The 72089-nt window shown below is 46.0% G+C and overlaps 1 protein-coding gene across 1 annotated transcript; it reads right to left on the bottom strand.

Annotated features, from left to right (window-relative positions):
• Positions 1-18350: 18350 nt before the first annotated feature.
• On the bottom strand, positions 18351-66272 carry LOC309547096 (sphingomyelin phosphodiesterase 5-like). Its single transcript, XM_082246885.1, has 8 exons — positions 66237-66272; positions 53954-54842; positions 43937-44012; positions 40002-40142; positions 27522-27611; positions 20434-20497; positions 20213-20351; positions 18351-18475 (listed from the first exon to the last, which is right to left on the bottom strand). The coding sequence occupies exons 2-8, from the start codon at positions 54806-54808 to the stop codon at positions 18371-18373; spliced, it is 1470 nt and encodes a 489-aa protein (XP_082103011.1). The 5' UTR covers positions 54809-54842; positions 66237-66272; the 3' UTR covers positions 18351-18370.
• Positions 66273-72089: the final 5817 nt, after the last annotated feature.

Below are 72089 nucleotides of genomic sequence, written 5' to 3'. Positions count from 1 at the left end.
ACATACACTTTTTTTGATCATATTTCCTATTCCGCTATTTAATCAAAACCTTTGGGTATAAACAATTAAATTGCGGGATAGTCTGTGTCGGTACGTGTGAGATACACCTTTCCAATTTTTGGGGCGCATCTCATACTGCCGAGGATTTGAGGGTGCTTCAGTCTGCCTCCTGCCTGTTCCGAACTCCTCCTACTCCTCATCCTGCCTTTAGGGTACAAAAAATTGTAATCGGGGCCTAGATTGTGTTTGTACGTGTGAGATACACCGTTTTGTAAAATTTGTCCTATTCCGCTATTCAATATACACCCTGTTTGAGTGTAAAAAATTAAATTGCGGGATAGTCTGTACCGGTACATGTGAGATACACCTTTTTAATTTTGTTTGGCGCATCTCCTTCTACCGCCGAGGATTGCAGGGCGCTTCAGTTTGGCTCCTGTTCCCAACTCCTCCTACTCCTCTTCCTCATCCTGCCTTTAGGGTACAAAAAATTGTAATCGGGGCCTAGTTGGTGTTTGTATGTGTGAGATACACCGTTTTGTAAGATTTGTCCTATTCCGCTATTCAATATACACCCTGTTTGAGTGGAAAAAATTAAATTGCGGGATAGTCTGTATCGGTACATGTGAGATACACCTTTTTAAATTTGTTTGGCGCATCTCCTTCTACCGCCGAGGATTGCAGGGCGCTTCAGTTTGCCTCCTGTTCCCAACTCCTCCTACTCCTCTTCCTCATCCTGCCTTTAGGGTACAAAAAATTGTAATCGGGGCCTAGTTGGTGTTTGTATGTGTGAGATACACCGTTTTGTAAGATTTGTCCTATTCCGCTATTCAATATACACCCTGTTTGAGTGGAAAAAATTAAATTGCAGGATAGTCTGTATCAGTACATGTGAGATACACCTTTTTAAATTTGTTTGGCGCATCTCCTACCGCCGAGGATTGCAGGGCGCTTCAGTTTGCCTCCTGTTCCCAACTCCTCCTACTCCTCTTCCTCATCCTGCCTTTAGGGTACAAAAAATTGTAATCGGGGCCTAGTCTGTGTTTGTACGTGTGAGATACACCATTTTTTATCCTTTTTCCTATTCCGCTATTCAATATACACCCTTTTGGGGTAAAAAACATTAAATTGCGGCATAGTTTGCATATTTGACTGTGAGATACACCCGTGCGATACTGTTGTTGTTTTGTTCCGCTATTCAATAAACCCCTTTCTAAGGCAAGATCATAAATTACAGAAATATGAGGAGACCGTCAAATAGGGGCCGTGGCCTGGGTTGTGGTGCTGCTGGTAGAGCTCCAGTTGCAAGGAGAGGACGTGGTCGATCTGTGCCAGCTACACGCACAAGTGAAACACCTTCCACAAGAGTAGGCGACAGAACCTGCAGCAGTATTTGGTAGGGCATAATGCGCCTCTAGACGTGATGAGGCCTGAAGAAGTACAGGCGATAGTAGATTGGGTTGCTGACAGTGCCTCCAGTTCCTTCACATTGTCTCCCACCCAGTCTACTGCAGAAAGGTCAGAGTTGGCACCTGCAGCCAATGTCCAACCGTCTTTCACCTCACCCCCTTGGAAATCAGGCAAGCAGTCTGAGCCCCAATCCATACAGCAGTCTCTTGTTCTTTTTGAGGACTCTGTCAGCAGGGTTTCCCAGGGCCATCCACCTAGCCCTGCCCCAGAAGTTGAAGAGATTGAGTGCAGCGATGCCCAACCACTTATTTCTCAAGATGAGTACATGCAAGGACCATCGCAGCACGTCTCCGATGATGACAAAACGCAGGTGCCAACTGCTGCGGCGTTCAGCATTGTGGAGACCGACAAGGAGGGCAGGGGTGAAGACTGGGTGGAAGATGATGTGGAGGACGATGAGGTCCTCGACCCCACATGGAATGAACGTCATGCAGGTGACCTGAGTGGTTTGGAGGAAGAGGCGGTGGTCGCACAGAGCCACCAGCACAGCAGAAGAGGGAGCAGGGTGCAGAAGCGGAGCGGCCGTGCCCTAGACACTACGCCCGCTACTGCCCAACGCAGCAAGGGAACGAGCGCACCAAAGTCAGCTCAAAGGAGTTCTCTAGCGTGGAAGTTCTTTAGAAAATGTGCTGATGACAGGACACGAGTGGTTTGCACCCTGTGCAATCAGAGCCTGAAGCGAAGCATAAACCTTCTCAACCTGAGCACAACCTGCATGATCAGGCATCTAAGTGCAAAGCACAAGCTGCAGTGGAGTAGACACCTTCAAAACCAAGAAACGTCTCTGGCTCATCCTGCTTCCTCTTCTGCTGCAGTCTCGGCCGCTCCAGCCACATCTGTAGTGATACCGGCACCTGCCACCCCGCAAACAGAGGATCTGTCAGCAACACCACCACCTGGGTCACCAACCATCTCCACAATGTCCCGTGGAAGCGTTCAGCTTTCCATCTCCCAAACACTTGAGAGGAAGAGGAAGTACCCCCCTACCCACCCGCGATCCCTGGCCCTGAATGCCAGCATTTCAAAATTATTGGCCTTTGAAATGCTGTCATTCCGTCTGGTGGAGACGCACAGTTTTAAAAGCCTTATGTCGGTGGCTGTCCCACAGTACGTCTACCGATACGTGGACCAGTAAGCACGGTCAGGGGCGTTATATCTCCCTAACGGCACACTGGGTAAATGCAGTGGCGGATGGGCCTCAGGCGGATAGCAATTTGGCGCATGTCCCTCCACCACCGAGGATTGCAGGGCGCTTCAGTTTGCCTCCTGTTCCTAACTCCTCCTACTCCGCTTCCTCATCCTCTACCGCCTCCTCATCCGGACAGCGTAACACCTTCACCACCAACTTCAGCACGGCCAGGGGTAAACGACAGCAGGCAGTTTTAAAACTTGCCTGTTTGGGGGACAAACCACACACCACGCAGTTGTGGAGGAGCATGGAACAGCAGACAAATGAGTGGTTGCTGCCAACGAGCCTCAAGCCCGGCCTGGTGGTGTGCGATAACGGGCGAAATCTCATAGCAGCTCTGGGCCTAGCCGGTTTGACGCACATCCCTTGCCTGGCGCATGTGCTGAATTTGGTGGTGCAGAGGTTCCTTAAAAACTACCCCGATATGTCAGAGCTGTTGCAGAAAGTGCGGGCCGTCTGTGCGCACTTTCGGCGTTCTCACCCTGCTGCTGCTCGCCTGTCAGCGCTGCAACGTAACTTCGGCCTTCCCGCTCACCGCCTCATATGTGACGTGCCCACATGGTGGAACTCCACCTTGCACATGCTGCAAAGACTGTGCGAGCAGCAGCAGGCCATAGTGGAGTTTCAGCTGCAGCACGCACGCGTGAGTCGCTCTGCGGAACAGCACCACTTCACCACCAATAACTGGGCCTCCATGCGAGACCTGTGTGCCTTGTTGCGCTGTTTTGAGTACTCCACCAACATGGCCAGTGCCGATGACGCCGTTCTCAGCTTAACTATCCCACTTCTATGCCTCCTTGAAAAAACAATTCGGGCGATGATGGAAGAGGATGTGGCACAGGATGAGGGGGAGGAGGATGAAGAGGTAACATTTCCAAGGCTTTCAGGGCAGTCATTCGCAAGGGGCTCCGAGGGTGGGTTCCTGCACACACAAACGCCAGGGACACAATTGTCCACCAGGGGCACAGTTCTGGAGGATGAGGAGGATGAGGAGGAGGAGCTGGAGGAGGAGATGGAAGCATTTTCACAGCAGGGTGGCACCCAGGCCAGCTCATGGCCATCACTGGTGCGTGGCTGGGGGGATACAGAGGACACGGACGATACACCTCCCACAGAGGACAGCCTTTCGTTGCCTCTGGGCAGCCTGGCACACATGAGCGATTACATGCTGCAGTGTCTCCACAACGACCGCCGAGTTGCCCACATTCTAACTTGTGTTGATTACTGGGTGGCCACGCTGCTGGATCCCTGTTACAAGGACAACGTACCGTCCTTAATTCACTCACTGGAGCGCGATCGCAAGATGCGCGAGTACAAGCGCACGCTGATAGACGCCATGCTGCTGGCATTCCCACCTGACAGCGGGGCCACAGTGGAAGCACAAGGCAGAGGAGGAGGAGGAAGAGGTCGCCAACGCAACCAGGGCACCGCCAGCACCTCAGAAGGCAGGGTTAGCATGGCCGAAATGTGGAAAAGCTTTGTCAGCACGCCACAACAAACAGCAGCACCAGCAGCTCATATGGAACGTCTTAGCAGGAGGCAGCATTTCACCAACATGGTGGAGCAGTATGTGTGCACACGCCTAGACGTACTGAATGAGGGGTCTGCCCCCTTCAACTTTTGGGTCTCCAAGTTGGGCACATGGCCTGAGCTTGCCCTTTACGCCTTGGAGGTGCTGGCGTGCCCTGCAGCCAGTGTATTATCTGAACGGGTATTTAGCATGGCTGGGGGCGTTATCACAGACAAGCGCAGCCGCCTGTCCAGAGACAATGTGGACAAGCTCACGTTCATTAAAATGAACCAGGCATGGATCCCACGGGACTTTTCCGTACCTTGTGCAGAATAGCGATGGATACCGACCTTACCCAGCCATTGTTCCATTCTTGCTCTTTCTCACTCTTTTGGGGTGTACCCTCATTTAAAATTTGTGAAAAGAAGCAGTGTTGGCTACCTCATCCTCCTCAGGGCCAGATTAACGTAGGGGCTATTGGAGCTGCAGCTCCAGGCCCCTACCTTTATATAGGCCCCAGGTTGGCCATATTCACTGTTACCGCTCTTCTGTCACTTGTAAACACAGAAGTCTGGCTTCTATGCTCGCTTCCCCAGGCAGCTCCCTCAGAACCTCCCCACACAGCACGAAGGCCGGACAAGGAGGGACAGTTGCCGATGCATGGATGTGTTTATGGGCATCAGAGACAGCATCCCATGTGGAATTAGGCATGCATGGCTGCACCCTTCCTCCTCTGGGTGCATGCCAAGGCACGGCCCTTAAGGCCCTTCAAAATCCTCAGCACCAAGCCCATGATGCTCTTAATCCGGCCCTGGTCCTCCTCCACCGCCGCTTCCACCTACACCGCCCATAGGTGTGCACAGCCTATTGCATTAGGGTGTGCACCCCAAAGTTTAAATACACATGCATGTGTTTGCCTACATGTACATGGCCCCGATACATTACTCTCCCTGCTGGCAAAGTGAAATAGAGCAGAGCAGGTCCGAGGGAGATCTTTCCCATCTCCTCACTGGCAAACAGAGCGATAATGCTATGTATCCTAGGTGATTAGGGTGTGCCCAGGCACATCCGGCACACCCTGTGTGCATGCCTATGACACCGCCACATCCACCACCACTTCAACCTCCCTCCTACTCCATATGGGCCTCGTCCTTCAGAGATGAAGAACATTGTTTTATTTTTCTGTTTTTTTTTTGTTGTTTTAAGTTATTTCCCTATCCACATTTGTTTGCAGAGCACTTGCCATGCTCTTAACTACGTTTTGCTGCCATTTGCAGCAGTCTAGCCCTTTCCATTGGTGTTTTAGAGCCATTTTAGTGCCTGAAAGTTCGGGTCCCCATTGACTTCAATGGGTTTCGGTGTCCGGGAAAAGTTCGGCAAAAGTCCGGGACACGGACCCGGACTTTGTTTTAAAGTTTTTAAAGTTCGGCCGAACCCGCCGAACATGGACATCCAGGTGCACTGATACCCGTACAGGGGTGTATCAACCGACAGTTGTACAAGCCCCCCAGATTAAGCAGTAAGTATACAAATATACCTTTATGCCTTGACTGGTCCCCTAGCTCTCCCATAGAAATGTAGCCATGGGCTGAAGTTATGTTTCAAAGGCCTTGCTGATCCTTCAGCCCACATGGTCCACCAAAAATGGCTACCCTTCTACTTCCTGTCTATACAGGAGTAGGCCATACTGAGTGAACCTCCACCCTCTAGTGGCTGGAGGAGACACTGCAGTCCAATACTCCTGAGAAGTACACAGGGCATGAACAGTACATTACCCCCAATGGCCACTGGAAGAAAGGCCAGAACAACAGATCTCTTTTTTTTTTTAAAAGAGAGGGAAAACCTTACCAGTCTTGCCGCAGGATCCTTAAAGGACCCAAACTTCACCCATCATGGCGGGCTTTGTCAGTCATTGGACCTTCAAGGCTTGGGTCCCCCTTTTTAATGGGGTCCACACCCTTGGACCTGTAGAGCACAGGCAAAACCTCGGGTCTTCCTAGCGAAGGCTCGGGTACCATCCTTTAAGCCATTCAAATGGATCTGATCAGAACGCCCCTAAACTGGGACATCATTCTTAGGATTAAGGAGCTTTAACAGCCATGACCACCACCTTCAAGACACTGGTGAAAAAAACTGAGGTTCTTCCTGTATGGGAGGGGTTTTATAGGAGGAACTTCCTGTCTATTGGTTCCCAGTGTCTATTCGCCTAAAGGTAGCGTATAACCCAGATAGTCATTATTACCTGCTCTGTGTCCCGTGATGTACGATAAAGAAACATAGACCCTTCATTTCTTTGTAAGTGGGCAAACTAACAAAATCTGCAGGGGATCAAATAATTATTTTCCCCACTGTAAAACTAATTTGGATATATTGTTAAATGATGGAGTTATTGTCCGTCAGTATCACAGCACTGAGAACTGTAGAATGTCTATGAGCTGCAGTGTGTGAGACACAAAGAAGAATTTGGCTCCGTCAGGGGAGCAGTTTTTTGCTTACTTCATGATCCTAGTGTATTACATCGTACCTGGATTTGGTCCTACAGGCGCCTTTAGTTGCACTTTAAAGGTCAAACTTCACTCTTCCAACCAATATTGCTTATTTTTAAACCTCATGCTGGTAGCATTAATAAATAGATAAGAGAAGGTTATATTTACTTGTTTTAAACTTTTTATTTTTACATTTCTTCTGTTACCTCCTGGTTTCTTGCCTAGGCAAATGATGCCATACATCCCAGGAGCCTTCAGGCGGGGAGGAGGAGTTTCCTCAGCTAAGCACACTCTCCTGCATGCATGCTTGAGTTAACGGTAGCTGGATTCCAGGAAGTAAATGCTACATGAATCATTTGCCCCTACACAATATGGCCACAGCCAGAAATGCTAGGGGGTGTTTTTTCAAAGTAATTTCTCATCAAAATGGTGCATGGAGACATGGATGGATGGCGGAGTTTGCTTTGAATATTAAAAATGAATTAAATAGTGTTTTTGGTTTACGGTACTCAGATACAGTGAAAATCCGTGTGACTGTATTCACCGTCACTGAAGGTAAGGAGCAGATAATTAATGGTTTGAATTGCTTCAGATGGAACAGTAATATTTGTCAGCAATATCTCCATATAGAAATATGAAGATTTATTCCCACTTCACACTGGGAGACTTAGACTGTTATAGACCATTGCCATGAAGTCTGACTTCTAGGATAATGTGTATTCTGTGGGCTTATCTGTGAAAGACACACAGACTGTCATTGGCAGATTTCCCTATTGTTTGTGTATTGGGAGGGAATGTGGATTGTGCCTGTCCCATTGTTAAATGTTAATGACCTCACATTGTTCTGTCCAGATGGCTAGATAATTAGTTTAGGTTGATTATGTTCCTGTATACACTTTCATCTGCATATGCTACTGTAATCAGGCATAGGGGAAGGATTGTGTACACTGTATGGGAGTGTAAAACTCTGTTTTCATTGGATTGTGAATGTCATGTCCTGTCTAGAGATGTCCCGAACTATTCGCCCGCGAACAGTTCCCAGCGAACATCGATTGTTCGCGTTCGCCGCAGCGGGCGAACATATGCGATGTTCTGTCCGCCCCCTATACATCATCATTAAGCAAACTTTGACCCTGTACCTCACAGTCAGCAGACACATTCCAGCCAATCAGCATACCCTCCCTCCCACCTCCTATAAAAAAAGCAAGGACAGCATCCATCTTAGATTCATTCTGAAGCTGCAGAGTTAGTTAGAGCAGGGAGAGTGCTGCTGCTGCTGAATTAATAGGGAAATCATTAGCTAGGCCAGTGTTCTGTGTCCACTCCTGCTGTAAGGACAGTGTCCTGACAGCACCCCAAAAAGCCCTTTTTAGGGCTGGTATATCAGTCTGCTTTTATTTATTTTTTTCTATATATATATATATATATATATATATATATATATATATATATATATATATATACAGACTGTACTGTGTGCACACCACTCATATCGGTTGGCACAGTACCTTGCAGAGGAAAAAGTCATTTAATTTTTAACCTTTAATATAATTGCAGTTACCTGCCAGTGTGTGTCAGGCCCACTGACTGAACTGTGCCCACTGCCAGTGCCCACCACTCATATAGGGTGGCACAGCACCTTGCAGATAAAAAAATTAATTTAATTTTTCCTCTGTAATATAATTGCAGTTGCCTGCCAATGAGTGTCAGGTCCACAGACTGTACTGTGCCCACTGCCCACCACTCATATAGGGTGGCACAGCACCTTGCAGATAAAAAAAAGTCATTACATTTTTTCTCTGTAATATAATTGCAGTTGCCTGCCAGTGAGTGTCAGACCCACAGACTGTACTGTGCCCACTGCAAATGGACTGTTTGCGGTGCGTTAAACGGGGAGTTTGGTCTGTCAAAGTTTGGTCTGTCACTGTGAAGCGGGCGTAACACTTACACTACCTGATCGATACAACATCATACTTGATCGTATTCACACACTGGATGTTTTAAAGCACGTTATTCCAAACAATTTAGGAATGTTAGGTGATTTATGCCCTTTATGGATTAAAACTGACTCTGCGTCAACTACGTAATTTTCCATGGGAGTTTTGCCATGGATCCCCCTCCGGCATGCCACAGTCCAGGTGTTAGTCCCCTTGAAACAACTTTTCCATCACTATTGTGGACAGAAAGAGTCCCTGTGGGTTTTAACCACTTAAGCCCCGGAGGATTTGGCTGCTAAAGGTCCAGACCCCTTTTTTCAACTTGGCACTTCGTGACTTTAACTGATAATTGCGCGGTCATGCAATGCAGTACCTAAACGAAATTTACGTCCTTTTTTTCCCACAAACAGAGCTTTCTTTTGGTGGTATTTGATCACCTCTGCGCTTTTTATTTTTTGCGATATTAATAAAAAAAGAGCGAAAATTTTGCAAAAAAATGACATTTTCAACTTTGTCTTTTAAAAAATATCCAATATACTCAATTTATGTCATTTTTTTTGGCCAAAATATATTTAGCTACATGTCTTTGACAAAAAAAAAATCAATGAGCGTATTTTTATTGGTTTGCGCAAAAGTTATAGCGTCTACAAACTATGGTGTAAATACTGAAATTTACGAAGCTTTAATTTCTGACTGCCTATCTCATTTCATGAAGTGCTAAAATGGCGGGGCAGTACAAAACCCCCCCAAACTACCACTTTTTGGAAAGTAGACATCCTAAGGAATGTTCTGAGGGGCATGTTGAGCTCATTGAATATTTTATTTTTTTGTCACAGGTGTTTGAAAAATGACAAAAATAATTTTTTTTTTTTTTTTTACACAAAGTTGTCATTGAAATGATATATTGCTCACACATGCCATGGGTATATGTGTAATTACACCCCAAAATATATTCTGCTGCTTCTCCTGAGTACAGGGATACCACATATGTGAGACTTTTTGGGAGCGTAGCTGTGTACGGGAGCCGGAAAACAAATCACCACCATCAGAATTTCAAAGGGCGTACATTTTTCATTGCATTTTCTCACTACCTATAACGGTTTTGGAGGCCCTGAAATGTCAAGATACCACAAAACCCCCCCAAATGACCCCATTTTGGAAAGTAGACACCCCAAGCTGTTTGCTGAGAGGCATGGTGAGTCCATGGAATATTTTATATTTTGCCACAAGTTTCGGGAAAATTACAATTTTTTTTTTTAATTTTTTTTTTTTACACAACGTTGTCACTAAAAGATAAATTTCTCACACATGACATGGGTATATGTGGAATGACACCCCAAAATACATTCTGCCACTTCTCCTGAGTATGGGGATGCCCCATGTGTGAGACTTTTTGGGAGCCTAGCTGTGTACAGGACCGCGAAAACCAATCAACACTCTCAGGTTTTCTAATGGCGTAAATTGTTCATGTCACCTCTGCACTACCTGTCGCAGTTTCGGAGGCCCTAAAATTCCAAAATAGCACAAAACCCCCCCAAATGACCCCATTTTGCAAAGTAGACACCCCAAGCTATTTGCTGAGAGGCATGGTGAGTCCATGGAATATTTTATATTTTGCCACAAGTTCCGGGAAATATATATATATATATATATATATATTTTTTTTTTTTACACAAAGTTGTCAGTAAATGATATATTGCTCACACATGCCATGGGTATATGTGAAATGACACCCCAAAATACATTCTGCTGCTTCTCCTGAGTACAAGGATACCCCATGTGTGAGACTTTTTTGCAGTCTAGCCGCGTACAGGACCCGGAAAACCAATCTGCACCTTCTGGCTTTCTAAGGGCGTAAATTGTTGATCTCACTCCTTACTACCTATCACACTTTTGAAGTCCATAAAAGGCCAAGATGGCACAAAACCCCCCCAAATGACCCCATTTTGCAAAGTAGACACTCCAATCTATTTGCTGAGAGGCATGGTGAGTATTTTGCAGCTCTCATTTTTTTTGGAAAATGAAGAAAAAACAGGAAAATGCATTTTTTTTCCTCTTTTTTCAATTTCCAAAACTGTGACAAAAAGTGAGATCTGCAAAACACTCAACATGCCTCTCTGCAAATAGCTCAGGGTGTCTACTTTCCAAAATGGGGTCATTTGGGGGGGTTTTGTGCTATCTTGGAATTTTAGGGCCTCCGAAACTGTGATAGGTAGTCAGGAGTGAAATCAACAATTTACGCCTTTGGAAAGCCTGAAAGTGGAGGTTGGTTTTCGGGGTCCTGTACTCGGCTAGACTGCAAAAAAGTCTCACACATGGGGTATCCCTGTACTCAGGAGAAGCAGCAGAATGTATTTTGGGGTGTCATTTCACATATACCCGTGGCATGTGTGAGCAATATATCATTTACTGACAGCTTTGTGTAAAAAAAAAAAAAATATATATATATATATATATATATTTCCCGGAACTTGTGGTAAAATATAAAATATTCCATGGACTCACCATGCCTCTCAGCAAACAGCTTGGGGTGTCTACTTTCCAAAATGGGGTCATTTGGGGGGGTTTTGTGCTATCTTAGAATTTTAGGGCCTCCGAAACTGTGATAGGTAGTCAGGAGTGAAATCAACAATTTACGCCTTTGGAAAGCCTGAAAGTGGGGACTGGTTTTCGGGGACCTGTACTCGGCTAGACTGCAAAAAAGTTTCACACATGGGGTATCCCTGTACTCAGGATAAGCAGCAGAATGTATTTTGGGGTGTCATTTCACATATACACAACTTTCTGTAAAAAAACAACAAAAAAAAAAGAAATAATAATTTTCCCGACACTTGTAGCAAAATATAAAATATTCCATGGACTCACCATGCCTCTCAGCAAATAGCTTTGGGTGTCTACTTTTCAAAAAGGGGTCATTTGGGGGGTGAACAGTCCCGGCATTTTACGCTCAATCTTAGCCACACATCACCCACTCTTCTAACCACTTGAAAACCAAGCCTTTTCTGTGCCTTTTTGTTTACATGAAAAAATATTTTTTTTTTACTAGAAAATTACTTTGAACCCCCAAACATTATATATTTCTTTAAAGCAGAGGCCCTATAGAATAAAATGGTGGATGTTGCAATTTTTTTTGTCACACGGTATTTGCGCACAGATTTTCCAAACGCAATTTTTGCGAAAAAAATACATTTTTTTTAAATTTATTGCACAAATACACTATATAATTCCAATTTGTTTGGTAAAATTTAAAAGATGATCTTATGCCGAGTTCATAGACACCTGACATGACATGCTTTAAAAATTGCGCACACCTGCGCAGCGGCAAAAACGTACGTACATTTTTAAAAACCTTTAAAAGTCTCTACAGGTTACCACTTTAGACTTACAGAGGAGGTCTACTGCAAGAATTACTGCACTCGATCTGGCGATCGCGGCGATACCTCACATGCATGCTGAAATTGCGGTTTACATATGACACTAGACCAACGCTTGCGTGTGCCATTGCGCGCAAGCACGGGGGAAAGGGGGCGGAGCTCGATTTTTTTATTTTTTTTTGCTCTTTTATGTTATTTTGACACCTTTCCTTTAATTTTTTTTTTTTTTTAAATCATTTTTATTGCTATCACAGTGAATTTAGATATCCCCTATGATAGCAATCGGTAGTGACAGGTACTCTTTTTTTTAAAAATTGGGGTCTTTTATACTCTAGATCTCTCCTCTGACCTTAATGCTTCTGACCACGCCAAAATTGGTGTGATAAAATACTTTCCCAATTTCCCAATGGCCCTGTTTATTTCTGGCGAAAAAGAAGTCATGAAATGCTCGTAGCCTCCGGCATCTTAGGCCATAGAGATGATTGGAGCCATTCTAATCTGGGACAGGAGAGCCCGAGAAAAACCACGGAAGGCTGCGGAAGGCGGCGGTGGGGGGGGGAGGCCCCTCCCACTGCATGTAAAAGCAGTCTAGCGGCCAATTACCTGCTAGGATTGCTTTTACATGTAAGCCGACCGCTGGCTGTAAAAAACGATACCAAGATGATGCCTAAATCTGCAGGCATCATCCTGGTATAACCACTCAAAGTCCAGCAACGTACCAGTACATTGCTAGTCCTTGTTTGGCATATAGGTTTTTTTTTTTTTCATGCAGCCTGTGGGCTGAACGGAAAAAAAGAGAACCTATCAGAAATCAGCACAGGAATAATGCATAGTATTACTCATCATTAACCGCCCAAACAACCACCCACTGAATTTAATGATGGGTATACACGGCACTATCCACGTATACCAAAATAGGATTTTAACTGCAGTGCTGAAATCAGAAAATCACCACAGCTGCTATCAGCAAAGGTATCCATATATGCTGAGCGCAAACACTGTTTGTGTCAGAATATATAAAATCAATGCGTGGTAGCCGACAAGTACCTGCAAGAGAAACAGGTCACAAAAGAATGAAAAAACAAAGTACATTAAAAAAAAGTACATTAGGAAGAGTAGGACATATAAAATGACTGACAACAACAAAAGTTTTTGGATTCTCATCATTAACCGCCCAAACAACCACCCACTGAATTTAATGATGGGTATACACGGCGCTATCCACGTATACCAAAATAGGATTTTAACTGCAGTGCTGAAATCAGAAAATCACCACAGCTGCTATCAGCAAAGGTATCCATATATGCTGAGCGCAAACACTGTTTGTGTCAGAATATATAAAATCAATGCGTGGTAGCCGACGAGTACCTGCAGGAGAAACAGGTCACAAAAGAATGAAAAAACAAACAAAGGACATTTAAATGTACAGTAAGAAGAGTAGAAGGACATATAAAATGACTGACACAACAACAGTTTTTGGATCCTTTTATTTTTCTTTCTAACTGTTTCTTCATGTCTTGATTTGGGACTGCGATCTTCTGCGATCTTCTCTTCCAGCTTGGGTCTCTCAAAATGTCGATGGACATCCAACATCCTTCGAGACCCTGTGTTTGTGTGCCCTACACTGTGTCGTGCTGTACCCTACACTAATACTCCACTAGTGTATGGTAGCGCTCAAAACATTCCCCGATGCAGAGACCAGGTTGGTCAGGACATTTGGGACAATAATAACGGGTGTCACGCCTAAATCCGCGCCTGCGACAGACACGACATCTTCTTTGGGGCCATCTTTGGGTAGGGGTACTCGGGAGGGCATAAGGAAAATGCCTCTCATGCAGCCGGCTCACTGCATCTGGAAGGGGAAGTTGGGCAGGCATGCCTCCTGGGTACAGGTAGGCAAGGATGATCTCTTCCTGGAATTCCCGGAAAGATCCAGTTCGTCCTGACGCCTTGTATAGGACAAAGGCGTTCAGCATCGCCAATTGGAATAAATAAACAGACACTTTTTTGTACCAGCGTCTGGCTTTACGGGCAACTAAATACGGCGCCAAAATCTGGTCGTTAAGGTCCACCCCTCCCATGTTAAGGTTATATTCGTGGACACAGAGGGGTTTCTCCACAACGCCAGTTGCCGTAGTGATTTGGATTGTCGTGTCTGCGTGAAGGGAGGACAGAACATAAACATCCCGTGTATCCTTCCACTTCACCGCAAGCAATTTGTCCGTTTTCAAGCAGGCTCTCGCCCCCCGACTAAGACGGGAATCTACAAGCCGTTGGGGGAAGCCCCGGCGATTAGGTCGCACGGTGCCACATGCGCCAATTTGTAATTCGAGCAGGTGACTAAATAGTGGCACGCTTGTATAAAAGTTGTCCACGTACAAATGGTACCCCTTTCCGGATAAGGGTGACACCAAGTCCCAAACGATCTTACCGCTGCTCCCTATGTAGTCTGGGCAGTTGGGGGGCTCCACACAGCTATCTTTTCCCTCATAGACCCGGAAACTAACTGTATAGCCTGTGGCCCTGTCACACAATTTATACAGTTTGACCCCGTATCTGGCACGCTTGCTGGGGAGGTACTGTTTCATAGCAAGGCGGCCAGTAAATTTAATCAGGGACTCGTCAACGCAGACAACTTGTTCGGGGGTAAACAAGGCTGCAAACCGCTGATTGAAGTGGTCTATGAGGGGCCGAATTTTGTGGAGCCGATCGTATGCAGGGTCTCCCCGAGGACGACAGATTTCATTGTCGCTGAAATGCATAAATCGCAGAATTTGCTCATATCTCGCCCTGGACATGGAGGCAGAGTACATGCGCATATGGTGAAGTGGGCTAGTGGACCAATATAGCCGCAATTCACTCTGTTTAGTTATGCCCATGTGGAGGGAAAGGCCCAGAAAGATCTTAAATTCGGAAACCGTTAAAGGTTTCCAGCCGAATTGTCTGGCAAGGGGCGAATTTGGGTTGGCGGCGATAAATTGTTGAGCATATAAATTTGATTGATCCACAATAGATCTGAAAAGATCTTCCGTGAAGAACAGCTCAAAAAAGTTCAGGGGCGTAAAACCAGCTGTCTCCACGTGGATTCCAGGTTGGGCGGTGAATGGGGGAAGTACTGGCGCTGTAGTATCAGTGGGTTGCCAATTAGGAAATGCCAGCGCATCAGGGAGGGAACTATGGGCTCTACGGGCCTGTCTTCGAATACGCGGTGGCTGCGGGCCACTACTTGTGCTAGCCACCGCACCAGCTTCAACTGCACTTAGGGGACTCGCCACGTCACCAGGTCTTACTGCAGTGCTGGTTGTACTAGGTCCAGGGTGTACTAGGCCGCTGGCGCTTGCCAGGTCGCCAGAAGGATGAGCGGCACTAGTACCCACACTCTGCTCCATACGAGCACCCTGCGATTCCTGCATCTCAACAACACCAGAATGGGGTCGGGTACGCCTGGGTCTAACAGGGACCCATCTGTCGTCGGAGCTATCTGTCAGGGAGCCGCTGCTGTCATTTGGTTCGTATACTGACCCTGATTCTGCCGGTGAGGCTTCCCCATCGCTCTCACCTGACATGGTCATTATACTGTAAATAGCTTCATCACTGTACGAACGTTTAGACATTTTGGTAACTAAATTTACCCGTACAGTGATGCGACTCACAGGTAATAAAAGCACCTGGTTGTCGAAGATTATTTCAAGCGCTACCAAAAAAACTGCTAATGCTAGCAGGGATCAGGCCTGACTCTGCTAACACAGCGGTTTTGTGTCTTGTGTTTTTTTGTAAGTGACAGTAATCTATTGATTACTACACTTACCTGGGTGAAAGGGTTAAACGCAGGTGCTGGCAGGAATCAGTGCTGATCGTGCAAACACTGCGTTTTGGGAACCCTAAACTATGGGGGCGCTAGTATAGTTCTGATCAGATCAGATATTGATCTGTTCAAACACTATACTAGAAATGGAAGTGTATGTGCGTGCGTGCGTGTGTGTGTGGCAATCAAGGGGTTATTTCTAAACTATGCGCTGGGGATCTGGGGGGGGTGGCGGGGACCCTAAACCTCCTTTGGGAAAGAAACTAGCTAGCTAGCACAACCTCAAGTCACAATGACACCAATACAAAATACAGTAAAAACAGTATATTATGTGTGTATTAGTGCTAATGTGACAGAGGGTGTAGGGGTTAACGGGATGTGATCAGGGGGGGATCAGGGGTTTAAATCTTTATTGGAAGGGGCTGGCGGGTATCCTAAGGATAAAAGGAACGGTGGCAAGCGCTAAACCTGGTCACAAGTCACACTTATACGGGTATATAGAAAATGCTATATACTGTATACAGTGTGCGTTGTGGCAGGGGGTGTAGGGGTGATCAGGGGGGGATCAGGGGATTAAATCTTTATTGGGCGGGTGGGGGGGACCCTAAACCTGCTTGGGACACAAACTTAGTCGCCTGCGCTAATTCTGATCACAATCACACTAATACAAAAATACAAAAACACAGTATATTACGTTTGTATTAGTGCTGATGTGACAGAGGGTGTAGGGGTTAACTAGCGGTGATCAGGAGGGGATCAGGGGGGATCAGGGGCTCAAATCTTTATTAGGGGGGGGGGTGGCGGGTAATTCAAGTGGAAAAGGGGGGGTCGCAAGCGCTAGACCTGACCACAAATCACACTTATACGGGTATATAGCAAAATGCTATATACTGTATACGGTGTGTGTTATGGCAGGGGGTGTAGGGGTGATCAGGGGGGGGTCAGGGGCTTAAATCTTTATTGGGCGGGTGGCGGGGACCCTAAACCTTCTTGGGACAGAAACTTAGTCGCCTGCGCTAATTCTGATCACAATGACACTAATACAAAAATACAATAACACCGTATATTGCGTTTGTATTAGTGCTGATGTGACAGAGGGTGTAGGGGTTAACGGCGGTGATCAGGAGGGGTTCAGGGGGGATCAGTGGGTTAAATCTTTATTAGGGGGGGGTGGGGGGTAATTTGAGTGGAAAAGGGGGGGTCGCAAGGGCTACACCTGTTCACAAATCACACTTATACAGGTATATAGGTATATGCTATATGCTGTATATAGTGTGTGTTGTGTCAGGTGCTGTAGGGGTTAATTGGGGGGGCGATCGGGGGTGAAATGTGCCTATCTAACTGTGTGTGGGTGTGCTTGGTGCAATACTCACAGTAAGATGTGCTCTCCTCTCACGCTGGATCCAAAAAGACCGTTGTGGGGGGAGGGCACATCTCCTCTAAGCCTGTGTTTACATTTCACAGGCTTAGAGGGAGATCTGATTGGGCAGGACCGATCAACAGGTCCAGACCAAAAATGATTGGCCTGGACCTGATGACTGATCGGTTCTGAACCCAATCGAGTCATCGGCGGCGGGGCGCGGGAGCGCGCACAGGGCCGGCAAAAAGTGCTGACGTAGGCCTACGTCAGTTTGCCTGGCCGGGGCTGAGCGCCGACGTAGATCGTCGTGCGCCGGTCGTTAAGTGGTTAAAATTTGCCTGCCTATTGAAGTCTATGGAGGTTCGCCCGTTCGCGAACATTTGCGGAAGTTCGCATTCGCCGTTCACGAACATAAAATTTTATGTTCGCGACATCACTAGTCCTGTCCTCCACAAGGTCCACCTGGGCGGTAACCTTGTGGGGGGAAAACTGTATAAAAGTCTGTTTCTTGTTCAATTAAGAGGTATACTTCACCCTCAATCTAGAGTCCTGTCTCTCATTGGGGGAATATGCTACAAGGGATTGCTATGTCCTTCATACTCCCTTGGATAATCACTAAGCTCTTGTAAGAGCTTGTGTAAGAGCTTGTTCTTGTTCCTGTTTCACTCCCTGGGGAAAGAGAGGGTCACCCATGGGAACATGGAGCCTTGTCGTAGGTCCAGGGTGGGTAGGAGACGGTGAGACCCCAACCAAGCTGCAGCGGTTCGTGGAGTCTGACATGGTTATGGTGTCTGGTGGAGTCCTTGGAGCCCTCGGGAAGCACTAGGAGCATCCATCAATGGAGGTACCAGGTCAGGGTGCCGGTTGATCCATTACAATCCGCTTTAAGTTGAATGGCCACTGTGATACAGCCACTGCCGTATCTATGACAAGCAGAGAATAGGTGCCGGCCCGGAGACAGGTCCACTTAATAGCTGCTCAGCCAGATAAAAGATGCTAATGGGAAGAATAAGTTGAATCCAAAACAATTTAGCAAGATTTCTGCATTCCACAGACAGGCAGCTTGCAAAGAAAATATTTAATTGTGTTGTGTCTTAACATAGTTCAATAAAATGACCAAATGAAAATATATTTTACAACCCGGTAAGAAAATAATGATCTTTTCATAAACAAGACATTTTACAAAACCCATCACATATATAGTACAAGATCAGACGTGTCAGTGAGGTATAATCGTGTCCTTCACAGGGTGGAGCCCCCTGGCAGAGAGACAGAGAAGTGCATTGAGACTGGAACGTGATCCGACAGTCCTGCCAATTGTGTGATGAACTGAAACTTGTTCACAGCCTTGAAAAGGAATACAAAGTACAATCAGGAATTGCAGGGAGTGTGCAGACAGGCAATATAACAAAATAAGTATCAACTGACCAGTGCTCATAAAAAAAACATACAATGTACAGCCACAGGGATGGTAAATATATAGTATATCTGAAAATAAGGATCCCTATTCTAGTGTTAAAGCTCTGTGAATTGAGCCCTATATGCATTGCTTCGGTATCCTAGTAAAAAACAAAGTGACTACAATCTCCATAGGACTGGACAGCTCTATGCAATCTCCATAGGATTGGACAACCCTATGCAATCACCACAAGATTGGACAGCCTTATGCAATCACCATAGGATTGGAAAGCCCTATGGAATCTCCTTAGGAATGGACAGCCTTATGCAATCTCCATAGGATAGGACAGCCCTATGCAATCTCCATAGGATAGGACAGCCCTATGAAATCACCTTAGGGTAGGACAATCCTATGAAATCACCTTAGGGTAGGACAACCCTATGAAATCACCTTAGGATTAAACAGCCCTATGCAATCTCCATAGGATTGGACAGCGCTGTGCAATCTCCATAGGATTGGACAGCCCTATGCAACATACAAAGGATTGCACAGCCCTATGCAACCTACAAAGGATTGCACAACCCTATGCAATCTCCAAAGGATTGCAAAGCCCTATGCAATCTGCTTAGGACTGAACAGCCCTATGCAATCTCCTTAGGACTGGACAGCCATATGCAATCTCCTTAGGACTGGACAGCACTATGCAGTCTCCATAGGATTGGACAGCCCTATGCAATCTACATAGGATTGGAAAGCCCTATGCAATCTACATAGGATTGGACAGCCCTATGCAATCTACATAGGATTGGACAGCCCTATGCAATCTACATAAGATTGGACAGCCCTATGCAATCTACATAAGATTGGACAGCCCTATGCAATCTCCAAAGGATTGGACAGCTCTATGCAATCTCCATAGGATTGGACAGCTCTATGCAATCTCCATGTCCCTAGGCAATCTCCATAGGATTGGACAGCTCTATGCTATCTCCATAGGTTTGGACACCGCTATGCAATCTCCATAGAATTGGACAGCCCTATGCAATCTCCACAGGATTGCACAGCCCTATACAATCTCCATAGGACTTGACAGCCCTATGCAATCTTCTTAGGATAGGACAGCTCTATACAGTGCCCATATAATAGGACTGCCCTATAAAATCTCCCTAGCGTAAGAAAGCCCTATACAATCTCCATAGAATAGGACAGCATTTTACATACTTTATAGGATAGGCATATACAATCTCCATAGGATAATCCTAAACAATATCATAATAGGAAATCGCTCTGCGAAATCTCCATAGATTAGCCCCATACATTCTCCATATGACAGAACAATCCCATACAATCCCCATAGGATATATACCTATACAATTGCCATAGGATAGGACATCCTTCTACATTCTCCAAAGGATAAGCTGCACCTATAGAATTTCCATAGGATAGGACAGCCTCATACAATCTCCATAGGATAGGATAACCCTATGCAATTTCCATAAGATACAACAGACCTATACAATCTTCATAGGAAAGGATTATCTAATAAATTCTCCAAAGGATAGAAGAGCCCAAACCATTCTCCATGGGTTAGAATAGGTCTATATAATCTCTATAGAATTGGACAAACTTATACAATCTCTAAAGAGTAGCCCCACACATTCTCAGAACACAAACATGCTTCTCACCAGAGAAAGTAAGGAATCCGATTCTCTGTATAGGATATAATCTATTCTGCGCCCCGTCCAGTGTGCACCACTCCCATCGATTCCTTCAGGAAGAGGTGGAGCCACGTATAATTTTCGCTCAGCCTCTGAATCCAGAGTCCTGTAACAGAACACGGAGTGAGATTCCAGGATGAACATGACAAGTACAATATTCCACCGATTCCCAATTAGCCCCATCTCACCTCTTTAGATTGGCTGGAGTGTTGACAGCTTCATGGTAGAGACAGTCCCATCTGAGGAGGGTGCCTGGATCAAACAATAAGCCATTGTTATAGGTCTGCCTCCAGAAGACCCAAGATAAATCTCTAAACACCAATCCAAGTCACTGCAATTCATCAATCTGCCACCATAAAACTCTAAATTCAGCCACTCTTAAAACCACTTAAGCCCCGGAAGATTTTACCCCCTTCCTGACCAGGGCCTATTTTGCAATTCGGCACTGCGTGATTTTAACTGACGACTGCGCGGTCGTGCGACGCCGTACCCAAACGAAATTTACGTCCTTTTTTTCCCACAAACAGAGCTTTCTTTTGGTGGTATTTGATCACCTGTGTGATTTTTACTTTTTGCGCTATAAACAAAAAAAGAGCGTAAATTTTGAAAAAATAATATTTTTCACATTTTTTTATATGAAATTCCCCCCCAAAAAAATGTAAAAATCAACATTTTTTAAAATTTTTGGCCAATTTGTTTTCTGCTACATATTTTTGGTAAAAAAAAAAAATCACAATAAGCGTATTTTGATTTGTTTGCGCAAAAGTTATTGCGTTTACTAACTAAGGGAAAGATTTCTGTCGTTTTTGGTGTTTTTTTTTTTAACGAGTAATGGCGGCGATCTGCGATTTTTTTTTGCGGGACTGCGACATTGCGGCGGACAGATCGGACCCTTGACTGACATTTTCGACACTGTTTGTCACTTAGGAGATCCGCCCGCTTTGTTTACACAAGCGTGCGGATCTCCAGACTCGATTCCCCGACGATCGGGGAAGAGCGGCGGTGATCACCGCTGCTCCTCCCCTGGCCTGACTCCCGATGTGTCTGAATACAGCGGGAGCGAGCCTCCGGCGCCTCCCACAAGGGATGGAGTCCAGCGACGTAGGTCTACGTCGCTGGACGGGAACGAGCCACTTTGCCGCAGTACGGTCAACGTGACTGGTCGGCAAGTGGTTAATAAACACACACTCACCTGTCCCAGGATCCAGTTATGTGGTCACCCGAACTGTCGCTTTTCTCCCTCTCCTCCCCCCGGAGCCGGCAATTCAGCTGTGGGCACCTGGCTGTGACAGCTTGTGGCTTCACAGCCAGGTGTGCATTGCGCATGTGCAAGTCGCGCTGCACCTCTTAAACGGTCCGGCAGTCTTCTGGGACCTGGGACGTGTCCCAGAACACTTTAGGGAGGGAGGGCAAGAGGAGAACTTCCACTCAGGTTGCATAGGTAGGAGCAGGCACCTGTCAAAACTAGGTACCCGCCCCCCCCCCAAAAAAAAATGACATGGTAAATGTGGCAGGGGAGGAGAGAGGAGTGCTTAAAGCTGAACCTCCTTTTGGATGGAGCTTTGCTCTAATGTGCTCTAAGTTCTCTTATTTACAATAAAAATGACTCCCTTTCATATGATCATCTTGAAGAAGTCAGAAACCCTTTCTAAATGAGAATATGTGGATTAAAGCAGTAGTATACTGATTTTTGTGACTTTTACCTACAGGTAAGCCTATAATAAGGCTTACCTGTAGGTACAATTAATATCTCCTAAACCTACACGGTTTAGGAGATATTTGCACTGTATGCAGCCGCTGACGCTAGCGGCGCATGCGCTCTGAAGGTCCGGTGGGCCTTCAGAATTCCTTGCCGGGAAGTTGCCGGAAAGCTAATCCCCCGCGCGCATGCACGGGAGTGACGTCATCGCGTCTCTGGCCACTAACAGCGCCGGAGCCACTGAACCCGGAAGAGATGCTGAGGGATCACGTCCGCTCCCACAGCGGTGTCTGGGGCTTCGTTTTAAGGTAAGTATTTCATAATGAGCTAGTATGCCTGTACCTGATCCAGTTCCAGATACTGTGCCATTTCCCTTCTACCCCTTTATAGGATAGGATAGGACAGCCCAAAACAATCTTCATAGGACAAGATAGCCCTATACAATCATCATAGGACAGGATAGCACTGTACATCCACCATAGGATAGCCTAATACGATTTCCATAGAATAGGCTAACACTATCCAGTCTTTATAGGACAGGATAGCCCTATACAACTGCCATAGAATAGGATAGCCCAGCACAATCTCATGGAATAGGACAGGAGCAAGTTTGTTTAGGGCTATCCTATTAAGGTTGCATTGTGCTTTCCTATCTTATGGAGATTTTAAGGGGCTAATTGAACTTAACAATTCTATATAGGGGAACAGGGGGGGGAATGGGACCATCTAGACCACATGTGTCAAACACAACGCCCGTGGGCCAGATCCGGCCCTACAGGCCTTTTCATGTGGCCCTTGCATCCAGGTTTGCAATCCACATTTTTTTTTCCGTAGTGACCCTTGTACACAGGTTTGCAACCTCCGGGTTGCATACTGTGCATAGTGCACCCCTGAACCCTGCTCTCTATGCATAGCGCACCCCTGAACCCTGCACTCTGTACGTAGCGCACTCCTGAACCCTGCACTCTGTACGTAACGCACTCCTGAACCCTGCACTCTGTACGTAACGCACTCCTGAACCCTGCACTCTGTACGCAGCACACCCCTGAACCCTGTACGTAGCACACACCTGAACCCTGCACCCTGTACGTAGCGCACGCCTGAACCCTTTACTCTGTACGCAGCACACCCCAGAACCCTGCACTCTGTATGTAGCGCACCCCTGAACCCTGCACCCTGTACGTAGGTCACCCCTGAACCCTGCACACTGTACGTAGCGCACTCCTGTACCCTGCACACTGTACATAGAGCACCTCAGATATAACCGGCCCTTTGAGGGCAACCTTACTGTTGATGCGGCCTGCCATGAAATGGAGTTTGACATCCCTGATCTAGACCTTTCATACCTGGAACTGGATTACATACCTCATTTAAAGGCTAGTAATGCAATTTCTGGGTCTCTGTGCGTTACAGACCAACCATAACTGCTGGGAAGGGCCAGCAGGATTCTGTATATAAATTCTGAAAACATCACAGAACCCTGCCTCAGTATTTCTCTTAAGAGCCTTTAGCCCTGATGTAAGCAGTGGGCTGGCTCTTGGGAGAAGATATGTAAATCTTAACATGTCCTGATGGTTGGATGCCAGTTTGAAGGACTGAGCATTCCTAGGTAGGGTAAATTTGCATGCAGACCACCCTAGTTAACAACATGTGATGCTAAAACTATGATTAAGGCTCCATTCACACTTGTACGACTCCAAAGTCGTACAACTTTGGAGTCTAACTTTGGGGCAACTCTGGACGTGTGCGATTTGGATGTGACTTGTTGTCCCTCTGCTAAGTCAGGCCCACTGTTACATGTTTAACATTCAGGTATGAATTTCATGCAACTTTTGAAGGTTCACATTGAAGTTTATGGACCTCGAGTTGCATGAAAGTCAGACCAAAGTAGCAAGGTCCATAAAGACATGGATGAGCGAGTTTGGAGTGGAGAAACTTGACAGTCCTGACCTCAACCCGATAGAACACCTTTGGGATGAATTAGAGCAGAGACTGCAAACCAAGCCTTCCCGTCCAACATCAGTGCATGACTTCACAAATGCGCTTCTGGAAGAATAGTCAAACATTCCCATAGACACACTCCTAAACCTTGTGGACAACCTTCCCAAAAGAGTCGAAGCTGTTATAGCTGCAAAGGGTGGGCCAACTCAATAATGAACCCTACAGACTAAAACCCGTACACACGTCCCGAATGTCGGCCGAACGATCGGCCGTCTTTTGTCCGGTGCTGTCCTGTCGGCTGAAAACTGCAAAAGACTGCACATGAATTTTGTCGGCCAACAACAGCCGACTGCAGAAGTGATGTCATGTGATGGTTAACTTTCCATGTGTTTTTTCTTTTCTGAGCATGCCCAGTCTTGCTAATCGGCTGTTTTTCGGCCGAATTCTGTACTGACTGGCGAACAATCGGCCGTTCTGGTGTCGGCCAACAAAAATTTGAATGCCTGCACACCCGATTCTGTTCGGCCGAAAAGTCGCTGTCGGTTGTCGGAAGCATCATACTAACAAGCCGACAATCGGCCGATCGTGTGTACGGGGCTTAAGACTGGGATGCCATTAAAGTTCATGTGCATGTAAAGGCAGGCGTCCCAATACTTTTGTATATAGTGTATGTGTGAACATATCAGCCATTTAAAGCTTTTAAAAGTTCTGCTTAGAGTGTATATAAAGCAGCATTTCTCTTTTTCAGACATCACCCTTTCAAAATATGCAAAATCTTGAGGCACCCCAATCTAAAATGTAAAAAACTTAAAAAGGCGTTCCGCCCCCCAGAAAAAAAAATTATAAGTCAGCAGCTACAAATACTTTACTTTTAAAGTATTAGAACTTACCTGTCCAGGGTTACCGCGATGTCAGCACCTGAAGTGGATTTTCATATTGGCTCTCGGGTGCTGCCGCCGCCATTCTGGGTGAGGGAACCCGGCAGTAAAGCCTTTCGGCTTCACAGCTGGTTCCCTACTGCGCATGCGCGAAGCGCGCTGCGCTTTCTAATTGGCCCAGCGGCGGAGGAAGGAGGAGGGCCGAACTTCTCAGGGACAGAGCCGCGGCCCTATCTCCCGGAAGTGGGGAAGGGTACCTGTCAAAAAACAGGTACTCATTCCCCCCTCCCCCCTGAAAGGTGCCAAATGTGGCTCCAGAGGGGGGGTGAAGCATATAATCAGAAGTTTCACTTTTGGGTGGAACTCTGCTTTAAGTTTTACTTATCAGTGGGAATAGGTGTGTGACAGACCCAACCAGGACAGGGGGTTTTGGATGGGACTGCAGGGTAGACTCTTGCCTACTGACTATGGGCCCTGGCTCTATTCTTTGGGTGTGTTTGCCTGGGAGACCTTTGGAATGGTTTTGCTTTGGATTTGGGTCTACATCTCCCCGAAAACACACAGACCCTAGGAACCTAGGATCTGGATACAGATTTAGGGACCCTGTATTTTGTTGAGGTATGCAATCAGCAGCCCAAGCTAGCTTTGACTGCTTCAAGACCCTCCTAGACTGAGAGACTCCCAGCTGAAGATTATAATTATTATAACCATTACAAACATGCGGATGCTGGTGTTTCCTGCTGCGTTGTGTGAATCTGTTTATTAAGGTGTCTTTCTCTTGTTTTATAATTCTGCATTGTGTGCCTCCTAGGTGTGCATCCCCATTGTTAATCGTGTCACCTATTGTTTCTGTCTGTCTGCTAATCGCCTCTGAGATGTGATTCGTATTGTGTCCACTTTAACTCGTTACTGAACCATTGTGGGATGTTTATGTTAATTAATTTACTGTTTAATTAGATTAGCTGTTAATTGGATTGCTGTTTGAAGTTGTTCATGTGATGCCTGCCACTTTATTTGAAGCGCATAAAAACCTGTAATTCTGTTAAAAAAACAGTCATTCCTTTGGTTTTACCTCAACATCTTGTCTGCTTGGGGTAAAGGGCTGGTATTTGCTCTCAGTCTGCTGGAAGGGTTTGGAGGGAAGGAGGCACTGTTTGGCGGAGGCAAGCAGGCGTTCAGTCACAGGGTGGTGGTGATAAAAATGGTTAACAGCCTATTTTGTTTTTTTTTCTGCTCCTCTGCCACCAGTGTCAGTTAATTCTCTGTGTCAGTGTTAGTTTGTGTTAGGTAGAAACAAAAAAAAAAGGTTTGAAATTTAGTGTCAACAGTAGTATGTTCGGGTAGGATAAATATCAAGAAAAAAAATTAACCACTTAAGCCCCGGAAGATTTTACCCCCTTCCTGACCAGGGCCTATTTTGCAATTCAGCACTGCGTGAATTTAACGTACAATTGCGCGGTCGTGCGATGCCGTACCCAAATGAAATTGACGTCCTTTTTTTCCCACAAGCAGAGCTTTCTTTTGGTGTTATTTGATCACCTGTGCGATTTTTACTTTTTGTGCTATAAACAAAAAAAAGAGCGACAATTTTGAAAAAATAACAATATTTTTCACATTGTTTTATATGAAATTCCCCCAAAAAAATGTAAAAATCTAAATTTTTTAACATTTTTGGCCAATTTGTTTTCTGCTACATAGGTTTGGTAAAAAAAAAAATCTCAATAAGTGTATTTTGATTGGTTTGCGCAAAAGTTATTGCGTTTAATAAGGAAAAGATTTCTGTCATTTTTGGTGTTTTTTTTTTTAACGAGTAATGGCGGCGATCTGCGATTTTTTTTACGAGACTGCGACTTTGCAGCGGACAGATCGGACCCTTGACTGACATTTTTGACACTTTTGGGGTTACCAGTGACATTACTACAGTAATCAGTGCTATACATATGCACTGTTACTGTAAACATGACACTGGCAGGGAAGGGGCTAACTTTATTGGTGATGCAGGGGTTAAGTGTGTCCCTAGGGGTGTGATTATAACTGTAAAGGGGTGTGGCTAGTGATGTAAGCACAGAGACATACGATCCTACATAGCAGGATCCTATGATCTCTGTTCTTACATCAGGGAGAATGACAGGCGGCTTTGTTTACATCAGCCGCCTGCCTTTCTCCCTCTCCACAGAGAGATCGCGAGTGACCGGCAGACATCGGGTCCGCCGGTCACACGCGCGGACTTGTTATGGAATGAGCCGGGGCGGGAGCGCGCCTCCAGAGCGCGCGCCCCCTAGAGGCTCACAGGCTAGCGACGTAGTCCTACGTCACTTTGCCTGTACGGGGCTGACCGCCACAGTAAACAGTCATGCGGCGGTTGGCAAGCGGTTAAAATTTGTTTCTGGACCCTACTAAGGATACAAACAACAAATAATATAACCATGTGTATCATTCTTGTGCATGTCAGGAATAGAGAATTTATTTTTGGGGTATTTTTGGTGGTGGGTCATGGTAATGGCAAAAAATATACAGCTAAAGCTCAAACGTTTTACTTTTTATTTTCTACTTTGGTTGTTTTCCTTTGACAAAATATCAGGATAGAATGACAGATGCCTTGATTTTTTTTTTTTTTTTTTTTTTTTTTTAAATGCTGGCAAATTTTATCTTGGTTTGGGGTGCCTCTAGATCTTACATACCTTTATGGGGTACCATGATGATGGAGAGGAGGTTGAGAAATGCTGGTGAAGACCATTCGGCGTGTCTCTATACTCACCCACTGTACCTCTTCTGTCCTGTCCAGCAGAGTCTCTACATGGATCCTTATATACAGAGAACAGCTGATGTTTCTGCTCCATGCAGTCATCTGAAATATGAGACAAATAAGCTGTAAACTCACACATTATGTGGGTGTCAATATTTAGGTTATTAAAAAAAATGTTGCAAATGTAAATGGGCATTAGGTGTTTAGGAGGTCAATGATGCCTATATGCTCAGACTAAATGTAACAACGTCAGTACGTGTCAGTTAGCTTGACAATAAACTCTACATCTAATTTGCTTACCTACATCATGTTTACATTTGTATCTTAAGGACAAAGATGGCTTTTATTTTTGGTATGCTGTTTTAATAAATGGCCTGCGTATTTTTTTTCTTTTTCTTTTAAAATGTTTACTTTTTATAAGCTGACAAATGGATAGATGGACAGATGTGCTCAGCGCAGGGACACGATTGGAGACTCTGATTTCTGACCATTGGGCACCCCCCTCCACTAGGCACAAAAGCTGAAGCACAGCCTAGGTGTAGCTCCTGACGGTGACCATACCCCCCTCAACCACTAGAGGCAGCGCAGTTAAACACAAAGCAGTACATATAGCCACAACCAGTCATGGACAAAAAACAACCAGAGGGGTGTGTGTCCTGAAATGAACTCCAAGAAAAGGATTTTATGTTGAGTACAAAAAAAATACCATTATCTCTTTAATTTATTGAAGGACACCGTGGCAATCCTAAACTCTAAACACTGGGACATCCCAAAGCAGTGTTTACAGAGGTGGGTAACGCTAACAACTCCTAAAACAGGAACAGTAGAAGCCGCCACTGAAATCGCAACAGCAAACAGAATAGGGAATAATAAGATCCATAAAACAATGACCCAGGAGGCCCATAGACCTGCCAGGAGGCACGAGAAAAAGGTCAGAGAAAAACCTAAAGTAAGGCCGAGAGATAAACAAGGGACAACTCGAGCCACCTAGAGACCAAGAAAATAAAATTCTCTTCCAAGGAACTGGACAGAAAGTGAAGGAACCAGTCCTGATTGAGATAGAAGACCTAAGTGGGGAAGAATGGAGGCACTGGCTTCCACACCAATATTTCCCTCGTAGAAAAAGGAGAAAGCAGGCAGTACAAGATTGATATCCCAAGAAGACACAACTCACAGAAACAATGTAAACAAGGAAGCAGTATGACAGGAGGGAAAAAAACCTGCTGTCTGTGCACCAGGGGCAATGTGGTGTCCAATTGCATGGTAAACCCATCATATTTAGATGACCCAGCCATCAAGATCAGGAAATTCACCAAGGCGCAGAGATTTTGGACTAAAGATCTGGATCTAACCACCTGTAGGTTAGTCAGTGACTCTAAGTACAAAGATACATCAAACCTGGGCCTGGAGATATAGATAGTCAGGAAAAGCTTATCAACATCTGTCAGGAGCCTGAATGGGACAGAAACCCCAACCATCTTGGCTATCTAGGAATGGAAAAATGGATGAGAAGGCCCCATGTCCTGACCCCATGGAAAGGTGAGGTAGGAGATGAGGGTGGAAGGGCATAAACCAAGCAGGACCGATCCCATAGAGCAACCACTGCTATCACTCAAAGATATAGGTACCAAAAACAACTCGTCCAGATAGTTCTAAACCAGGAGGATCAACTGGTGGCCTCCATAAGGATAAAGAACTCTTCCAGATGCAAGGAACCACCCCTGGGGCTTAAAGCACAGAAAGCTGAGAAAGGCAGCCATACAAAACCAAAACCCAAACTTGGAAATGAAAGCAGCAATAAGGCTGGAGCATGTAATTCTGGTCAGAACAGTAAGGAGACGCTTGCCATTGTTGGGGTACAGTCAGACAGATTCTAAGGTGGAGGACTACCAATGGTCCAGACTTTTAGGAACAACCAAGGGCCTGAAACCTTTGATTAGCACATGGGTGAAGAGTGATCTCTCGCTTCCAAAGCTCCTGCCTGGGAAGGTAACCAGGACTTCATCTCAGTAAAACAAGGTGGCTGTCATTATGAAGATTATCAAGACACAGAAAGAAGGAACCCCCAAATGGCATACCGGAGTAACCAGGCCAAGGACAAACTGATCTTAGAGTTCACACAAGGAGGTCCACCAGAGAACTGAAAGACTTGTCTCAGCCAAAGGAGGTGAAAAAAGACTGAGGTGTACTGTGTACAAAGAACCTCCATGAATGAAGACTACAACAGCCGAAGAACACCCAAGCCAAAACAAAGTATGGATGACTAGTGGATCATGGATGAGTAGTGGAGATTCAAAAAAAAAACCTTTCTGGAAACAATCTCCATTTTCAGCAATATCTGGGGAGACACAGTTTCATTTTCTTTGCTTGTATTTTCTTTTCCAACACAGATGTTAGAAACTCTAAGTGTAGCCAAACCTCAGCAAGACAGGAAAAACCGCCAGCTGCAGCCAATACCAGCAACAACTTTCCCCACCACTGGAGGTTGTCGAAGACCACAGATAGGAATGTCTTAAGAGCTCAAAAGGGCTAGAAGGGACAAGCACTTGCGAAAGCCAGGGACAAAGTAGATATGTCAATTAGCAGGATACCAAAAGAGATATCAGGAACCCCTAAGCAAGGCCGAATAATCACATACATGTAAAAAAAAAAAAAAAACATTTTGCAGCATACATATACACATCCCAAAAAAATTCAGCAAACTCTCGGTTTTTTTGATGGAAAAAGGGCTAATACAGATCCAATGGATTCCACAAGGAACACCAGGGCCTGAGGAAACAGGGCCTTAATATCAAGAACAGGTGGGACACCCTAAGTCTTGTGGAGTGAGAACGGTTTTGGAACAAAAAAAAACTTTAACCTCTCCGCAACAAGAACTGGGATGAATGAAAAAACCTCAACATTTGAAGGCTCATGAGGGCCGCAGGCAGGCCTGCTATACATGAAAAAGCGAGACAGGACCGCAGGTCGACCATAAAGATGGATAAGATAGAGAATTTAGCTCATAGCCACAGAGAACCACCTTCCCAGCCCAGCACCCACTATGGTAGCTGCTCAAGGTCTGCAAGGGCAACATATGCCACCCCCCATGGAGAAACAAAGTGTCCCCCATGTCTCACGAGGGAATCCAGTGCTTAACGAAGGGAACCCAAAACAAGTACATCCCAATGAAAAGGTCCCCACTGTTAAGGAGGGACCTTGCTGGATCAACAATGGAGACAACTTTCAGGTTGGAAAGGCCACCTAAGGAAAGCACAGGCTGCAATCTGTGGAGTGTGGAGGAGGAAGGGACAACCACCAAGGTCGTCCAACTCCAAGAGGAAGGTGAGTACTATTCATGCCCTGGACCAAAAGCACATTAGTTATGGAAGATCTCCAGGTAGCACAATCTTAAAACAATCTGCTGTCTCATTGACAACTTAAATGGACAATCAAGTGTCCCCTTCTACTGGGATAGGAAGGTTGTTAGTGGCCTTCAGGAACACCCAAGAGGAATCCAACCTTGCATTTATCCCGAACTGCTGTTGATAAAAGTCACAGTCCATGGTAGTCACCTCCAATCCAGTGTCAGCCAAAGAAAATGCTGAACTGCCTTATAGTGTTCAAGAAGGGGGTACTGCAAACAAACACACTGAACATGGGGAGACTAGGGGAATAAGGTTCCCAAACTCACACCTAGCCACTCCAGAAAGTATGAGGGAGAGGTTATTGTGTCAACTTACCTCATCCTGAAGATGGAAGTTGTACCTTCCTAATGACGGAAAACACCCCTCAGCCGAAGCAAGGGCACTGTCCGACTGAGAGGACACTGCGACAAACCAGTCTGAAGTCAGTCGGTCATATGTGCCCCCTGTGAGAAACACTGACAGGTTGCCCATCATCCAGAAAGGTTTGTCCCAGCAAACCATGGGAATAGCTAAAGGCCAGCATGTGCTCCTAGGGTGAACTGGGGTGGTTGCTAAATCCATACTATCCAGCCTGTCACTCAGCACAGCTGCTGATAGAAAGTCTGGATATCTTGCAGGAAAAAATAAAAGATTTCCCAGCAAAAGAGAGGACTAAGATTCCCAGGAGGGAGCTGCCTCTAGTAGTTGGGGTGTGGGGGGGGGGGGGGTTGGTCACAGTTAGGTGCCATCCCTAAGCTGGGTTTCTGTTTTTATGCTTATGGCGCTTTTCCACTGCATAGAACCGAACGGTTTGGCTCACTTTTGCGCTTTTCCACTGCATGGTACCACATGGTACGGTGTAGGAACGGTTCGGTTCGGTACGGTGCGGCGGCGCTTTTCCACTACATGGAACCGAACGGTTCGGCTCGCTTTTGCGCTTTTCCACTGCATGGTACGGCATGGTACGGTGTTGGAACGGTTCGGTTTGGTATGGTGCGGCGGCGCTTTTCCACTACATGGAACCGAACGGTAAGGCTCGCTTAAACAGTACCACCTCTGTTGTGGTTCCAAGAGGGCCGTACCGGTACCATATCCCACAATCCTTTGCATGCAGCCTTGACTGTTTGTCACTACTAGCCACTGATTGGTCAGAGAATCGTTGTTATCCCACCTACTTTACTTTAGTGGAAAAGCAAACTGTACCAAACCGTTCCAACACCGTACCATGCAGTGGAAAACCAAACAGAGCCGAGTGGAGCCGAGCCGGTACTTGCAATGGAAAAGTGCCAATAGTGTCCTATTACTGATAGTGGCACCATACCCCAATGGCCAGAGATCAAGATCTTCGCTGTGTCCTTCAACAAATGAAATCCATGAAATCCATTTTTGGTACTTTTAGATTAATGTTCTCTCATATTTGTTACTTTATTTGCAGTTAAGCTGCATAGACAGTAATACATAGGAAGTTTTTTTTACTTTTAAGTGCTGCAGCAATGGTTAACTTACTATGTTGGTGTAGTGGATGCCCCGCATCTCCCACGACCGTGCCAAGCTGACCGAGGCGCTCACTGAAGGGAGAGTGTGCCTGTCAGCTCCTGCAGGGAATTTCTCCACTCCCTCTCCTCCTCTACACTGACTGTGAGAGTAATGTGAGCGGCGCTCGCACAGGAACAAGCTGCTGTCCTCTCTGCTTCCTCCCCTGCATCCTCATTGGCAGGAGGAGAGGAGCCAATTAAAAAGGACTTCAGCAGCTGCGGAGGATTGTGACGTGTAGTTCTCAGCACAGGCGGCCCTATTCTAATCCCCCGGGGGCAGAGACTACAAGTTCCAGCCTGCTCTGGGGGAAAGGAGGAGAGGACTCGATCTTGTTTGCCTGGGACCGGGAGAGACTACCACGAGAGGAGAGAGACCTGTGCTGAGAGGCTACTGTGTGATGTCTGATTTGTCCGCCGCAATGTCAAAAATCGCTGATCGCAGCCATTACTAGTAAAAAAATAAATACACAAATAAAAATTCCATAAATATATCTCATAGGTGGTAGACGCTATAGCTTTTGCATAAACCAATCAATATACGCTTATTGGGATTTTTTTTACCAAAAATATGTAGCAGAATTGGCCTAAAGTAATTTATTTTATTTTTTTTGGACGTGTTTTATAGTATAAGGCATACAATATTGTTTTTTGGGTTTTTTTTCTTTCAAAATTGTCGATCTTTTTTTGTTTATAGTGCAAGAAATAAAAAATGTAGGAGGTGATCAAATCCCACCAAAAGAAAAAACTCTATTTGTGAGAAAAAAAGGACATCAAAAAGGACAGCACTTAGAGCACTTTATATAATATTCATCTTGTCACGTATTTTTGATCAATATATTAATTTTGTGTCAATTTTTTTTTTTTTCACTTAAAGTACTTTATATTATTATAATGCAATGATATCTGGTTATTGGATCATTGGAATTATATATATGATTTGTATGCTTATAGGAGGTTTTGGTTTATCTTGTCACGTATTTTTAATCAATATATTAATTTTGTGTAATTTTTTTTTTGCACTTAGAGCACTTTATATGATTATGATGCAATGATATCTGGTTATTGGATCATTGGAATTATATATATGATTTGTATGTTTATGGGAGGTTTTGGTTTATCTTTTTGAGTTTTTGTGTTCCCACAGCACATTGAGTCCCGTACACATTACACTTACACATATTTTTGATTTTTTATATTTTTTCATACCAACTCCAGCATTTCTCACACTTCTAGGCAATGCCACAAATTGCACTGTTTAACCACTTTAAGACCGGAGGATTTTCCTGCTTAACGTCCAGGCCACTTTTTTTAACTTGGCACTGCGCGACTTTAACTGACAATGTCGCGGTCATGCAATGCTGTACCCAAACAAAATTTACGTCCTTTTTTTCCCACAAACAGAGATTTCTTTTTGTGGTATTTGATCACCTCTGCGCTTTTTTTTCTTTGCGATATTAATAAAAAAAGAGCAAAAAGTTTGCGAAAAATTGACATTTTCTACTTTGAAAGTTAAAAAATATCCAATATATTCAAGTTTTGTCATATATTTAGGCCAAAATGTATTTAGCTCCATGTCTTTGACAAAAAAAAAAATCTCAATGAGCATATTTTTAACCACTTTAAGGCCGGAAGATTTTACCCCATTCCTGACAAGGCCATATTTTGCGATTCGGCACTGCGTTAATTTTACGGACAATTGCGCGGTCGTGCGATGCTGTACCCAAATTATATTTACATCCTTTTTTTCCCCACAAATAGAGCTTTGTTTTGGTGGTATTTGATCACCTGTGCGATTTTTAATTTTTGAAAAAAAGAGCGACAATTTAAAAAAAAAAAAAAAAAACAATATTTTTCACATTCTGATATATAACATTCCCCCCAAAAAATTTACAAATCAAAATTGTTTAACATTTTAGGCCAACAATTTGTTTTCCGCTACATATTTTTTGGTAAAAAAAAAAAATCGCAATAAGCGTATTTTGATTGGTTTGCGCAAAAGTTACTAACTACAGGACCGATTTGTCATTTTTATTGTTTTTTTTTTTTACTAGTAATGGTAGCGATCTGCGATTTTTTGCGGGATCGCGACATTGCGGTGGACAGATCGGACCCCTGACTGACATTTTTGACACTTTTGGGGGGACCAGTGACATTATTAGAGTAATCAGTGCTAAAAATATGCACTGTTACTGTAATAATGACACTGGCAGAGAAGGGGTTAACAATGCTGGTGATAAAGGGATTAAATGTATGCCTCATGCTTACGGACGTGTGTGTGGGGGGAGGGGGTTGTGTGACACAGACACAGATCGCAGGTTCAGCTATGCTGAATCCTGTGATCTGTCCGTGCCTGTCACAGAGAAGATCCGCCTGCTTTGTTTACAAAAGCAGGCGGATCTTCTCACACTTTCCCAAACGATTGGGGAAGAGAGGCGGTGATCGCCGCCTCCCCTCCTACGGCCCGACACCTGCTGTGTCTAAACACAGCGGGAGCGAGCTTTCGGTGGCGCGTGCGTGCCGCCGAAACAGCAGGAAATCCAGCGACATAGGTCTACGTCGCTGGACCCAGGGCTGCCACCCTGCTGCAGTAGCAGCAACGTTAGCAGTCCTAAAGTGGTTAATTCCAATTTATTTCATATCCCTTTGGGATATGTGAGGTAGGCTGCAGCCTTACTTTACAAATCCTAGCGCGGAAACCATACAGCAGGGATTCTCAATTAGGGTTCCGCGGAACCCTAAGGTTCCTGCAGAGGTTGCTAGGGGTTTCTTGAGCAATGAGCCATTCTGCCTCTCAAATAAGTTCTTAGTAACACAAATAATCTTTTTAACTATCTGTAAGGGGGTAATTCTTCCCAACAGGACGGGGACAAGGGGTGGGCAGAAGGGACGGCTGCCCTGGGCACTGTGGTACCATGTGAGGTGGAGAGGGGGCACCACAATGGGAAGAGAGGGGGTATTTGTGTTGGGAGGAAAAAGTTGGAGGGTAGCAGACGATAAGAATAGGAGGGGTGCTAGTAATGATGATTAGGGGGGATTTGTGTAGGGAGGGGGAACGGGTGAAGAGGCTTTGTGCTTGGGAGGGGTGGCAAGGGATTTGGGGGGTTACTGCTAGAAGAGGCGATATGGAAGAGGGGGGGAGGGAAATTGTGCTAGGAGGGATGATTTGTGCTAGAAGGGGAAATAGGGGGAGAGGAATGTGTGCTAGGAGGTGGGAATGGGATTGGGGGGGGGGGGGGCACAAGGGGAAGAGAGGGGGGTATTTGTGTTGAGAGGGAAAAGTTGGAGGATAGCAGAGGATAAGAATAGGAGGGGCTATTAGGAGGGGTGCTAGAAATGATGATTTGGGGGGGATTTGTGTAGGGAGGGGGAACGGGGGAAGAGGATTTGTGCTTGGGTGGGGGGGCAGGGGATTTGGGAGGTTTCTGCTAGAAGAGGTGATATGGAAGAGGGGGGAGGGAAATCGTGCTAAGAGGGATGATTTGTGCTAGGAGGGGAAATTGGGGGAGAGGGATTTGTGCTAGGAGGTGCAAATGGGATTGGGGGGGCACCACAAGGGGAAGAGAGGGGGATATTTGTGTTGGGAGCAGTGGCGGCCGGCCCATAGGGGGCGCAGGGGCGCCGCCCCCCCCAAAAAAGAAAAAGAAAAAAAAAGATTTAAAAAAAAAAAAAAAATTTTTGCCCACAAGGGGCGCCCGTCTCATTGGTGCCTATGGGGGTGGGGTTTTCCACCCGCAGAGGCGCCGATAGACGGCCTACTGGGGCGTAACTGTAGCGCAGAGCTCTGCGCTACACCACCCCCCTTTTGGCGTCTGCCGCATTGGTGCCGATGGGGGGTGGGGTTTTCCACCAGCAGAGGCGCCAATTGGCGGCCTTCTGGGGCGTAACTGTAGCGCAGAGCAATGCGCTACACCACCCCCTTTTGTGATGTCTTGGATCATAATTGGTCCAGACTCCAGCCTGGACCAATCATGATTCAGGACATCCATGGTGACCTCGTTGGGGGCGGTGCCGGTGCGTGCATCGGTCACTCACCGCCACCGCCCGGTCACTTTCCCGCCGCAGCCGAGCAGAAGAGGACGGACGTCGGAGTCGCGAGGAGGGGAGAAGCCGCCGCCGGGAGCCGAGCAGAAGAGGACGAACGTCGGAGTCGCGAGGAGGGGAGAAGCCGCTGCCGGGAGCCGAGCCGTCGCCAGGTAAGTGCCTATTCCACCACCTGCGCCATGCCTGTGCCATGCCTATTCCACCACCTGCGCCATGCCTGTGCCATGCCTATTCCACCACCTGCGCCATGCCTGTGCCATCTGTGCCATGCCTATTCCACCACCTGTGCCATGACCTTACCATCACCTGTGCCATGACCTTACCATCACCTGTGCCATGCCTGTACCATCTGTGCCATGCCTATTCCACCACCTGTGCCATGACCTTACCATCACCTGTGCCATGCCTATTCCATCACCTGTGCCATGCCTGTAACATCTGTGCCATGCCTATTCCATCACCTGCGCCATGCCTGTACCATCTGCGCCATGCCTATTCCACCACCTGTGCCATGACCTTACCATCACCTGTGCCATGCCTGTACCATCTGTGCCATGCCTATTCCACCACCTGTGCCATGACCTTACCATCACCTGTGCCATGCCTATTCCATCACCTGTGCCATGCCTGTAACATCTGTGCCATGCCTATTCCATCACCTGCGCCATGCCTGTACCATCTGCGCCATGCCTATTCCACCACCTGTGCCATGACCTTACCATCACCTGTGCCATGCCTGTACCATCTGTGCCATGCCTATTCCACCACCTGTGCCATGACCTTACCATCACCTGTGCCATGCCTATTCCACCACCTGTGCCATGCCTGTACCATCTGTGCCATGCCTATTCCACCACCTGTGCCATGCCTGTACCATCTGTGCCATGCCTATTCCACCACCTGCGCCATGCCTGTGCCATGCCTATTCCACCACCTGCGCCATGCCTGTACCATCTGTGCCATGCCTATTCCATCACCTGTGCCATGCCTGTGCCATGCCTATTCCACCACCTGCGCCATGCCTGTACCATCTGTGCCATGCCTATTCCATCACCTGTGCCATGCCTATTCCACCACCTGCGCCATGCCTGTACCATCTGTGCCATGCCTATTCCACCACCTGTGCCATGACCTTACCATCACCTGTGCCATGCCTGTACCATCTGTGCCATGCCTATTCCACCACCTGCGCCATGCCAATTCCACCACCTGTGCCATGACCTTACCATCACCTGTGCCATGCCTATTCCATCACCTGCGCCATGCCTGTACCATCTGTGCCATGCCTATTCCACCACCTGTGCCATGACCTTACCATCACCTGTGCCATGCCTATTGCATCACCTGTGCCATGCCTATTCCACCACCTGTGCCATGACCTTACCATCACCTGTGCCATGCCTATTCCATCACCTGTGCCATGCCTGTACCATCTGTGCCATGCCTATTCCATCACCTGCGCCATGCCTGTACCATCTGTGCCATGCCTATTCCACCACCTGTGCCATGACCTTACCATCACCTGTGCCATGCCTATTCCATCACCTGTGCCATGCCTGTACCATCTGTTCCATGCCTATTCCATCACCTGCGCCATGCCTGTACCATCTGTGCCATGCCTATTCCACCACCTGTGCCATGCCTGTACCATCTGTGCCATGCCTATTCCATCACCTGTGCCATGCCTATACCATCTGTGCCATGCCTATTCCATCACCTGTGCCATGCCTGTACCATCTGTGCCCTGCCTGTACCATCACCTGTGCCATGCCTGTACCATCACCTGTGCCATGCCTGTACCATCTGTTCCATGCCTATTCCATCACCTGCGCCATGCCTGTACCATCTGTGCCATGCCTATTCCACCACCTGTGCCATGCCTGTACCATCTGTGCCATGCCTATTCCATCACCTGTGCCATGCCTATACCATCTGTGCCATGCCTATTCCATCACCTGTGCCATGCCTGTACCATCTGTGCCCTGCCTGTACCATCACCTGTGCCATGCCTGTACCATCACCTGTGCCATGCCTGTACCATCTGTGCCATGCCTATTCCATCACCTGTGCCATGCCTATACCATCTGTGCCATGCCTATTCCATCACCTGTGCCATGCCTGTACCATCACCTGTGCAATGCCTATTCCATCACCTGTGCCATGCCTATACCATCACCTGTGCCATGCCTATACCATCACCTGTGCCATGCCTATTCCACCACCTGTTCCATGCCTATACCATCTGTGCCATGCCTATTCCATCACCTGTACCATCTGTGCCATGCCTATACCATCACATGTGCCATGCCTGTACCATGACCTCAAAGTCATGCAATTTTTTTACCGCGTTTTTTGCCGCGAAGCAATACCTATTACATTTTTGTTTTTGCGCCCCCCCAAAAAATTTTGAGCACCAGCCGCCACTGGTTGGGAGGGGAAAATCGGAGGGTAGCAGAGGATAAGAATAGGTGGGGCAATTAGGAGGGGTGCTAGGAATGATGATTTGAGGGGGGATTTGTGTAGGGAGGGGGAACGGGGGAAGAGGATTTGTTCTTGAGAGGGGGGGGCAGGGGATTTGGGGGGTTCTGCTAGAAGAGGTGATATGGAGGAGGGGTGAGGGAAATCGTGCTAGGAGGGATGATTTTTGCTAGGAGGGGAAATTGGGGGAGAGGGATTTGTGCTAGGAGGTGCGAATGGGATTGCGGGGGCAACACAAGGGGAAGAGAGGGGGGTATTTGTGTTGAGAGGGAAAAGTTGGAGGGTAGCAGAGGATAAGAATAGGAGGGGAAATTATGAGGGGTCCTATAAATGATGATTTGGGGGGGGGGGGGATTTGTGTAGGGAGGGGGAACGGGGGGAAGAGGATTTGCTCTTGAGAGGGGGGGCAGGGGATTTGGGGGGTTTCTGCTAGAAGAGGTGATATGGAAATCGTGCTAGGAGGTATGATTTATGCAAGGAGGGGCATTTGAGGGGTAGAGGATTTGTGCTAGAAGGGTTAATTTTTTTTTTTGGAGGGGGGGGAGATTTGTGCTAGGGGGGATTTGGTGAGAGGGAGTTTTGGAGCTTGAAGGGGGGTGGGCAGAGATTTGTGCTGACAGGGGCAGATTTGTATTGGGAGGAGGGTGAAGTTATGCTTGCAGGGTAAACATTCAAATTAGTGCTCAATTTATTTTCTTTGGTGAATTTTTGATGACCCGTAATGCTCTTGGGGGGGGGGGGGCGCAGTTTGGTATGTTTGCCCTGGGCTCTAGATGACATTGTCCTGGCACTGCTTCCCAATGACCACACCAATATATCATGAGTTCTAAATATAGTCATTTTTAGAATGGGTTCCCTGATATCGAAAAGTGTTTTTCAAGGGTTCCTCTGTGTTGAGAAGGTCGAGAATTCTGATTGATAGCATTCACTCCTGCATACATACATATATAGGTGCAGATCAGATGATCCTATCTATGTAGAAGTCACCTATACAGTATAACAATGTATACAGTTTAGAGATCAGCGTTTCCGAATTAGCAGACGACATTTACCTGTGGAACAATTGTCAAAGTTCAAGTCTCCACAAAGGACATCAAAAGCAACCAGATCTCCATCTTCACCGTATTGTGACTGGAAGTCCAAAACCCATCTCAGGAGTAAAGACATCTGATCACAGCGGATGACCGCATCACCTAAATACAAAGAGAGGTTTGACTGGTGCGAGGGTATCTGTACACACAGTGACACCAGATCACAACATACCCCGGGATCCATACAGCTGAAGCTTATTCTGCTTACATTTTGCCTTCCTTGGTTCCTGATTGGCACAAGGCTGAGAACCATCCATGCCCGCCTCCTCCCCAGCCAGGGCCGGCGCTCCCTGTAAGGCGACCTAGGGCGCAACTTAGCAGGGGACACCGGCCTCCTGCACCCGGAATCAGTAATGGATCCATACAGCTGAAGCTTATTCTGCCTACATTTTGCCTTCATTGGTTCCCGATTGGCACAAGGCTGAGAACCATCCATACCCGCCTCCTCCCCAGCCAGGGCCGGCGCTCCCTGTAAGGCGACCTAGGGCGCAACTTAGCAGGGGACACCGGCCTCCTGCACCCGGAATCAGTAATGGATCCATACAGCTGAAGCTTATTCTGCCTACATTTTGCCTTCATTGGTTCCCGATTGGCACAAGGCTGAGAACCATCCATACCCGCCTCCTCCCCAGCCAGGGCCGGCACTCCCTGTAAGGCGACCTAGGATGCAACTTAGCAGGGGACACCGGCCTCCTGCACCCGGAATCAGTAATGGATCCATACAGCTTAAGCTTATTCTGCTTACATTTTGCCTTCCCTGGTTCCTGATTGGCACAAGGCTGAGAACCATCCATGCCCGCCTTTTCCCCAGCCAGGGCCAGCGCTCCCTGTAAGGCGACCTTGGGCGCAACTTAGCAGGGGGCACCGGCCTCCTGCACCCGGAATCAGTAATGGATCCATACAGCTGAAGCTTATTCTGCCTACATTTTGCCTTCATTGGTTCCCGATTGGCACAAGGCTGAGAACCATCCATACCCGCCTCCTCCCCAGCCAGGGCCGGCGCTCCCTGTAAGGCGACCTAGGGCGCAACTTAGCAGGGGACACCGGCCTCCTGCACCCCGGAATCAGTAATGGATCCATACAGCTGAAGCTTATTCTGCCTACATTTTGCCTTCATTGGTTCCCGATTGGCACAAGGCTGAGAACCAGCCATGCCCGCCTCTTCCCCAGCCAGGGCCGGCGCTCCCTGTAAGGCGACCTAGGGTGCAACTTAGCAGGGGACACCAGCATCCTGCACCCGGAATCAGTAATGGACCGGCCGCCGGGCGATGCCGCACTCCTCATGCTGTGCCGCCTGAGCACTACAGCAAGCCGCGCTCAGGCGGCCAAATCCAGCGCCGCCGAAATCCCCATAGGAAAGCATTGAATAATGCTTTCCTATGGGGAGGCCTAATGCGCGTGTGCGGCCATTGCCGCGCATGCGCATTAGATCTCCCCCGCCGGCTGACATCGACAGGGGAGGAGAGTAGGCGGAGCCTGACCCAGCGCCGAGGTAAGTCACTGAAGGGGTTTTAACTCCTTCAGTAACTTGGGATGGGGGGTGGGAGGGAGAGGGGCACAAAGGATCCTGCAGTGCCAAGAAAACAAATATGTTTTCCAAGGGGGGTGGCAATTTTTATTTAGCCTAGGGCAGCAAAAATCCTTGCACCGGCCCTGTCCCCAGCCTGTCACGCCAGTAAGCACAGGAGGAGCTGAGCAGAGTGCGCTGACTGCGGTCATGTGATCTGTCAGCTCTCCGTTTTATTTTTTTGTTTTAATGACGCCATAATTCTCCTTTAACCCTTTCACTGACAAAACCATTTTTGAATTTTTTGCACCAAAAAAAAAAAAATAATAATAATTTTAGCCCTGAAGATTACTTTTTCCTCAAAGCAGTATATATTTCCTGAAAGCAGAGACCCTGGGAAATAAAATAGTGGTAAATCCAATTTTTTATGTCACATGATATAGTTTAGCAAGCACTAGGTTCTACAAAAAAAATAAATAAAAGGTTTTATTTTAGGGCACACAGACACGATGGGGTTGATTTACTAAAACTGGAGAGTGCAAAATTGAGTGTGTGCATGGTAGCCATTCTTCAAGCACTGAAATTTCAGCCTCTGAAACTTATCGGCCGAAAATAGGGTTTTGAGCATTGTGCCAAAAAAAAAAAAAAGTGCTGATAATGGCTGCCAAAAACACCCGCAATTTTTGCCGTGGTTTTAACGCAAGGAGGCACAGTACACAGTAAGAAACAATTTCATGAAAAATAGATTACAGGGCCATTAAATTAGTGGACTTGTATTAATTATTTTTGGAGAATAAGGACATTGTTTAGTGCCACTTTAATTTACTCACTTTAATTGGAGTATATCCCCCCAAGCCATGAGCGTAGCATCAGGGATCGCAATGGCGACCCTGCCTATGCTCCAGTGGGCCCGTGCGGCCTCCCTGTCACTAGGGTTTCAATCTGCTGCAGAGGGAGGCACACAATCACATTTATTTTGGCAGGTGAGGGAAGCCTCAAACACATCAGCAAAGACGGCCGGCAGAAGCAGCTGGTTACATAGGAGTAGGCATGGCTGGTTTTTCAATTTCTCACCTGAATCCAATCCCGCCCTCATTCTTCCTCCACGCTCCCCCCCCCCCCCCCCCTCAAACCTAAGAAAAAAAAAAATCCCACCATCATTGGTGGTCAGTGACCATCCACCCCTTCCGGTTTTCCTACACAGGGTCTCTGCTCAGCCACCCCGTCCAGCCAGTGCTGTATTTTGGCCTAGGCCAACAAGGCCCAGGCCTAGGGCGGCACTATGCAGGGGGGCAGCATAAAAGCTCCCCCCCCCCTCCACCTGAGACTCTATTGGCCACTGGTTGCTAGAGCCACCTCTCTCACCCCCCTCTATCTCATTCCCCCCTTTCTCTCTCTCCCCCCTCTCTCTCTCTCTCACCCCCCCTCTCTCTCTCTCTCTCTCATTCCCCTCTCTCAACCCTCTCTCTCTCTTCCCCCCTCTCTCTTTCATCCCCCCACTCTCTCAACCCCCTCTTTCTCCTCACTCTCTCTCTCTTCTCCTCTCTCTCATCCCCTCTCTGTCATCCCCCCTCTCTCTCTCTCTCTCTCTCAACCCCCCTCTCTCTCTCTCTCATTCCCCTCTCTCAACCCTCTCTCTCTCATCCCCCCTCTCTCTTTCATCCCCCCACTCTCTCAACCCCCTCTCTCTCCTCACTCCCTCTCTCTTCTCCTCTCTCTCTCACCCCCCTCTCTCGCTCATTCCCCTCTCTCTCTCTCTTTCATCCCCCCTCTCTCTCTCTAACCCCCCTCTCTCTCTCCCCCTCTCTCTCATCCCCTCTCAACCCCCCCCCCCTCTCGTGAGATCTCAGGGGTTCATGCTGGGACTTGTAGTCCTTCAGGGAGTCAAATCCGTTAAAAAAGGAGTGGGGCAAATTTACATAGGAGGAGGAGGGAGGGAGCTCAATTTTAGTCTTGCCTAGGGCAGCATAAAACCAAAATACACCACTGCGTCCAGCCCAGTACAGCTTCTCCCTGCCCTGCTCAACCATGCATGTGCACGCAAGGAGGGGGCAGGCAGGCCACACTCTGGGCTCCTGGGTGAAAGCGATGGGCTTGTAAGTGAATCTGAGGGCCTGCCCACCCCAAGCTGGGCCCAGAATTTTTTTATATACAAGCCCACCAGTTTGACCTGACAGCCGAGTGTGGCCTGCCTGCCCCCAATTTGTGTGCACCTGCAGCTGGCAGCAACTGAGTATCTTACTGTGCGGTGGAAGCAGCAGATGGTAGTGGGGGGGCCCAGGTGAACTTTTACATTGGAGCCCACAAGCTTCAAGGTATGCTCCTGCCCACAGCCTTGATTTTCCAGTGTATAATTAGCCACCACCCGGATTATCTAGAATCTACTTACTCTCTGGCGCATGTAAATGCGTGCAATTTATATATCCCACAATTTTTTGCTTTTGTTTCGTCATTCCAATGTAAACCTGTATGAAAAAAGGATTAAAAAATTGAAGATTAGAAGAACCAAAGTCCCCTTGGTGTATCTCAGAGAGAAGATATAACACAGGCCAGACTCGACGAGACTAATCAGTATTCTGTGTATTATAGACTGGAACTACTCTAATTTTTCAGTACCAAATATACAGTGCCTTGCGAAAGTATTCGGCCCCCTTGAACTTTGCGACCTTTTGCCACATTTCAGGCTTCAAACATAAAGATATAAAACTGTAATTTTTTGTGAAGAATCAACAACAAGTGGGACACAATCATGAAGTGGAACGACATTTATTGGATATTTCAAACTTTGTTAACAAATAAAAAACTGAAAAATTGGACGTGCAAAATTATTCAGCCCCTTTGCTTTCAGTGCAGCAAACTCTCTCCTGAAGTTCAGTGAGGATCTCTGAATGATCCAATGTTGACCTAAATGACTAATGATGATAAATAGAATCCACCTGTGTGTAATCAAGTCTCCATATAAATGCACCTGCACTGTGATAGTCTCAGAGGTCCGTTTAAAGCGCAGAGAGCATCATGAAATACAAGGAACACACTAGGCAGGTCCGAAATACTGTTGTGGAGAAGTTTAAAGCCGGATTTGGATACAAAAAGATTTCCCAAGCTTTAAACATCCCAAGGAGCACTGTGCAAGCGATAATATTGAAATGGAAGGAGTATCAGACCACTGCAAATCTACGACGACCTGGCCGTCCCTCTAAACTTTCAGCTCATACAAGGAGAAGACTGATCAGCGATGCAGCCAAGAGGCCCATGATCACTCTGGATTACCTGCAGAGATCTACAGCTGAGGTGGGAGACTCTGTCCATAGGACAACAATCAGTCGTATACTGCACAAATCTGGCCTTTATGGAAGAGTGGCAAGAAGAAAGCCATTTCTTAAAAATATCCATAAAAAGTGTCATTTAAAGTTTGCCACAAGCCACCTGGGAGACACACCAAACATTTCGAAGAAGGTGCTCTGGTCAGATGAAACCAAAAATCGAACATTTTGGCAACAATGCGAAACGTTATGTTTGGCGTAAAATCAACACAGCTCATCACCCTGAACACACCATCCCCACTGTCAAACATGGTGGTGGCAGCATCATGGTTTAGGCCTGCTTTTCTTCAGCAGGGACAGGGAAGATGGTTAAAATTGATGGGAAGATGGATGGAGCCAAATACAGGACCATTCTGGAAGAAAACCTGATGGAGTCTGCAAAAGACCTGAGACTGGGATGGAGATTTGTCTTCCAAAAGACAATGATCCAAAACATAAAGCAAAATCTACAATGGAATGGTTCACAAATAAACATATCCAGGTGTTAGAATGGCCAAGTCAAAGTCCAGACCTGAATCCAATCGAGAATCTGTGGAAAGAACTGAAAACTGCTGTTCACAAACGCTCTCCATCCAACCTCACTGAGCTCGAGCTGTTTTGCAAGGAGGAATGGGCAAAAATTTCAGTCTCTCGATGTGCAAAACTGATAGAGACATACCCCAAGGGACTTACAGCTGTAATCACAGCAAAAGGTGGCGCTACAAAGTATTAACTTAGGGGGGCTGAATAATTTTGCACGCCCAATTTTTCAGTTTTTTATTTGTTAAAAAAGTTTGAAATATCCAATAAATTTCGTTCCACTTCATGATTGTGTCCCACTTGTTGTTGATTCTTCACAAAAAATTACAGTTTTATATCTTTATGTTTGAAGCCTGAAATGTGGCAAAAGGTCGCAAAGTTCAAGGGGGCCAAATACTTTTGCAAGGCACTGTACCTGTATGAAACACAGACCTTTGTGTATTATGAGATATAGGGGACTTATAGAATCCGAACACTCTTAAAATATTTCTAGGTCTCCCTTTATCCAATAATAATTTGTTTTTACTTGGAAAAACACAGACCCTTCTGGGCCAGCCTCTCTCAATCTTTTTCATCCCTGAGAAATCATTAAAGTTATTTTCTAGGCTCAGAAGAATTCCTGCTACAAATCCACAGCTTATGAACTATACAGAGATCACTAACTTGTAAATATTATTTAGTACCTCCCAGTTATACAAAAATAAATAAAAAATAGTTGTAGTAAAAAAAAAAAAAAAATCATCATAATTAATGACGGTTAGAGAAAAAAAATGTGAAAATTTTAAAGCCCCCTTACATTGGTGGTCAGTGCAGGGATTCCTTACATTGGCCACCAGCGCAGGGTCTCCTTACATTGGCCACCAGCGCAGGGTCTCCTTACATTGGCCACCAGCGCAGGGTCTCCTTACATTGGCCACCAGCGCAGGATCTCCTTACATTGGCCACCAGCGCAGGGTCTCCTCACATTGAAGACCAGCGTAGAGGGTCTCCTTAAATTGGCGACCAGCGTAGGGTCTCCTTACACTGGCAACCAGCGTAGGGTCTCCTTACACTGGCGACCAGCGTAGGGTCTCCTTACACTGGCGACCAGCGTAGGGTCTCCTTACATTGGCCACCAGCGTAGGGTCTCCTTACACTGGCCACCAGCGTAGGGTCTCCTTACACTGGCCACCAGCGTAGGGTCTCCTTACACTGGCCACCAGCGTAGGGTCTCCTTACACTGGCCACCAGCGTAGGGTCTCCTTACACTGGCGACCAGCGTAGGGTCTCCTTACACTGGCGACCAGCGTAGGGTCTCTTTACACTGGCGACCAGCGTAGGGTCTCCGTACACTGGTGACCAGTGTAGGGTGTCCTCACATTGGAGACCAGTGTAGGGTCTCCTCACATTGGCGGCCAGTGTAGGGTCTCTTTACATTGGTGGTCAATGTAGGGTCTCCTTACATTGGCGGTCAATTTAGGGTCTCCTTACATTGGTGGTCAATGTAGGGTCTCCTTACATTGGTGGTCAGTGTAGGGTCTCCTTACATTGGTGGTCAATGTAGGGTCACTATATATTGGTGGTCAATGTAGGGTCTTTATACATTGGTGGTCAATGTAGGGTCTCCATACATTGGTGGTCATTGTAGGCTCTCCATACATTGGTGGTCATTGTAGGGTCTCCATACATTGGCGGTCAATGTAGGGTCTCCATACATTGGCGGTCGTTGTAGGGTCTGTTTACATTGGTGGTCGGTGTAGGGTCTGTTTTTATTGATGGTCAATATAGGGTCTCCTTACATTTGTGTGGTCGGTGTAGAGCTCCTTATAGAAGTGGTCAGTGAAGTGCTCCACATGTTTGTGGTCAGAGTAGCAACTCCTTATATTGGTGGTTTAGTGCCCACATACACTGGTAGCTAGTGTTACATCTGCTTACATTGGCGATCTGTGTAGTGTCTCCTTACATTGGTGATCTGTGTAGTGTCTCCTTACATTGGTGATCTGTGTAGTGTCTCCTTACATTGGTGATCTGTGTAGTGTCTCCTTACATTGGTGGTCGGTGTAGTATCTCCTTACATTGGCAGCCAGTGTACTGTCAACTTTCATTGGTGGTTAGTGTGTGGTCTACTTACCTTGGTAGTCTGAGTATTCTCTTCATAAATGAGTGGTCGGTATATGGTCTCCTTACATTGGTAGCCGGTGTAGATCTCCCTTACACTGGTGGTCAGTGTAGTGTCTCATTACTTTGGGAATGTAAAGGGTCATTAAACTGACCAATATAAGGAGGTGCTACTATGACCACCAACATAGGCAGAACTATACCTACCACCAGACAGTATAATGCTCTCTTACATTGGTGGCCAGTGCTCTACATTGATGGCTATGAAAGAGATCACTCGGCTTACTGCTCAAGAAACCCTTTGCAACATCAAGAAGAACCCTAAGGCCCAGTAAAAACACACGAAAAGTTGGCTGGTTCAGCAGGAACCGACCCAACTTTTGGTACATGTGCACCATTGTCTGTTCAACAGAAGCCGGTCTAACAACGAGTTTCTGCTGAACAGTCACGCTGGAAAACCAGCATTCAATCATTGCTCGCAGCCAATAGCTGCAAGCACTGATCATTGTATTCTGGCAGGGAGTCCTCCTGTCAGAATACAATAGCACAGTGAGAGAGATCCCTGCATCACGCAACATTGTGCTCATGCTGGGAATCTGTCAGTTTTTTTCTTTTCAACCTGCTGGTTGAAAAAAAAAAAAAATGAACGTGTGTACACCCAGCTTTAGGTTTCATGGAACCCTTGTTGAGAAAGTTTGTCCTAGTTTAAATGAGTGTGAGATTATTAAACCAAGTACTCGCACTTTAAAAAAAAAAAAAAACTTATGAGGATAAAGGTAGATGGAAGTACAGACTACCAGAGATGCATAGTAACTAAGTAGAACTACTTCACTACTGTACTTAACCGCTTGCCGACTACCCACAGTATATTTACTGCGGCAGTCAGCCCCTCACAGGCAAAGTGACGTAGGTCTACGTCGCTAGCCTGTGAGGGTCAAGGGAGTAAGCGCGCGCCGCCGGAGGCGCGCTCCCGCACGGTCACGGACCCCCCCCCCCCCGCGCATGTGAACGGCAGACCCGATCGTCCGCCGGTCACTCGCGATCGTCGGTGGAGCGGGAGAAAGGCAGGCGACTAATGTAAACAAGCCGCCTGTCATTCTCCTCTGTGTATGAACAGTGATCATACGTTTCTACTATGTAGGACCGTTAATCACTGTTCCTACAGCTCAAGCCACAGCCAATCACAGTTAGAAGCACGCCCCTAGGGACAAACACAACCCCTCGCTCTCAAAAAAAAAAGTTAACCCCTTCCCTGCCAGTGTCATTTTTACAGTAACAGTGCATATGTATAGCACTGATTACTGTAGTAATGTCACTGGTAACACCAAAAGTGTCAAAAATGTCAGTCAAGGGTCCGATCTGTCCGCCGCAATGTTGCAGTACCGCAAAAAAAAAATCGCAGATCGCCGCCATTACGCGTTAAAAAAAACAACAAAAATGACAAAAATCTTTCCCTTTGTTAGTAAACGCGATAACTTTTGCGCAAACCAATCAAAATACGCTTTTTGCGATTTTTTTTTACCAAACATATGTAGCATAAAACAAATTGGCCGAAAATGTTAAAAAAATTTGATTTTTACATTTTTTTGGGGGAATTTCATATAAAAAAATGTGAAAAATATTGTTATTTTTGCAAAATTGACGCTCTTTTTTTGTTTATAGCGCAAAAAGTAAGAATCGCACAGGTGATCAAATACCACCAAAAGAAAGCTCTGTTTGTGGGAAAAAAAAGGACGTCAAATTCGTTTAGGTACAGCATCGCACGACCGCGCAATTGTCCGTTAAAGTCACGCAGTGCTGAATCGCAAAATAGGCCCTGGTCAGGAAGGGGGTAAAATCTTCCGGGGCTTAAGTGGTTAAGTACCGAAAGGTGGTATCTGTACTTTCCTAGAGTAGAATTTTTTTCTCCTACTTCCACTTTTACTTCACTACATTTTTTCAATGATTTCAATACTTCTACTCCGATATTTTTTTTTTTTTGTGCTGCATAGTTACTCGTTACTATTATAAAAATTACCACTGCCAGAACAGTAGATGGCAGGTTTCATGAAGTTCAAAACATGTGTATTATCAGCGTATACGAAAATAAAAGCTACTGTATGTATAAATAAAAGCTGCATTTGAAATAATAAAAAACAATATGATGTTCAAACTTTTGACTTCTTTCTTTAATAACTACATAACACAGCGCTTGTACTTTTACTTTCAGTACTTGAGTAGCAATTTTTTTTTTCAAAACTATTGGTACTTTTACTTTCAGTACTTGAGTAGCAAAATTTAAAAAAAAAACTACTTGCAATACTTAAGTACAAAAAAATGTTGAATACTTTAGTACTTCTACTCAAGTCACTTTTTGATTGAGCACTTGAACTTTTACTCAAGTATGGGTTTCGAGTACTTTATACAACTCTGCAGACTACCATGAAAATATTCCAAATATAGATACTCTAGGTCAGCGAAGGCGAACCTTGGCACCCCAGATGTTTAGGAACTACATTTCCCATGATGCTCACGCACTCTGCAGTGAAGTTGAGCATCATGGGAAATGTAGTTCCAAAACATCTGGGGTGCCAAGGTTCCCCATCACTGCTCTAGGTGGTCTCATAACTCTAAGAACACATTATCTGTTCATATAACACTTCACTCCATTTTAGGTTCTATTATGTGAGTTTACCTTTTTGCATATGGGGTTGGTGCCTCAGTTCAAAATTGGGACTTTATGGGCTTAATATGTGAATTCATAGAAAGTATTCATTTTTAACTTAAAAGATAATAATTTATTATATGTTTGCCATATAATATAACAAGAATATAACAATATTCAATAGAGTATTCAGAGAATTCATATATATTATATATACTGTGTGGGTTACAGACCCATAGGTGATTGTGAGTAGGAAAGAAAGATAGGAAGTAGTGACAATGTGCTTAGGGTGACAATCACTAGCTCTCTATTGTTCCACGCTTGGGTGAAGCGTCGGATCCATAGGGAGGATGTTTCAAGGTCCTACGCGTTTCGGCCGTTAGGCCTTTATCAAGGGAGGTGTGTCACCACATCTGGAATATAGTAAATGGAATATTTGAGTATGTATTATTTGAGCCAATCGGAATATTTTTCCTTTGGTCATATAATGAAAAAGACGTACTTTGTTAGGAAAAAAGGATTCTGCCTCTGGTTTCTGTCTCAGGTCCTTATCTTATCACATATGAATCGTGTAGTCACTGCTGCTAGAGTATAATTATGAAAGGTGTAAGTTTATTTTCAAGATATGTGTTTTAATAAATTTTAATCTGTTTAGGTACTCACTTGGTTAATTCATATATTTCTTTTAGCCAGGGAGCATATAATAATGTCCTTGTTCTGATCCAATCTGGATTAAAATGTGAATATGTTTAATATTTTGATAATATAATTGTTTTGGCATTTTGTATCTTTGATTTTTACTTACTTGTATTTCCAAAAAGAATCACTAGGTGGCACTGTGGTGTTTAGAAGGTCCCCTCCTATTCTATCTGTATAGATAGAAGGGGGAAAGTATAAATATATTTGTATGTATTTTAAGAACCATCAATGCTTAAGATAGCATTGTGGTTACTTACATTTTCTTGCAGTGTTTTCCAAAAGGGGTTTTTCTGGAGCAGCAGGTCCGGGCGTCCTCACTCTCCCTCAGGTCCGAGGGAAGTGGCGCCCTATTTGATTCCCGGCCTATTTATGTCCCGCCGTGCGCATGCGCAGATAGGCGCAATGACGTTGCTTCCGGGTTTCACTTGTATGACGCGGCGCGGGTGCGCGCGCATCCTGTCACAAGATTTGCGGGTCTGATCTCAGAGCGGCCGCCGACACAGGAGAGAAAGCTAAACCCTGGAGAGGGATTTGGCAGTTGGATGGAGTATACTGCTAGCCTCTTGTAGCCCCGATTATTAGTAATATCGGGGTTACCTGTGCCGGATGTGATCGATAAGGAGTCGGAGATTTTCCAGAGTGTCTAAATTTTCTAAACAAGGACGTGATACAATATTTTGATAAGTGCAATATGGTATCTTAAATATATAAATAAATAAATAATAAACAGTTTTTTACAACTTTTTTTTGGACAAATCCGAGGATTGTCTTAACAGTAGTACATATATTTGTTTTTTTACACAGCAATTAGATATTTAAGACAGATCAGTATTGGATCAATTAGGGGGGCCTGGTATGGCATCGATGTGGGGCCCAGATTTTGGTTGGGTATTGTGTGCGTCCATGGGGGTCCAATTTTAGGGTGGGAGGTAGTCAGATTTTTTGTGATTTTTTATATATAATTGTTAGGTTGAGGGGAGTGGTTTCGTGGGGTTTTTTTCCTTTATTAATCTGTTTTGCCCGATGAGAATCCTTCCAGGAATGGGCGATAGCTTGTATTTTCGTTTAATCCTGGTGGTTGAGCGGCGTTCAATTTTTTGATCCATCTTAATTCCATCTGGAGGAGGGTCTTATTCCAGTCCCCCCCTCTTACTGGAATGTGTATTCTATCTAATGTAGAAAAAGTCACCTTTGGCATCCTATTTTTGTGGATATTTGCCACATGACGGCCTAATGGAAGGTAAAAATTACTTATTTGCATGCTATGCATGTGTTGGTTCACCCTGAGGCCAAATTCTTGTCGCGTTTTGCCGACATAAAAGCTGCCGCATTCGCACTCCATAAGGTACACTACGCCTTTGGGGCAAAACAGATTAATAAAGGAAAAAAACCCCACTAAACCACTCCCCTCAACCTAACAATTATATATAAAAAATCACAAAAAATCTGACTACCTCCCACCCTAAAATTGGACCCCCATGGACGCACACAATACCCAACCAAAATCTGGGCCCCACATCGATGCCATACCAGGCCCCCCTAATTGATCCAATACTGATCTGTCTTAAATATCTAATTGCTGTGTAAAAAAACAAATATATGTTCTACTGTTAAGACAATCCTCGGATTTGTCCAAAAAAAAGTTGTAAAAAACTGTTTATTATTTATTTATTTATATATTTAAGATACCATATTGCACTTATCAAAATATTGTATCACGTCCTTGTTTAGAAAATTTAGACACTCTGGAAAATCTCCGACTCCTTATCGATCACATCCGGCACAGGTAACCCCGATATTACTAATAATCGGGGCTACAAGAGGCTAGCAGTATACTCCATCCAACTGCCAAATCCCTCTCCAGGGTTTAGCTTTCTCTCCTGTGTCGGCGGCCGCTCTGAGATCAGACCCGCAAATCTTGTGACAGGATGCGCGCGCACCCGCGCCGCGTCATACAAGTGAAACCCGGAAGCAACGTCATTGCGCCTATCTGCGCATGCGCACGGCGGGACATAAATAGGCCGGGAATCAAATAGGGCGCCACTTCCCTCGGACCTGAGGGAGAGTGAGGACGCCCGGACCTGCTGCTCCAGAAAAACCCCTTTTGGAAAACACTGCAAGAAAATGTAAGTAACCACAATGCTATCTTAAGCATTGATGGTTCTTAAAATACATACAAATATATTTATACTTTCCCCCTTCTATCTATACAGATAGAATAGGAGGGGACCTTCTAAACACCACAGTGCCACCTAGTGATTCTTTTTGGAAATACAAGTAAGTAAAAATCAAAGATACAAAATGCCAAAACAATTATATTATCAAAATATTAAACATATTCACATTTTAATCCAGATTGGATCAGAACAAGGACATTATTATATGCTCCCTGGCTAAAAGAAATATATGAATTAACCAAGTGAGTACCTAAACAGATTAAAATTTATTAAAACACATATCTTGAAAATAAACTTACACCTTTCATAATTATACTCTAGCAGCAGTGACTACACGATTCATATGTGATAAGATAAGGACCTGAGACAGAAACCAGAGGCAGAATCCTTTTTTCCTAACAAAGTACGTCTTTTTCATTATATGACCAAAGGAAAAATATTCCGATTGGCTCAAATAATACATACTCAAATATTCCATTTACTATATTCCAGATGTGGTGACACACCTCCCTTGATAAAGGCCTAACGGCCGAAACGCGTAGGACCTTGAAACATCCTCCCTATGGATCCGACGCTTCACCCAAGCGTGGAACAATAGAGAGCTAGTGATTGTCACCCTAAGCACATTGTCACTACTTCCTATCTTTCTTTCCTACTCACAATCACCTATGGGTCTGTAACCCACACAGTATATATAATATATATGAATTCTCTGAATACTCTATTGAATATTGTTATATTCTTGTTATATTATATGGCAAACATATAATAAATTATTATCTTTTAAGTAAAAAATGAATACTTTCTATGAATTCACATATTAAGCCCATAAAGTCCCAATTTTGAACTGAGGCACCAACCCCATATGCAAAATTTTACCCGGGATGATGGCTGAACCTAACTAAAAAGTTCTTTAGGAATCACACACCTACACAATGTGAGTTTACCTTGACACAGAGAAGACCTTTGGAAGCCAGGGCATCCTCCCCACGTGCATTCGGGTAGAAATAATATTTGGCCGCCATGAACGGGTGCCGACTGGCCAGGAACAAGCCACTCCTGAAGAACCTAAAACCACAGCCATGAGGTCCTGAAGGCCCAATATCATACAAAATGTGAGGAAAGGTTGACCCAAGGCAATGGCGTAGTTTACGTGAAGCTCGTCCATCGAACACTTCCTGCAGGCACACAAAGTCGGCATTTTGGGGGAAGACGACGGACACTTCGAATGGAACATCTCCTTCTGCGCTTGAGTCATTCTTTGTCTTGTAAGGTATTTCGATCATCGGCAGGACATCTTCTGTGCTACAGATTGGCACCGTGTCTTCACAGCTATTCTTGGTAGGCTCGGAGGGGGAACACAGGAGCCGGGAAATGGCAAGACTGCGACGTTGTGTGTGGTGCAGGTTACTGAAACGTGCCAAGCCATCGGGCAGAAGGCAGAGGTTGGCGCTGATGAAGATGAAGGAGCAGTCACCTTCAAGTATCTTCTCCGGGACATCACTAGTTCTTACAGAGTTCTGATAGGAGAAGGGACGGCGAAGCTTCTGCAAAGGAGCCCAAAACAGGAAACCAAAAAAACCTAGTGGTAGAGAAAGAATGAAGAGAAGGAAGAACAATGGGACCCCAAGGACCAAGCAGAGGAACCTAAGGCCTGGGCGGTGGTAGCGTTCTACGCTGGTAAAAACCGCACAGGACAAAAGACGATCGATAAACCAGTAAGAAGGGAAAAGCAGAGCTGAGCTCAGAGAGAAAAGGAAATGAAGACCAAGGCAACTGAATGGGGACTCGGACAGAGACATCTAGGCTACATGAAGCTTTCCTAGAAAAGCAAGACTGAAACAGAGAGGGAGGGGGGAGAAACACACAGGAAACCATTAAAATTGATCAGCATCTCTGCAATAATTAAAAGTTACAAAGATTAAAGCAGAACTAAAGCCAAAACTTTTTTCACTTTGGGTTGAGGAAGGGAGGGTTATAACTCTGTCAGTTCTATTTTTTTTTTACATCTGTATTCCATTGGGGAGATTTCCCTTCACTTTCTGTCTCATAGGCACCACAGGAAGTGAGAGGAATGTGAAGGAAATGTTCTGAGAACTAGTGTCCCCATTCAAAGATTTCCCTTGTTTTCCTGTTCTGGTGACAACTCAAAATTTGGGATTTTCTTTCACGTTTAATCTCAGTGATAATAGTCACAAGGACAAATAGATAGGGACACAGACTGCAATATAAACTTGACAGGTTTTCTAATCCCAATCCACTCTGTCCAAATAAAAAAAGTTCTGCCTTTAGGGCTCGTTCACACTTGTGGTGGTTTTCACCATCCTCAAAAGTAATCTAGAGTAGATTGCTTTTCAGGAGGCAGCTGGGAGGTGATATGTTGTCTGTTTTAATCCCTGAAAGGCAGCAGCAGTGCTACGCAACGGTGTGTATTACACTAAGGTGACCAGAGGTCCCCAGTTTCCGGGGACAGTTTCCAGACTGAGGACACTGTCCCTGAACCAAGCCTGTCCCCGGTTTTGTCACCAGATTAAGGGCCAGAATACAGTAGACAGGGCATCCCATGCTGGCTGAGAAACAGCCTGGTGGCTCAAATGCCAATGTCTCTCTGTATATTATGTAGTCCTGCGCCCAGTAGTCTGTGTATTATGCAGTCCTGTACACAGCGCTCTGTGTATTATGCAGTCCTGTACCCAGCGCTCTGTGTATTATGCAGTCTTGTACCCAGCGTTCTGTGAATTAAGTAGTCCTATTCCCAGTGCTCTGCGTATTATGTAGTCCTGTGTCCAGCGCTCTGTGCATTATACAATCCTGTGCCCAGCGCTCTGTGTATTATGCAGTCCTGTACCCACCGCCCTGGGTATTATGCAGTCCAGTGCCCAGCACTCTGTGTATTATCCAGTCCTGTGCCCAGCACTCTGTGTATTATGCAGTCCTGTGCCCAGCACTCTGTGTATTATACAATCCTGTGCCCAGCACTCTGTGTATCATGCAGTCCTGTACCCAGCGCTCTGTGTATTATGCAGTCCTGTGCCCAGCACTCTGTGTATTATACAATCCTGTGCCCAGCACTCTGTGTATCATGCAGTCCTGTACCCAGCGCTCTGTGCATTATACAATCCTGTGCCCAGCGCTCTGTGTATTATGCAGTCCTGTACCCACCGCCCTGGGTATTATGCAGTCCAGTGCCCAGCACTCTGTGTATTATCCAGTCCTGTGCCCAGCACTCTGTGTATTATGCAGTCCTGTACCCAGCACTCTGTGTATTATACAATCCTGTGCCCAGCACTCTGTGTATCATGCAGTCCTGTACCCAGCGCTCTGTGTATTATGCAGTCCTGTGCCCAGCACTCTGTGTATTATACAATCCTGTGCCCAGCACTCTGTGTATCATGCAGTCCTGTACCCAGCGCTCTGTGCATTATACAATCCTGTGCCCAGCGCTCTGTGTATTATGCAGTCCTGTACCCACCGCCCTGGGTATTATGCAGTCCAGTGCCCAGCACTCTGTGTATTATCCAGTCCTGTGCCCAGCACTCTGTGTATTATGCAGTCCTGTGCCCAGCACTCTGTGTATTATGCAGTCCTGTGCCCAGCACTCTGTGTATTATACAATCCTGTGCCCAGCGCTCTCTGTATTATGCAGTCTTGTACCCAGCCTTCTGTGAATTAAGTAGTCCTATTCCCAGTGCTCTGTGTATTAAGTAGTCCTGCACCCAGCACTCTGTGTATTATGTAGTCCTGCACCCAGCACTCTGTGTATTAAGTAGTCCTGTGCCCAGCACTCTGTGTATTAAGTAGTCCTGTGCCATTTGCCAAATAAAAAAATTTAAAAAAAATGTCCTCGGATGTCATTTTAAAAATCTGGTCACCTTATATTACACACAATTGCAATGTCGCCTTGTTCACTTTAGTGGGTTGCCTTTGGCAGTGGTGCCGCCCTCTGAATGTGACATGGGGGGTATACATTTTGAGCCAGCCATGTGTTTAGGCCCCTCTGGCTATAGTGCTATGTTAAGGTGGGCAGTCAGGGGGTGATAAAATGGTAGTTCAATCCCCTAGTTTTACCACCTCCCAGCTGCAAGTGCGAACGAGTCCATAGTTATCCTTTAAAGCGGAACTTCACTCTCTCAATCAACATGAACTATTTGCAATCTTAGTATTAGTAAATAGATAGGAAAGTTTATCATATTTACTTACTTTACACTTTTTTTACATTTCTTCAGTTACTTCCTGCTTTCTATGCCTAGGCCAATGATGTATTGCATCAGGAAAGGAGGAGGGGTTTTCCCAGCTAAGCACACCCTCCTGCCTGCCTGCATGCCTTAGCTAAGGGCAGATGGATTCCAGGAAATAAATGCTACATGAATCATCTGCCCTTACTCAAGATGGCCATGAACAGAAATGCTAGAGGGGCGTTTTTTAAAGTGATTTCTCAGCAAAATATAGCATGGAGACATGGATGGAGGAGGGAGTTGGCTTTGAATGTTAAAAATGAATTCAATTATGTTTTTGGTTTGTAGTGCTCATAAGCAGTGTAGTTCCACTTTAAACTGGAAGTTCACCTTTTCGGGAAAACAGAAATGGTGATCAAACCCCCTACGATAGTGCTGGCGAACCTTGGCACCCCAGATGTTTTGGAACTACATTTCCCATGATGCTCAGCTACACTGCAGTGTAGCTGAGCATCATGGAAAATGTAGTTCCAAAACATCTAGGGTGCCAAAGTTCACCATCACTGTCCTACACTCGCCCCACCCGCTTCCTGGTCCCTGCTTTACTTACCTCTATGGGTGATGAGCTGTCAAGCCAACGCAGCCCATATTGCAGGCTCCTCCCTCTTCTTTCTGCAGCACTTTCAGGACGGATCAAAGCAATTTTGATTGGTCAATGCCAGCACAGAGCCATTCTGGAAGCGCTGTAGACAGAAGAGGGAGAAGAGCGGAGTTTTTGAATATCTGGCCCACTGGACTGGCTGTGTGGTCACTGACCGCTCATCACCCACAGAGATAAGTACAGCAGGGAGGTGGGAGTGTTGAGGGGGGGCACTCAATTAAATTTTTCACTTTAAGAAATTGTTTACATAAAATTAATAAAGTTGCATTGATCTGCATAGACCAGGGATCCTCAAACTACGGCCCTCCAGCTGTTGCGGAACTACACATCCCATGAGGCATTGCAAAACTTTGACATGCCCAGACGTGACTAGGCATGATGGGAATTGTAGTTTCTGAACAACTGGACGGCCGTAGTTTGAAGACCCCTGGCATAGATTATCGAAGTCTCAAAGCAAGGGCACATTGAAAATCTTGTTCACACCATAACGCTGCACTGAGGTGCGGTGCACTGCATACAGATGTAGCATGTTTGAATTTTTTAACCACTTGCCGACCGCCGCACGACTATATACGGCGGCGGTCAGCCCCTCACAGGCAGAGTGACGTACCGGTACGTCACTAGCCTGGGAGGGTCTGGGGAGCGAGCGCGCGGCGGCGCGCTCCCACGCGGTCACGGACCCCACCGCGCGTGTGACCGGCGGACCCGATGTCCGCTGGTCACTCGGCGATCGGCGGGGGAGAGGGAGAAAGGCAGGCAGCTTGTGTAGAAACACTGATCATACGGTTCTACTATGTAGAACCGTTGATCAGTGTAACTACACCTCAAGCCACAGCCAATCACAGTAGAAAGCACGCCCCTAGGGACACACACAGCCCCTCCCTCCCAAATAAAGTTAACCCCTTCACTGCCAGTGTATTTTTACAGTAACAGTGCATATGTTTAGCACTGATTACTGTAGAAATGTCACTGGTAACCCCAAAAGTGTCAAAAATGTCAGTCAAGGGTCCGATCTGTCCGCCGCAATGTCGCAGTCCCGCAAAAAAATCGCCGATCGCCGCCATTACGCGTTAAAAAAACAACAAAAATGACAAAAATCTTTCCCTTTGTTAGTATAACTTTTGCGCAAACCAATCAAAATACGCTTTTTGCGATTTTTTTTTTACCAAACATATGTAGCATAAAACAAATTGGCCGAAAATGTTAAAAAATTTGGATTTTTACTTTTTTTTTGGGGGGGAATTTCATATAAAAAAATGTGAAAAATATTGTTATTTTTACAAAATAGTCGCTCTTTTTTTGTTTATAGCGCATGATCAAAAAATCGCACAGGTGATCAAATACCACCAAAAGAAAGCTCTGTTTGTGGGAAAAAAAGGACGTCAAATTTGTTTAGGTACAGCGTCGCACGACCACGCAATTGTCCGTTAAAGTCACGCAGTGCCGAATCGCAAAATACCCCCTGGTCAGGAAGGGGGTAAAATCTTCCGGGGCTTAAGTGGTTAATGGGGCAACTCACCGCATCGCATGTCATTGCACCGCACAGCAATAGTTTGCGGTACCTAATGAAGCGTAATTTTGTGACATGTCAGACAGAAAAAAAAGAAAACCGTACAACTAGTGCCGGGACACGGTCATCCAACGCCCAGGGCAAAGATGCCAAACTGCACCCCTCCCCTAAGGTTAGGGTCAGGGCACCCATATCCCTACAATAAACCGTTGCACCCAGGGCAGCCACCCCTCCTGCCCACCCCTTGTCCCAGCCCTGCTTACGACACATTGTAACTAAAGCCCCGTACACACGCATCGATTATTGGCCGGGAATTTTCGGCCAACGTCCGATCGGCCGATTTTCGGCTTGTTAGTATGATGCTTCCGACAACCGACTCCAACTTTTCGGCCGAAAAAAATCTGGTGTGCAGACTATAAAATTTTTGTCCTCCGTCAACAGAACGGCCGATTTTCCGTCAGTCAGCATAGATTTCAGCAGACAAAAATCAGATGAGCAAGACTGGGAATGCTCAGAGAAGAAAAAACACACGGAAAGTAAACCAACACATGACATTACTTCTGAAGTTGGTTTTTGTTGGCCGAGAAAATTTGTGTGCAGTCTAGGCACATTCCAACCAACTGGACAAAAGATGGCCGATCGGTCGGCCGATAATCGTTGCGTGTGTACGAGGCATAAGGCTATATTCACACCTGAGCATAGCGTTTTTCACGCGTTTTTTTTACCGCAATTTTTACAGCGTTTTATAGGCATTTTTTGTGCAGGCGTTTTTAGATTGAATAGAGACCAATGGAAAACGCCTGTAATCTGCCCAAAAAGAAGCTCATGCACTTTTTTGAGCGTTGGGCGTTTTGCTCACAGCGTCAAAACGCTCAGATGTGAACAGGGGCCATTGAAATGAATAGGATTTGTCTTGTTGGGCGTTTTGAGAGCTGATCCTAGAGCAGAAAAACTTCCCAAAAATGCCCCAAAATGCCTACATGTGAACGGAGCCTAAATGTTTACATGTTATGATAAAGGCCCCACAGGGACCCTTTTTGTTTTTATATGCAACCTAAATAAAATGTAAAGAATTTTTAGAATTGTCAGTATACCTTGTTCTTTATTAGAATTATTGCCCACACAATCCCGTCAAATAGAGGAATAAACGTTGATAGAATTTTAACCACTTCCATACCGGGCACTTTCACCCCCTTCCTGCCCAGGCCAATTTTCAGCTTTTAGCGCTGTTGCATTTTGAATGACAATTGCGCGGTCATGCAACGCTGTACCCAAACCAAATTTGTGTCATTCCCCCCCCCCCCCACACACAAATAGAGCTTTCTTTTGGTGGTATTTGATCACCGCAAGGTTTTTTTCTTTTTTGCTAAACAAATAAAAAAAGACCAAAAGGTTTGAAAAACGAAAAAAAAAAATGTTTTTTGTTTATGTTATAAAATTTTGTAAATAGATACGTTTTTCCCTGCACTGATGAGGCCGCACTGACAGGCACTGATGAGGCCGCACTGACAGGCACTGAGGAGGAGGCACTGATGGGGTGTCACTAATATGCAGCACTGATAGGCAGCACTGATGGGTACTGATATGCAGCATTGGTGGGCACTGATAGGCGGCACTGATAGGCGGCATTGATGGGCACTGATATGGGCACTGATGGGTGGCACTGATGGGCACTGATAGGTGGCACTGATGGGCACTGATAGGCAGCATTGGTGGGCACTGATAGGCGGCATTGATGGGCACTTATGAAGGCAATGATGGGCACTGATAGGCAGCACTGGTGGGCAATAATGGGCACTGGTGGGCACTGATAGGCGGCACTGATGGGCACTGATAGGCGGCATTGGTGGGCACTGATGGGCACTGATAGGTGGCACTGATGGGCACTGATAGGTGGCACTGATGGGCACTGATAGACGGCACTGATAGGCAGTACTGGTGGGCAATAATGGGCACTGGTGGGCAATAATGGGCACTGATAGGCGGCATTAGTGGGCACTGATGGGCACTGATAGGTGGCACTGATGGGCACTGATAGACGGCACTGGTGGGCAGCACTGATGGGGAGGGCACTGGTGGGCATCCTTGGGGTTATAGGTGGGCATCCCTGGTGGTTAAAGTGGCACCCCCCCCCCCAAGGGTCTGCACTGGTAATCAATGCTCTGATTACCAGCACAGACCCCCCCCCCCCTGTCAGGAAGGAGAGCCACAGATCAGCTCTCTACCTATCAGGCACGAACTGAGGAAAGCCGATCAATGGCACTTCCTATTTACTAAGTGACCAGCTGTGATTGGACACAGCTGTTCACATGGTAAAGAGCCTACGTCATTAGGATCTTTACCGTGATTGGAGATACGGTGTGTCAGAGTGACACGGCGCATCACCGATCGCCGCTCTGCGCGCCCAGGGGGCGCGCAGAGCGCATTATCCTGCCGCCGTCATATGACGTCCGGTCAGGATAATACAACCACATTCCCGCCGTCATTTGCCTATAGGGCGGGCGGGAAGTGGTTAAAGGGACGATGGCAAAAACACCCCTGGTTGAAAGAGCTCCACTTTTTTTCGTGACCATATAACCTACTTTCCATTCGTTTTTGATGCACTGGACTGCATGTGGTGTGAACTGGCCCAGAAAGCTGAGGATCGGCATGCAACTAAACAAGCAAAGCAAATACAGAGTATTTGAAAAAAAAATAATAATAATAAAATTAAAAAAAAAAAAAAAAAAAAAAAACAATAATAATAATAATATTAAAAAATATTAAATAAAAAAAAAAAAAAAAAATACAGAGTACAGAGATGGTATGCTGTTGCCCCTAACCTGAATGCAGTGTAACTGCACAAACTCAGTGTGGCATTGTGGATAATTGCAGTACATGATCTGCTAAAGAGACCCTGTCATCGGACCATACATTTCAACAACAATCTTCCCATAACATTATATGTGCAATTCCCATATTTTAGGCATGTTATTTATCTGTAAAAGCCTCCCTTGTGTGGACATCCAAAAGCCCCGAGACTGCGTCTGGATTCCGCCATCTCTGATGTGATGCCAGCAGCCCCCACAGATTAGGAAATGTCACACTCTCTGGCACAGGTGTCAAACTGGCGGCTCTCCAGCTGTTGCGGAACTACAAGTCCCATGAGGCATTGCAAAGCTGACAGTTACAAACTGTAACAGAGCTCCAATACCCAGCCTAGGTATCTCCGCTGTATAATACTTAAAGCTGAGGATATCCAAGTCAAAATCCCCCCCCCCCCCCCCAGTAACTGGACGACACACAGTTCTGGGAGTCAACTGGGTAATTGAACACCCTCACACAATATATACAGCACAGGGAAGCATCCCCCTCCCAGTCAGATTACCCCATCAGGTCAGGGGTTGCCTGACTACATTATCATATGCATACTAATATAATACTATTATATATGCATACTAATAGAATACTATACCAGTAACTGGACAACACACAGTTCTGGGAGTAAGCTGGTTTATTGAACACTCTCACACAATATATACAGCACAGGGAAGCATCCCCCTCCCAGTCAGATTACCCCATCAGGTCAGGGGTTGCCTGACTACATTATCATATGCAGATGACAATATATACAGCACAGGGAAGCATCCCCCTCTCAGTCAGATTACCCCATCAGGTCAGGGGTTGCCTGACTACATTATCATATGCAGATGGCAATATATACAGCACAGGGAAGCATCCCCCTCCCAGTCAGATTACCCCATCAGGTCAGGGGTTGTCTGACTACATTATCATATGCATACTGTGTGTCGTCCAGTAACTGGACGACACGCAGTTCTGGGAGTCGGCTGGTTTATTGAACAATCTCACACAATATATACAGCACAGGGAAGCATCCCCCTCCCAGTCAGAATACCCTATCAGGTCAGGGGTTGCCTGACTACATTATCATATGCATACTAATATAATACTATTATATATGCATACTAATATAATACTATACCAGTAACTGGACAACACACAGTTCTGGGAGTAAGCTGGTTTATTGAACACTCTCACACAATATATACAGCACAGGGTAGCATCCCCCTCCCAGTCAGATTACCCCATCAAGTCAGGGGTTGCCTGACTACATTATCATATGCAGATGACAATATATACAGCACAGGGAAGCATCCCCCTCCCAGTCAGATTACCTCATCAGGTCAGGGGTTGTCTGACTACATTATCATATGCAGATCACAATATATACAGCACAGGGAAGCATCCCCCCCAGTCAGATTACCCCATCAGGTCAGGGGCTGCCTGAGTACATTATCATATGCATACTGTGTCGTCCAGTAACTGGACGACACACAGTTCTGGGAGTCGGCTGGTTTATTGAACACTCTCACACAATATATACAGCACAGGGAAGCATCCCCCTCCCAGTCAGATTACCCCATCAGGTCAGGGGTTGCCTGACTAAATTATTATATGCACACTGTGTGTCGTCCAGTAACTGGACGACACGCAGTTTTGGGAGTCAACTGGTTAATTGAACACTCTCACACAATATATACAGCACAGGGAAGCATCCCCCTCCCAGTCAAATTACCCCATCAGGTCAGGGGTTGCCTGACTACATTATCACATGCAGATGAAACCGTATACAGAAATAGAATCAACCTGAACAAATTATCTAGCTGTTTGGTCAGAATACACATCCCATCTCATTACACAGACAATAGGCAAAGACTGCCAGCGACAGACTGACCACCTCTGACACTGAAGAACATGGAACAGAGGCCAATGTGATTGGCTCTCTCAATGAACATGTTCAGAATCAAACAGACCAGGAAAAGTTCTCACATTTCTCGAGCTACACGGCTGAAATAAATATCACTGTTCCACTTGAAGCAATCCAAGCCACACTCTCAGTGTCCATTCTGCTACACAAGCATAACTCCCACAGGCAGAGGCATTATGGGACTCTTAGTTTTACAAGAGCTGGAGAGCCGCCAGTTTGGCACCCCTGTGTTGTCTATAGCAGTGGTCCTCAACTCCGGTCCTCGGGCCCACTAACAGGCCAGGTTTGCAAGATAACTAAATTACATCACAAGTGATCTCATTTGCTGTTCAGTGGTTGCAGTACTCTAGTCTGCATCTCCCCACGGTAATACTTAAAATCTGGCCTGTTAGTGGGTCCCGAGGACCGGAGTTGAGGACCACTGGTCTATAGCATTCTCCTTTACTTCTCCGCAGGCAGCTACATAAAAGATTATGTAGGGAGGTGGGAGGCAGAGGAGCTGGGCCAGCACAGACAGAAATAATGACACACCCAGAAGAGGGGAGGGCTATGATGTGGAAGGAGGGAGGGGGCTGTGATAGGGAAATTACACTTCATGGAGAAGTCAGAATTTCGGTTGCACATTGTAAGTGAATAGAAGATCATTTATGGAACGGAAAACACATTTAAAATCCCTGTTGTTGTATGTTTTTTTTTCTTTTGCTTTCACCTAGGATTTTTTTTTGGGTGACAGGCAGTGCTGTATTTTGGCCTAGGCCAACAAAGCCCAGGCCTAGGGCGGCACTTTGCCGGGGGCAGCAAAAAAGCCACCCCCTCCACCTGAGACTCTATTGGCCACTGGTTGCTAGAACCGCCTCTCTCACCCCCCTATCTCTCACCCCCCTCCCCTCTCTCCCTCCCTCTCTCTCACCCCCTCTCTCTCACCCCCCTCCCCTCTCTCCCTCTCTCTCACCCCCTCTCTCTCACCCCTCTCTCTCACCCCCTCTCTCTCACCCCTCTCTCTTTCTCTATAATTCCCCCTCTCTCTCTCACCCCCTCTCTCTCTCACCCTCTCACCCCCTCTCTCTCACCCCTCTCTCTTTCTCTATAATTCCCCCTCTCTCTCTCACCCCCTCTCTCTCTCACCCTCTCACCCCCTCTCTCTCACCCCCCTCCCCTCTCTCTCTCTCTCACCCCCCTCCCCTCTCCTCTCTCCCTCCCTCTCACCCCTCTCTCTTTCTCTATCATCCCCCTCTCTCTCTCATTCCCCCTTTCTCTCTCATCCCCTCTCTTGCTCTCTCTCTCATCCCCCCTCTCTCTCTCATCCCCCCTCTCTCTCATCCCCCTCTCTCTCTCACCCCCTCTCTCTCACCCCTCTCTCTTTCTCTATAATTCCCCCTCTCTCTCTCACCCCCTCTCTCTCACCCCCCTCCCCTCTCTCTCTCTCTCACCCCCCTCCCCTCTCCTCTCTCCCTCCCTCTCACCCCTCTCTCTTTCTCTATCATCCCCCTCTCTCTCTCATTCCCCCTCTCTCTCTCACCCCCTCTCTTGCTCTCTCTCTCATCCCCCCTCTCTCTCTCATCCCCCCTCTCTCTCATCCCCCTCTCTCTCTCATCCCCCTCTCTTGCTCTCTCTCTCACCCCCCTCTCTCTCTCTCATCCCCCCTCTCTCTCATCCCCCCCTCTCTCTCTCACCCCCCCTCTCTCTCTCTCACCCCCCCTCTCTCTCTCTCACCCCCCCTCTCTCTCCCTCGCCCACTCCCTCTCTCACTCCATCTCTCCCTCCCTCGCTCTCTCTCATCCCCCCTCTCTCTCCCTCACCCCCCCTTCTCTCTCTCCCACCCCCTCTAACCCCCCTCTCGTGAGATCTCAGAGGTTCATGCTGGGACTTGTAGTCCTTCAATTTTGGAGGGAGTCACATCCGTTAAAAAAAGGAGTGGGTAAAATTTACATGGGGGGGGGCGTCCAATTTTAGTCTTGCCTAGGGCAGCACAAAACCAAAATACACCACTGGTGACAGGGTCTCTTTAAAGTGAACAAAAGCCCATTTATTTTTACAGCCTATGACACACACTACAGTCTGGGTGCTGAATACAGACTTATCCGCCAAGCATAGCTGCATCCGTCTCGCTGTTTACCTTTCCACAGCCGCTTCTTCTTCAGGCATGCTGGAAAACATATTAGAACATAGAATGAGTTCAGATTCTGGGAGGAGCAAATCAGCCATAAATATTCATACTCTAGCAGTGCCGGATCATCTGTTCATCTTCTAACCACATTCCGGATACCCAGCACTGCCATCATCCATGTTTTATCAAATCAACCTCACCATCATTAACCAATTCTCCAAGGATTTACCCCCTTAATGACCAGGCCATTTTTTGCGATTCAGCACTGCGTTACTTTAACGGACAATTGCGCGGTCGTGCGACGCTGTACCCAAATAAAATTGATGTCCTTTTTTCCCCACGAACAGAGCTTTCTTTTGGTGGTATTTGATCACCTCTGCGATTTTTATTTTTTGCACTATAAACAAAAAAAGAGCGACAATTCTGAAAAAAAAAAAAAAAATAATAATTTTCACATTCTGCTATAAAACATTCCCAAAAAAAAATTTAAAATCAAAATTTTTTAACATTTTAGGCCAATTTGTTTTCTGCTACATATTTTTGGTAAAAAAAAAAAAAAAAAAAAAAAGAAAATCGCAATAAGCGTATTTTGATTGGTTTGTGCAAAAGTTATCACGTCTGCAAACTACGGGAAAGATTTATGACATTTTTATTTATTTATTTTTTAATTAGTAATGGTGGCGATCAGCGATTTTTGGCAGGACTGTGACATTGCGGCAGACAGATCGGAATCCCTAAATGACCTTTGTGCCACTTTTGGGAGGGGACCAGTGACATTACTACAGTATTCAGTGCTAAAAATATGCACTGTTACTGTGATAATGACACTGGCAAGGAATGGGTTAACCTAGTGGGTGATCAAAGGGTTAAATGTGAGCCTAAGGGAGTGTTTATTAACTTTCGGGGGAGGGGCTTGTGAAATGACCATAGAGACCTGTGTTCCTATATAGAAGGATCACAGGCGCTCTGTGATCATTCCAGGGAGAACGGTCGGCTGTGTTTACAACAGCTAACCGTCTTTCTCTCTTAGCGGGGAGCGATCACGGATGTCAAGTGGTAATCGGTGCCGCCAGCGCCGGGCATCAGCATCCCACTGCCTAGTGGGGGCAGGAGCGTGCTCACCCCCCAGCACCACGTGCGCAACCAACATAGTACTTTGTCGGTTCGCCCAGCCGAGCCAGCCTGCCGCATTAAAACTGCGGCGGGCGGGCGGTTGGCAAGTGGTTAAAGAGGCATTATGCCTGGGAAAAAAAAAATGAAAAGTCAGCAGCTACAAATACTGTAGCTGCTGACTTTTAATATATAGACACTTACCTGTCCAGGGAGCCTGTGATGTCGGCACCCCAGCCGATTTTCAGATCGGATGTCAGGTGCTGCCGCCATTTGTAATAAGGGAAACCAGCAGTGAAGCCTTTCAGCTTCACAGCCGGTTCGCTACTGCGCATGCGCAAAGCGCGCTGCGCTTTCCAATTGGGGGGAAGGAGGAAGGGTGCCGAACTTCCAAGGGGAAGGGTACCTGTCAAAACCAGGTACCTGCCCCCCCCCCCCCCTGAAAGGTGCCAAATCAGAGGGAGGAGGAAGCAGGTAAGCGGAAGTTCCACTTTTGGGTGGAACTCCGCTTTACATACAGCACTAAATGTCATCCAGTTGGGGTTTTTACTAGGTTTCTTTGTTAAGTGAATGTAGTGTAGATGTAAAGCGGGATGTAAGTGTACAACATGGCTCTGATAATTTATAGGGCGTCCAACAGTAAATTTTATAACCTACACCATATCATTTCCTTCAGTCACAAACCTACACCTTACCCCCCAACCTGACCTCCCAAACATGACCTCACCTCACAACCACAACCTTACACCCAAAACACAAACTTTTAACTTACCCCCAAAAACAACCTTACCATCCAACCACAATTTTATTCCTTACCACCCAATACCAACCTTAGACCTTACACCCCCCCCCCCTCCCCAAGCACAACTTTACCGCCCAACCGCAACATGACCTCCCAATCACAACCATATACCTTACTCCAAAATACATAACCTTACCTCCCAACCACAACCGTATACATTACCCCCAAACATAACCTTACCTCCCAACCACAACCGTATACGTTACCCCCAAACATAACCTTACCTCCCAACCACCACCTTACCTCCCAACTGCCTGACCTCCCAACCAAAACCTTACACCTTACCCCCAAAAACAACCTTACCTCCCAACCACAATCTTATACGTTACCTTCAAACACAATCTTACCTCTCAACCACAACCTTACCTTTCAACTGCCTGACCTCCCAACCACAACCTTATACGTTACCCCCAAACAGAACCTTACCTCCCAAACAAAACCTTATACATTACCCTCAAACACAATCTTACCTCTCAACCACAACCTTACCTTTCAACTGCCTGACCTCCCAACCACAACCTTATACGTTACCCCCAAACAGAACCTTACCTCCCAAACAAAACCTTATACATTACCCTCAAACACAATCTTACCTCTCAACCACAACCTTACCTTTCAACTGCCTGACCTCCCATCCAAAATTTTATACCTTACCCCCAAAAACAACCTTACCTCCCAACCACAATCTTATACGTTACCCTCAAACACAATATTACCTCTCAACCACAACCTTACCTCCCAACTGCCTGACCTCCCAACCAAAACCTTATACTTTACCTCCCAACAACCTTACCTCCCAACTACAGCCTTATACCTTACCTCCCAACAACAACCTTACCTTCCAACCAAAACCTTATACCTTACTCCCAAACCCAACCTTACCTCCCAACCACAACCTTATACGTTACCCCCAAACAGAACCTTACCTCCCAACCACAACCTTATACGTTACCCTCAAACAGAACCTTACCTCCCAACCACAACCTTATACGTTACCCCCAAACAGAACCTTACCTCCCAACCACAACCTTATACGTTACCCCCAAACATAACCTTACCTCCCAACCACAATCTTATACGTTACCTTCAAACACAATCTTACCTCTCAACCACAACCTTACCTTTCAACTGCCTGACCTCCCAACCAAAACTTTATACCTTACTCCCAAACACAACCTTACCTCCCAACCACAACCTTATACGTTACCCCCAAACAGAACCTTACCTCCCAAACAAAACCTTATACATTACCCTCAAACACAATCTTACCTCTCAACCACAACCTTACCTTTCAACTGCCTGACCTCCCAACCACAACCTTATACGTTACCCCCAAACAGAACCTTACCTCCCAAACAAAACCTTATACATTACCCTCAAACACAATCTTACCTCTCAACCACAACCTTACCTTTCAACTGCCTGACCTCCCATCCAAAATTTTATACCTTACCCCCAAAAACAACCTTACCTCCCAACCACAATCTTATACGTTACCCTCAAACACAATATTACCTCTCAACCACAACCTTACCTCCCAACTGCCTGACCTCCCAACCAAAACCTTATACTTTACCTCCCAACAACCTTACCTCCCAACTACAGCCTTATACCTTACCTCCCAACAACAACCTTACCTTCCAACCAAAACCTTATACCTTACTCCCAAACCCAACCTTACCTCCCAACCACAACCTTATACGTTACCCCCAAACAGAACCTTACCTCCCAACCACAACCTTATACGTTACCCTCAAACAGAACCTTACCTCCCAACCACAACCTTATACGTTACCCCCAAACAGAACCTTACCTCCCAACCACAACCTTATACGTTACCCCCAAACATAACCTTACCTCCCAACCACAATCTTATACGTTACCTTCAAACACAATCTTACCTCTCAACCACAACCTTACCTTTCAACTGCCTGACCTCCCAACCAAAACTTTATACCTTACTCCCAAACACAACCTTACCTCCCAACCACAACCTTATACGTTACCCCCAAACATAACCTTACCTCCCAACCACAATCTTATACGTTACCTTCAAACACAATCTTACCTCTCAACCACAACCTTACCTTTCAACTGCCTGACCTCCCAACCAAAATTTTATACCTTACTCCCAAACACAACCTTACCTCCCAACCACAACCTTATACGTTACCCCCAAAAACAACCTTACCTCCCAACCACAATCTTATACGTTACCCTCAAACACAATATTACCTCTCAACCACAACCTTACCTCCCAACTGCCTGACCTCCCAACCAAAACCTTATACCTTACTCCCAAACCCAACCTTACCTCCCAACCACAACCTTATACGTTACCCCTAAACAGAACCTTACCTCCCAACCACAACCTTATATGTTACCCTCAAATAGAACCTTACCTCTCTACCACAACCTTACCTCCCAACTGCCTGACCTCCCAACCAAAACCTTACACTTTAAGCTGGATACACACTATCCAACTTTTGTGGTTAGATTTCCTTCAGATTTACCTTTTCTATGTAGTACAAGGGCCGGCCTGATTGCATACAAATTGAAAGTGTTTAGGTTTGACCTCATATTATATGGTTTTGGTAAGTCTAAAGTAGGGATACACCGAATGTTTGGCGGCCGAACATTATTCGGCCGAAAATAGAAAAAATAGCACTTTCGGTGTTCGGCCGAATAAGTCAAAAGGCCGAATAATTTTGTGCCGAACAATAGGGCTGAACGATAGTCGATATGATATCGACTATCGTTCTGTGGCCGTAGGCGATATTCATATCGCCGAGGTCACGATATTTACATAGGCAGGGGGAAGGGACTCGGAGGAGGACAGGAGGACTCACAGACTTCCGTGAAGCCGGGACACTTCAGCAGTGAGCATACATACATTACTCACTCGTGCACTGCAGCCCGCCCCACACATTCAGTGAGTCTTACTCTCCTCCCTAGTTTTTTCAATGGCACATTCAGGGAGCCAATCACGCCGTGATTAGCTGCACAGCGAACCAATCACGCGTGCCTGCACACCTGATTGGTTCGCTGTGCCGCTACTCACGGCGTGATTGGCTTCCTGAATGTGCCATTGAAAAAACTAGGGAGGAGAGTAAGACTCACTGAATGTGTGGGGCGGGCTGCAGTGCACGAGTGAGTAATGTATGTATGCGGCTGTGCTCCTTTCCAGGCTCCTACTAGTCCACCTCCAGCCTCCTACTACCACCACTATGAGAGACTGTCTGTCACTATAATCTGATCGAGTCCACACTGACACTGACTGACTGTCACTGAGTAATTGATGTTACCATATTAACCCTGACCTGCCCAGTGCCCTGTATCTGCAATTAAAATTTACAAGGCTGCCTGCATGCTTCCTGATTTCCATTCCCAGCATCCTTCCCAATCCCTACAGTGTCACTAACATTAACCCTATGGTACAAGGCTGCAGTGTGCACTGAATCCCATTCCCTACAGTAACATTTAGGCTCCGTTCACATGTAGGCGTTTTGGGGCGTTTTTGGGGCGTTTTTCTGCTCTAGGATAAGCTCTCAAAACGCCCAACAAGACAAATCCTATTCATTTCAATGGCCCCTGTTCACATCTGAGCGTTTTGAAGCTGTATACAAAACGCCCAAAGCTCAAAAAAGTACATGAGCTTCTTTTTGGGCAGATTACAGGCGTTTTCCATTGATCTCTATTCAATCTAAAAACGCCTGCACAAAAATCGCGGTAAAAATCGCGGTAAAATCGCGGTAAAAAACGCCGCAAAAATCGCGGTAAAATCGCGGTTAAAAAACGCGCGAAAAACGCTACGCTCAGGTGTGAATGTAGCCTTAGGGAGAGAGAGAGACATGAGAGGACAAGAGAGAGAGAGACATGAGAGGACAAGAGAGAGAGAGAGAGAGACATGAGAGGACAAGAGAGAGGACAAAAAATTGGCAAAATAAATG

The sequence above is a fragment of the Pelophylax lessonae genome (genome assembly GCF_965119305.1).
Source record: "Pelophylax lessonae genome assembly, chromosome: 2".
NCBI lineage: Eukaryota > Metazoa > Chordata > Amphibia > Anura > Ranidae > Pelophylax > Pelophylax lessonae.
Note: the sequence above shows the minus strand (reverse complement) of the source record. Positions and strands in the feature narration are given on the sequence as shown.

What these genes read in the sequence shown, in the direction of transcription:
- LOC309547096 (XM_082246885.1), bottom strand. Translation starts at nt 54,808, where the DNA reads ATGTCTCTGTCCGAGTCCCCATTCAGTTGCCTTGGTCTTCATTTCCTT. An exon ending in AAGGTCTTCTCTGTGTCAAG is followed by an intron (nt 44,013 to 53,953) that starts GTAAACTCACAT and finishes TTTTTCATACAG; the next exon opens with GTTTACATTGGAATGACGAA. An exon ending in ACTCCAGCCAATCTAAAGAG is followed by an intron (nt 20,352 to 20,433) that starts GTGAGATGGGGC and finishes GTTCTGTTACAG; the next exon opens with GACTCTGGATTCAGAGGCTG.